We start from the raw sequence: 72,089 nt of genomic DNA on the forward strand, positions 1-72,089 counted from the left end.
GAAGAATTGTGTTTATATGGTCTCACACAATCGCAACATTATTATTATGGTTGTTCTCTCATGTGACCCTTGTCTATGTCACTAATATGGCTTTGCTTGGGTCTTATTTACACAATACTGAATCACGAGTGTCAATGGGTCTAGTCACATTTCCATTTTTTGACAAAATAGTTTTTCATGACTGTCACAAAAATGTAAATGCTCTATCTATGTCCATTATAACTGGCATAGACAAAGCCATGAAAAAAGACTCCTAGGGGTTCATGGGTTTAAAAACGGCCGTGTCGTGGCCATTCGAGAAACGTCCATCACACGGCCGTTATTCTCCGCCATATAAATAAACCCATTGAACGGGCTGACGCAGCTTATGTCAGGTCTATGAAACATGGTATCAAAGAGGAATCTGCTATTTCATTGCAATAGATGACTTTGTGTGCATGCTTGAGAAACGGGGTACGGCCCCGGCAAGTTTGCACCTGGTGTGTGGTCATGTTTAGCTTTAGCTTGACTTTTATGGACCCCATTGATGGATTTAGCTATTAACCCTTTGGCATATAACAACATTTTTATTGGTGCTTTCATGAATTAGTAACCTTAGTAGACCATGTTATAGGCAAGTCGTATGCACTCTCCAGTGGAACTTGCCTTAATAGTAACATAGTTAAGAGCCAGTCAAATTTATACAATTATTACCTATAAACCTATGAAATTGGGAAAAACACAAGGCTGACATAAGAGGTAAAAAAATCCTTCACAACTCCGGATATAGCAATTGGACTAAGTCTCCAGATCAACATCGTATGCCCAACATTTCTCCTTCCCATAACCTGTGATATTCTTACTTGCAAATAAGTCGTCCAGGCCAATCTTGACCTTGTATAAGTCATCAGACATGATCACATTGTATGACGGTGACCGCCATAGTCTCACCTATGAAGTTGGTGGAACCATTTGTCCTCTACACTTATAGGAAGCCCCTTGTTCCAGGCCTCGATCTAAAGAGATTATCGGAAAGAAGAAATAGTTTGCATGGGACGGCCTATATCTAGAATGGTATTACCCACTTTAGGCTTTGTATAAAGAGATCTGGATTTACACTCATGTATCTATTCACACCGACAGTCTATGCTGTGTGCAGCCGGCTCACAAGTGCACAAAGCCTTGTGCAATATTAACCTATATTTTTCCTAGATATCTCTAACATTGCAGCTGCTTTGCGTCTGAGTTGATTTATGAGTCTGTTCACACTTGACAGTTGCTTTGTGAATATTTATTCAATGCTGTTCCCAGCTGTAAGGTGCGCACACCCTTTTATAACATTCATTCTGTAATCTCCCATTAATGAGTAACTATCACCTTTGCTTCTTTGCTATGGTGTCGGGAGGGGGGGGGTCTTCGGTGAACATTCTTGTAATATACCTTATACACTCGAGTATAAGCCGACCCGAATATAAGCCGACCCCCCTAATTTTACCGCAAAAAACTGGGAAAAATTATTAACTCGAGTATAAGCCGAGGGGGGGAAATGCAGCAGCTACTGGAAAATTTCAAAAATTTAAATGGTTTTTGGGTGCAGTAGATGCTGGGGAAGGGGAGGGGGTGTTGGTTGTCTGTCTGCCCCTTCCCTGAGCTTGAGGAATGAGTTTTTCCCCCCACTTAGAATTCAGCCTGGCTGAATATAGGGTATCTGCAGTGCTCCTATTAACCCCTTCCCGACGGAACAGGAGCACTGCAGATCTCCTATATTCAGTAGACCGGGCACTGTCAGACACAGGGATACCTAATGTGTTTGTGTTTCACAGTCATCTTTGACTTTTATATGTATTCTAGGGAAGGGAGGGATTTAGAACTTTTATTTATTATATTTTTTTATTATATTTTTTAAAGGTTTTTTTTTTCACCATTTTGGAGATCCTATACATTACTATTGCAACTGGTCATAGACTCCCCCCCAAAAAAAAAAAAAAAAAAATTAAATAAATATGGGACATTGATTATCCCTAATAATTACCACAAATTTTATTAAAGAAAAAATTGAATTTTCTTATCAGTCACCAAGGAAAAATTGTCGGACTATCTACATTTTGTCAAAAGACAATTGCAAATATTTGTTAAGGGTTTTTCTCACATAAGGAAATGGAGGTACAGGGAAAAGAAAACTAAACAAAAAACAAGATGATCTAAATTGGTATCACTGTGATTACACTGACCTGCAGAATATAGGTAACTTGTCAATTGAAAACAGGGAAATACTGCAAAAACAAAACCTGTAACAAAATGTCACATGTCGCATTCTTTTTTCCAATTCCACCCCATCCTGATATTCTTCCATTACATGGTGCCGTGGTGAACTATGGTTTATCCTGAACAAAAAAAGTCTTCATATGGCTCAGCGAGAGTTAAAAACGAGAATGCAAAAATTAAAAATTGCCATGATGTGAAGGGTTCAAATATGGCGCAAACAAATCTAACTTTGTTCCGTCAACTCTCCAAAACAGCCAGACACTGTCCACATATTTTATCTGATCTGTATAGTCACTGATATACACATAAGCGCTTGGGAAAAAAAAAAAGATCAAAATAGATGCACAATAGAGTAGTATTCGATAGAATACTACAGTATTCGAAATATTCGTACTCGATCCAATACTACTAGCTATTCGCAGTAAATATTCGATTCAGAACCAGCGTTGATTGGCCGAATGCTATACAGTGTGTAGCATTCGGCAAGTCAACGCTGGTTCTGCAACAGGCTCGTCCTTGCTAGTGGGAGAGCTGGCAGCTTGCTGTTATGAGGGAGCTTACTTTTTCTCATAGGAATGCATTGACCAGCGTTGATTGGCTAAATGCTGTACACTGTAAAATCAACGCTGGTCAATTCATTTCTATGACAAAAAAGTCAGGTCCCTCGTAATAGAAAGTTGCCAGCTCTCACGACTAGCAAGGATGAGCCCGCTGCGGAACCAGCATTGATTTGCCGTAGGCTCATCTTTGCTAGTCGGGAGAGCTGGCAGATTGTGGTTACGAAGGAGCTTACTTTTTATCATCGCAACTGCAAGCACTGTTCAGTTAAAGCGCTCAGACCCCATAGACTATTACGGGGTCTGTGCGCCTTAACTGCACAGCGCTCCTCCTAAACACTCTTCTCCTGCTACTCGTGGACTTGGTGACTCTCCTTTAGTCGAATAGTGGTTTCCCCTGAAACGAGCATTTTTTCCCATAGACTATAATGGGATTAGATATTCGATCGAGTAGTTGAATATTGAGGCTCTACTGGAAACGAATATCGAATCTCAAATATTTCACTGTTCGCTCATCTCTAATGCACAAACCTATGAAATATTTCTAAAAATGGTGCCTAAAGATATGACTTGATATGGTTCGTAGAGATGGCTGAACCTCATAAGATTTGTTCGGAACAAACTGGAAGTTCTACTCCAGGGTCTTCTCGGACTGCAAAGTATAATAAGTGGAGGCCAAGGTGTTTTGCCAACTATTTTAAGGAGTCGGGTACGGCTTTAAAGAAGGCAACTCTGAATGCTTTACTAATTTTATTATATGAAGAATCAGTGATTACATAAAATAACAGAAGATAGTGTGATATTGCGTACACTGTTGTATAATACAAGTTACAAAGATTAATATACAAAGATTAAGATACAGAATCAACACCAAGAGCTTACATCATCATCTGCCTGGAAATGAAAATCATCAACCGTGGCAAAGAATTATCTCCATAGCTTACATTACACATCTATATACAGGTTAAAGCTTCACCAGGAATTATAAGCATCATCTATCCGGCATCAGCTGGGAGAAGCGGGCCAGCGAAGATAGAGAGTTCCTGGGATCCACACTGCGCCATGGGCGTCCCCTTAGCACGCAGGTCCAGACACTTCTAACTTCGCAGCAAACTTTCTCAGCTTATATCTTCTTGAAAACAAATGCCTGCGTAGCCCAATGCTATGCAAACTAACACATCAGTATTTTTCCAGTATAAGGCCTCCCCCCTCCGAATGGCCAGTTCTTCAGAGGTTAACCTGACACTGAGAAAATCCTTCATCGGATGTTGAATGCTCCTGGTGCTAAGCAAACCTGCATTCCCATCAACCAGCATTATATGGTACAGCGTTCTCATAACAATATTCTGTGAGAAGCATTGATAAGAGAGCTATGCGTAAATATGCAGCGTCTCTCATGAAACATTACCAAGTCTACGGAACTTACAGGCTGTTACCATCTAATATTCTTAAAGGGATACTGTCAATATGGATTCCGGATGGTCAATTAATACCTTAGCACTACACAAGGAGAAGTAAATACTAAAATAGAGGTCACCAATGACACTTGTGATTGGTTCAGACCATAATGACATCAGCGCACTCCACGTGATTACTGACGCCCAATCGCAGGCCTAAGCAGTTAAGCCGGGACACATGATTTCAGCGGGAAGAGTCCTCAAGAGGATGACAGGGGACTGTCGATGCCAAGGAGAGGTGAGGCAAGGTGAGTAGAACTCTTTATTATTTATACTCACCTCTCATTGACCTTCTGTTTGAGGAGACCCCAGAACTTAATAGTGCTATGTGTTTATCAGACTCTAAAGGTTTAGGGTTTGGATCAAATCTGAAACCTGAAAAATTAGAGCTGAATCTGAATCTATCTGAATTACTTTGCTCATCCCTAGTGTTAAGTATTGGAAGAAACTTAAGGTAACGATTAGTGATGAGCGAGTAGTGTTCGATCGAATACTACGGTATTCGAAATACTCATACTCGATCGAACACTACTAGCTGTTCGAAGTTTAAGGTTCGATGCAGAACCAGCGTTGATTGGCAGAATGCTATACATTCTGCCAATGAACGCTGGTTCTTCTCTTACCTTTAGAAGTCTTCTCCGTGCAGCTTCCCCGCGTCTTCTTCCAGGTGGAATTCACTCTGCTTAGGCATCCGGCCTAGGCAGAACCGACTGCGCATGCGCGGGCATGCACGCGCATACACGCACATGCGCAGACGGCTCTGCTCAGGTGTCGGGTGGGCAGAGCCGCACGCGCATGCGCAGTCGGATGCCTAGGCAGAGTGAATTCCACCCGGAAGAGGACGCAGGGGTGCTGCGCCGGGAGAAGACTTCAAGCAGAATCCAGCCCGACCGTCACTCGTGGACTTGGTAAGTATGATTTTATCAAATGTTGCGTACCCCTGAAACGAGCATTTCCCCCCATAGACTATAATGGGGTTCGAAATCTGTTCGAACAGCCGTACAGTGTGTGGCTGTTTGAATCGGATTTCGAACCTTGGACACTTTAGTGTTCGCTCATCTCTAGTAACGATCAAGAACAGTTCCGGACAAGGAAGTAGCAGGAGGAAGTTGTGGAGTCTTTATAGTCCCTTAGGTATGTTTATGCATGAAACAAGAAAGTCCTGTGATCAGACAGTTGGATATAAGGAAGAATTGTGTTTATATGGTCTCACACAATCGCAACATTATTATTATGGTTGTTCTCTCATGTGACCCTTGTCTATGTCACTAATATGGCTTTGCTTGGGTCTTATTTACACAATACTGAATCACGAGTGTCAATGGGTCTAGTCACATTTCCATTTTTTGACAAAATAGTTTTTCATGACTGTCACAAAAATGTAAATGCTCTATCTATGTCCATTATAACTGGCATAGACAAAGCCATGAAAAAAGACTCCTAGGGGTTCATGGGTTTAAAAACGGCCGTGTCGTGGCCATTCGAGAAACGTCCATCACACGGCCGTTATTCTCCGCCATATAAATAAACCCATTGAACGGGCTGACGCAGCTTATGTCAGGTCTATGAAACATGGTATCAAAGAGGAATCTGCTATTTCATTGCAATAGATGACTTTGTGTGCATGCTTGAGAAACGGGGTACGGCCCCGGCAAGTTTGCACCTGGTGTGTGGTCATGTTTAGCTTTAGCTTGACTTTTATGGACCCCATTGATGGATTTAGCTATTAACCCTTTGGCATATAACAACATTTTTATTGGTGCTTTCATGAATTAGTAACCTTAGTAGACCATGTTATAGGCAAGTCGTATGCACTCTCCAGTGGAACTTGCCTTAATAGTAACATAGTTAAGAGCCAGTCAAATTTATACAATTATTACCTATAAACCTATGAAATTGGGAAAAACACAAGGCTGACATAAGAGGTAAAAAAATCCTTCACAACTCCGGATATAGCAATTGGACTAAGTCTCCAGATCAACATCGTATGCCCAACATTTCTCCTTCCCATAACCTGTGATATTCTTACTTGCAAATAAGTCGTCCAGGCCAATCTTGACCTTGTATAAGTCATCAGACATGATCACATTGTATGACGGTGACCGCCATAGTCTCACCTATGAAGTTGGTGGAACCATTTGTCCTCTACACTTATAGGAAGCCCCTTGTTCCAGGCCTCGATCTAAAGAGATTATCGGAAAGAAGAAATAGTTTGCATGGGACGGCCTATATCTAGAATGGTATTACCCACTTTAGGCTTTGTATAAAGAGATCTGGATTTACACTCATGTATCTATTCACACCGACAGTCTATGCTGTGTGCAGCCGGCTCACAAGTGCACAAAGCCTTGTGCAATATTAACCTATATTTTTCCTAGATATCTCTAACATTGCAGCTGCTTTGCGTCTGAGTTGATTTATGAGTCTGTTCACACTTGACAGTTGCTTTGTGAATATTTATTCAATGCTGTTCCCAGCTGTAAGGTGCGCACACCCTTTTATAACATTCATTCTGTAATCTCCCATTAATGAGTAACTATCACCTTTGCTTCTTTGCTATGGTGTCGGGAGGGGGGGGGTCTTCGGTGAACATTCTTGTAATATACCTTATACACTCGAGTATAAGCCGACCCGAATATAAGCCGACCCCCCTAATTTTACCGCAAAAAACTGGGAAAAATTATTAACTCGAGTATAAGCCGAGGGGGGGAAATGCAGCAGCTACTGGAAAATTTCAAAAATTTAAATGGTTTTTGGGTGCAGTAGATGCTGGGGAAGGGGAGGGGGTGTTGGTTGTCTGTCTGCCCCTTCCCTGAGCTTGAGGAATGAGTTTTTCCCCCCACTTAGAATTCAGCCTGGCTGAATATAGGGTATCTGCAGTGCTCCTATTAACCCCTTCCCGACGGAACAGGAGCACTGCAGATCTCCTATATTCAGTAGACCGGGCACTGTCAGACACAGGGATACCTAATGTGTTTGTGTTTCACAGTCATCTTTGACTTTTATATGTATTCTAGGGAAGGGAGGGATTTAGAACTTTTATTTATTATATTTTTTTATTATATTTTTTAAAGGTTTTTTTTTTCACCATTTTGGAGATCCTATACATTACTATTGCAACTGGTCATAGACTCCCCCCCAAAAAAAAAAAAAAAAAAAATTAAATAAAAAAAAAAAATTAAATAAATATGGGACATTGATTATCCCTAATAATTACCACAAATTTTATTAAAGAAAAAATTGAATTTTCTTATCAGTCACCAAGGAAAAATTGTCGGACTATCTACATTTTGTCAAAAGACAATTGCAAATATTTGTTAAGGGTTTTTCTCACATAAGGAAATGGAGGTACAGGGAAAAGAAAACTAAACAAAAAACAAGATGATCTAAATTGGTATCACTGTGATTACACTGACCTGCAGAATATAGGTAACTTGTCAATTGAAAACAGGGAAATACTGCAAAAACAAAACCTGTAACAAAATGTCACATGTCGCATTCTTTTTTCCAATTCCACCCCATCCTGATATTCTTCCATTACATGGTGCCGTGGTGAACTATGGTTTATCCTGAACAAAAAAAGTCTTCATATGGCTCAGCGAGAGTTAAAAACGAGAATGCAAAAATTAAAAATTGCCATGATGTGAAGGGTTCAAATATGGCGCAAACAAATCTAACTTTGTTCCGTCAACTCTCCAAAACAGCCAGACACTGTCCACATATTTTATCTGATCTGTATAGTCACTGATATACACATAAGCGCTTGGGAAAAAAAAAAAGATCAAAATAGATGCACAATAGAGTAGTATTCGATAGAATACTACAGTATTCGAAATATTCGTACTCGATCCAATACTACTAGCTATTCGCAGTAAATATTCGATTCAGAACCAGCGTTGATTGGCCGAATGCTATACAGTGTGTAGCATTCGGCAAGTCAACGCTGGTTCTGCAACAGGCTCGTCCTTGCTAGTGGGAGAGCTGGCAGCTTGCTGTTATGAGGGAGCTTACTTTTTCTCATAGGAATGCATTGACCAGCGTTGATTGGCTAAATGCTGTACACTGTAAAATCAACGCTGGTCAATTCATTTCTATGACAAAAAAGTCAGGTCCCTCGTAATAGAAAGTTGCCAGCTCTCACGACTAGCAAGGATGAGCCCGCTGCGGAACCAGCATTGATTTGCCGTAGGCTCATCTTTGCTAGTCGGGAGAGCTGGCAGATTGTGGTTACGAAGGAGCTTACTTTTTATCATCGCAACTGCAAGCACTGTTCAGTTAAAGCGCTCAGACCCCATAGACTATTACGGGGTCTGTGCGCCTTAACTGCACAGCGCTCCTCCTAAACACTCTTCTCCTGCTACTCGTGGACTTGGTGACTCTCCTTTAGTCGAATAGTGGTTTCCCCTGAAACGAGCATTTTTTCCCATAGACTATAATGGGATTAGATATTCGATCGAGTAGTTGAATATTGAGGCTCTACTGGAAACGAATATCGAATCTCAAATATTTCACTGTTCGCTCATCTCTAATGCACAAACCTATGAAATATTTCTAAAAATGGTGCCTAAAGATATGACTTGATATGGTTCGTAGAGATGGCTGAACCTCATAAGATTTGTTCGGAACAAACTGGAAGTTCTACTCCAGGGTCTTCTCGGACTGCAAAGTATAATAAGTGGAGGCCAAGGTGTTTTGCCAACTATTTTAAGGAGTCGGGTACGGCTTTAAAGAAGGCAACTCTGAATGCTTTACTAATTTTATTATATGAAGAATCAGTGATTACATAAAATAACAGAAGATAGTGTGATATTGCGTACACTGTTGTATAATACAAGTTACAAAGATTAATATACAAAGATTAAGATACAGAATCAACACCAAGAGCTTACATCATCATCTGCCTGGAAATGAAAATCATCAACCGTGGCAAAGAATTATCTCCATAGCTTACATTACACATCTATATACAGGTTAAAGCTTCACCAGGAATTATAAGCATCATCTATCCGGCATCAGCTGGGAGAAGCGGGCCAGCGAAGATAGAGAGTTCCTGGGATCCACACTGCGCCATGGGCGTCCCCTTAGCACGCAGGTCCAGACACTTCTAACTTCGCAGCAAACTTTCTCAGCTTATATCTTCTTGAAAACAAATGCCTGCGTAGCCCAATGCTATGCAAACTAACACATCAGTATTTTTCCAGTATAAGGCCTCCCCCCTCCGAATGGCCAGTTCTTCAGAGGTTAACCTGACACTGAGAAAATCCTTCATCGGATGTTGAATGCTCCTGGTGCTAAGCAAACCTGCATTCCCATCAACCAGCATTATATGGTACAGCGTTCTCATAACAATATTCTGTGAGAAGCATTGATAAGAGAGCTATGCGTAAATATGCAGCGTCTCTCACGAAACATTACCAAGTCTACGGAACTTACAGGCTGTTACCATCTAATATTCTTAAAGGGATACTGTCAATATGGATTCCGGATGGTCAATTAATACCTTAGCACTACACAAGGAGAAGTAAATACTAAAATAGAGGTCACCAATGACACTTGTGATTGGTTCAGACCATAATGACATCAGCGCACTCCACGTGATTACTGACGCCCAATCGCAGGACTAAGCAGTTAAGCCGGGACACATGATTTCAGCGGGAAGAGTCCTCAAGAGGATGACAGGGGACTGTCGATGCCAAGGAGAGGTGAGGCAAGGTGAGTAGAACTCTTTATTATTTATACTCACCTCTCATTGACCTTCTGTTTGAGGAGACCCCAGAACTTAATAGTGCTATGTGTTTATCAGACTCTAAAGGTTTAGGGTTTGGATCAAATCTGAAACCTGAAAAATTAGAGCTGAATCTGAATCTATCTGAATTACTTTGTTCATCCCTAGTGTTAAGTATTGGAAGAAACTTAAGGTAACGATTAGAGATGAGCGAGTAGTGTTCGATCGAGTAGGTGTTCGATCGAATACTACGGTATTCAAAATACTCGTACTCAATCGAACACTACTAGCTGTTCGAAGTTTAAGGTTCGATGCAGAACCAGCGTTGATTGGCAGAATGCTATACATTCTGCCAATGAACGCTGGTTCTTCTCTTACCTTTAGAAGTCTTCTCCGTGCAGCTTCCCCGCGTCTTCTTCCAGGTGGAATTCACTCTGCTTAGGCATCCGGCCTAGGCAGAACCGACTGCGCATGCGCGGGCATGCACGCGCATACACGCACATGCGCAGACGGCTCTGCTCAGGTGTCGGGTGGGCAGAGCCGCACGCGCATGCGCAGTCGGATGCCTAGGCAGAGTGAATTCCACCCGGAAGAGGACGCGGGGGTGCTGCGCCGGGAGAAGACTTCAAGCAGAATCCAGCCTGACCGTCACTCGTGGACTTGGTAAGTATGATTTTATCAAATGTTGCGTACCCCTGAAACGAGCATTTCCCCCCATAGACTATAATGGGGTTCGAAATCTGTTCGAACAGCCGTACAGTGTGTGGCTGTTTGAATCGGATTTCGAACCTTGGACACTTTAGTGTTCGCTCATCTCTAGTAACGATCAAGAACAGTTCCGGACAAGGAAGTAGCAGGAGGAAGTTGTGGAGTCTTTATAGTCCCTTAGGTATGTTTATGCATGAAACAAGAAAGTCCTGTGATCAGACAGTTGGATATAAGGAAGAATTGTGTTTATATGGTCTCACACAATCGCAACATTATTATTATGGTTGTTCTCTCATGTGACCCTTGTCTATGTCACTAATATGGCTTTGCTTGGGTCTTATTTACACAATACTGAATCACGAGTGTCAATGGGTCTAGTCACATTTCCATTTTTTGACAAAATAGTTTTTCATGACTGTCACAAAAATGTAAATGCTCTATCTATGTCCATTATAACTGGCATAGACAAAGCCATGAAAAAAGACTCCTAGGGGTTCATGGGTTTAAAAACGGCCGTGTCGTGGCCATTCGAGAAACGTCCATCACACGGCCGTTATTCTCCGCCATATAAATAAACCCATTGAACGGGCTGACGCAGCTTATGTCAGGTCTATGAAACATGGTATCAAAGAGGAATCTGCTATTTCATTGCAATAGATGACTTTGTGTGCATGCTTGAGAAACGGGGTACGGCCCCGGCAAGTTTGCACCTGGTGTGTGGTCATGTTTAGCTTTAGCTTGACTTTTATGGACCCCATTGATGGATTTAGCTATTAACCCTTTGGCATATAACAACATTTTTATTGGTGCTTTCATGAATTAGTAACCTTAGTAGACCATGTTATAGGCAAGTCGTATGCACTCTCCAGTGGAACTTGCCTTAATAGTAACATAGTTAAGAGCCAGTCAAATTTATACAATTATTACCTATAAACCTATGAAATTGGGAAAAACACAAGGCTGACATAAGAGGTAAAAAAATCCTTCACAACTCCGGATATAGCAATTGGACTAAGTCTCCAGATCAACATCGTATGCCCAACATTTCTCCTTCCCATAACCTGTGATATTCTTACTTGCAAATAAGTCGTCCAGGCCAATCTTGACCTTGTATAAGTCATCAGACATGATCACATTGTATGACGGTGACCGCCATAGTCTCACCTATGAAGTTGGTGGAACCATTTGTCCTCTACACTTATAGGAAGCCCCTTGTTCCAGGCCTCGATCTAAAGAGATTATCGGAAAGAAGAAATAGTTTGCATGGGACGGCCTATATCTAGAATGGTATTACCCACTTTAGGCTTTGTATAAAGAGATCTGGATTTACACTCATGTATCTATTCACACCGACAGTCTATGCTGTGTGCAGCCGGCTCACAAGTGCACAAAGCCTTGTGCAATATTAACCTATATTTTTCCTAGATATCTCTAACATTGCAGCTGCTTTGCGTCTGAGTTGATTTATGAGTCTGTTCACACTTGACAGTTGCTTTGTGAATATTTATTCAATGCTGTTCCCAGCTGTAAGGTGCGCACACCCTTTTATAACATTCATTCTGTAATCTCCCATTAATGAGTAACTATCACCTTTGCTTCTTTGCTATGGTGTCGGGAGGGGGGGGGTCTTCGGTGAACATTCTTGTAATATACCTTATACACTCGAGTATAAGCCGACCCGAATATAAGCCGACCCCCCTAATTTTACCGCAAAAAACTGGGAAAAATTATTAACTCGAGTATAAGCCGAGGGGGGGAAATGCAGCAGCTACTGGAAAATTTCAAAAATTTAAATGGTTTTTGGGTGCAGTAGATGCTGGGGAAGGGGAGGGGGTGTTGGTTGTCTGTCTGCCCCTTCCCTGAGCTTGAGGAATGAGTTTTTCCCCCCACTTAGAATTCAGCCTGGCTGAATATAGGGTATCTGCAGTGCTCCTATTAACCCCTTCCCGACGGAACAGGAGCACTGCAGATCTCCTATATTCAGTAGACCGGGCACTGTCAGACACAGGGATACCTAATGTGTTTGTGTTTCACAGTCATCTTTGACTTTTATATGTATTCTAGGGAAGGGAGGGATTTAGAACTTTTATTTATTATATTTTTTTATTATATTTTTTAAAGGTTTTTTTTTTCACCATTTCGGAGATCCTATACATTACTATTGCAACTGGTCATAGACTCCCCCCCCAAAAAAAAAAAAAAAAAAATTAAATAAAAAAAAAAAATTAAATAAATATGTTTTTTTTTTTTTGTTTTTTTTTGCTTGACTCGAGTATAAGCCGAGGGGGGCTTTCTCAGCACAGAAACTGTGCTTAAAAATTCGGCTTATACTCGAGTATATGAAATTATGTTACTTAATGCTATTATTATTCTCTGGGTTCTCATCTCTTCAGACCCCTGAGTATAATAAGTGTAGGACAGGGGGAGATGTGGAAATAATACTGGTTCCTGGGAGTTGAACCCCAGAAGTTTTAGTTTTGGTTGAACCCTATTTTTTCAGTACAATCATATTGTTTTCCTCATGTTAAGGGTTGGTTGCTCTATCTTTACATATCCCAACCAGTTAGCTCAGTGACTACCAGATTTACGACAAACCATAAAACTTTATCTATACAATGTATACACTGTACAGCTTATCTATAGGGAAGTCTGAGTATGTGACATATTTAGAATTAACATTTGTTACAATGAAACAATCAGTATGTAGAACATTCCAGGAACTATTCTAGTATATGGTATAGCTTCTCTTTATAGGACTTCCGTCTCTTTTACTTTCATCTATAACTTAGAATATACAACTAAGACATACTGTACTAACGTTTTGGTTGTACATGAATATCTTTCCATGCTATACACTGTAAAGCTGTCACATATGTTTCTTGTATTGGATAAAATCCAGCTCAAAACCAGGAGAGATCTGAAATAATTCCAAAAAAATAATAACTGTTACTGTTGTCCAAAAATTAAAAGAGTTACATCGTAACTGTAAAGATAGTAAGTTCCATGACTGAGCTACGCGTTTCAGGACCTGGCATGTCCCTTCCTCATGGCATGAACATAGGGGTTTCTTCTTTCTATTGTACATTTACAAAACCTAATTGAATACTTGGGAGACATTAAGAGAAATGAAACATTTGTTTGTATTTATCATAAGATATTAAAATGTAAAATGTATCCGACAAAGCCTGTGACCTTATATATTCACTCCGGAGGACCCTGGGTGTCCATGTATTATTGTGACAACCACTGACACCAATATCTACCATGTGATGCTTCATTTACACTCTGGTTATGCCGCAGATAAACTGAATATTTTACATTCACTTTCTCAGTAATTTTCAGCTGTTCCTGTAACCACTTCAGTGCCGGGCCAATTTATGGTCCAGGACCAGACACATTTTCGGGTTTATTTTATATGTGCGGTTTTGAGGGCTTTCACATTTTTCTCGTATGTCTCATTCAACTAATTTTTGCGTCATTTTTTGGGGACACATGGGGATTTATTTTTATGCTTTTTTTATTTTCAAATGTGTTTTAATTTTTTTTTTATCCAGGAAAATATAAACAAAATAGGAGGGAAAGTGTGTCTGGTTTTCAATGTATTATTATTATTTTTATTTAATAACACAAAGTGTCACTGAAAAACTTTATAAAATAGTTTTTCCTCTCCATTACTGTAATTTTTATTTTGTATGGTGTCGTAGGGGGTGGAGTTATAACCCTTGATAACGTCATTTTATTGGCGTATTATTTTACTTATTTTTTTTTAATTATTTTATTTCATTTTATTTTAAACTGTTTAATTAATTTTTAATATTTTTTTTTTCAGATGGTGTCCCCATAAGGTGATAAGAGACCTTTGGGGACATCTGATCACTTTTTTTTGTACTGGAGGCTGATATCTCCTATAACTGGGGCTGCTACATTTAGCCCCAGTTGCAGGAGGAATCCAGCCTCCTGCACACTATATACGCAGTATACAGAGCTGATCTGGGTCCTGTAGGACCCAGTAGCTCTGGTAAGACTCTGCTCCTGGTGGATCACGTGACAGCCGGATCAGAGGGCGGCCGCATCATGGTGACGCCTATAGCCGTGTATACAGCGCTCATTGAGCGCTGTATACACAGAGATCGGGAAGGCAGGGAAGGGAATAAACCTTCCCTGCCATCTCTCTGGGAGCTCCGGCTGAAGTTACAGCCAGCTCCCAGTGAAAGCAGCTGCAAGATCTCTGTGCAGCCGCTGTGTTCTGATTGGACGTACCGGTACGTCATGTCAGAACTAGGCAACCACTTCCCGGACGTTTATAGTCTATGGATGGTCCGGAAGTGGTTAAGAACATCTTTTGCTAGAAATGGTTGCCCAAAGGGGTTAAAGGGGTTGTCTGAGTTTGTAAGAAATAGCTCACAGGCAGGGGATGGCTTAAAGTGTACCCCTAGATATAAACAACTTTTCATACATGAATAGCATAGGTGAATATAAAGAACCTTGTAATATAAAATCAACTACATGGACTCTCTATATAGTACGTAACACTAAAATAATCTACAAGTGCTGTCTATACAATATGTAACACTAAAGTAACACTGGACAATACATTTGGGTTGAAGTGCAGCGTTTTTGGGCATTGTGGAAATGCAGTGGGAAAATAAACGCTGTGTTTTACAGTACCAGCCTAGTGAATGCCATTTTGTCTAATCCTAGCCCCACACTGCAGATAAAAAATGCTGCGTTTTTGAAAAACGTAGCATGTCAATTATAGTTATTCTTTCCATAGATTTCTATGGAGAGTGTGCAAACCACAGCATGATAAATGTGTTGCGGAAACTCCATAGAAACGCCGCAGAAAAGCATCAAAATCCGCAGACAAAAACTCACTGCTTTGCTTGGTTAAGGCTAAGGTCCCACGGGCCGGAACTACCGCGCTAAAGTGCTGTGGGAACAACCGTGGCATGAACACATTGCGATTCTTCCCGCAGCGCTTTGAACAGAAAGTTCCCTGAATTTTCCTCTGCAGACTTTCTGTTACAATTATATCTATGGGAAAGCCGCCAGTGTTTCCGTAGATATAATTGACATGCTGCAAGTTTCAAAACCGCAACAGTTTTGGAAATCACAGCATGTCCGCGTTGCAATTTTTTTCCGCAAAGTGGGCATGGGATTTGCATGGAGCCCATCCACTTTGCACGTACTGTAAAACGCCATGATTTTTACCGCCGTGTTTCCGCCGTGGCCAAATCACGGCGTTTCCAGCCAGTGCGGCCCCGGTCTATGCCCCCAGCAATAGTCCACTGGCATTGTTGGATTCCAGTAGCCTTGATAACGCTTCTCCATCATGGCAACATCCTGGTGAAACCGTTCGCCATGATCGTCACTGACTGCACCAAGATTTTCAGGGAAAAAAATCCAAATGAGAAAGCAGAAAATAAATTTTCAATGATAGTTTGCACTCCATCACTTTGTAAGCTTCAAGAAGGTTGTCAACCAATCGATGTAGTTTGGTGCTCGATAGTTACCAAGGAAATTCTCTGAAACATCCTTGAAAGATTTCCAAGCTATTTTCTCAGTACAGGCTTGCTGTAGTTGATGTGCTTCATGTGTTCCATATTCGTGCATGTTTCGTTCATGTTTGCACCATAGCCATCAGGTAATGAAGGATGACCATTACCTTAATGTAACAAGACAGCCTTGAGACTATGATGAGTTTATAAAGAGTTTCCACTGATTCGGCTCGTGCACAGAACCCAAAGTGGCCAACAAACAACGCATCAACGTCTGTGCAGAACGTCTGGTCAACTTGCTCAAAACACTGTGTAAGTCATCTTGGCGGCTTCGAAAGAAAGAAACTTTGTAGCAGGTGACAATCCTTGAAGTCTTGAAGCCGATAACACTAAGCAATCTACAAGGCCAGACTATATAATATGTAACAATACAATAATCTCTAAACAGCCGCGTGCTCAGCGCTTATGATTTATGATGACAGAATATTAGTCACTACTTGTACAATTTTCTTGGATTACTTATTTGCAGTTGTGTAAGTGCCGCGCCCTGGCACGGCTTTTCCTATTGTTTTTTCTTTTCCTTTTTAAACTTTCTTGTTCCTCGAGTGAAGGAAATGTGTCGACATACAACAAATTACAAAGTGTAATGGAATTTGGGAATTAAGTAACCTGAAGGTGACAGGTACAGAGTTTCATCATCGCTCATTCATGTATAAGTAGAAGGAAATCATCTGGATATTAGTTGCATCACTTGTAGATATTTTCATTGATACTCCCATCTCACATATTCTAGTGATAGGACAAGGATATGTGGTTTGTTTGTGCCCATTGGGTGGGCTTAATCCCTGGGACCACCAGCCAAAAGCCCCACAACAGAAGTCAGAATTCATGAGCATTTGGCCATTTTCCTGTGACCAAATGGACGCCCATGTAAGAGGCCACATGAAGATGGCTGAATGGACATACGCAGTCGGCTCTGCTCTAAAGCATGCACGGGATTTGGATCTTGAACATAGATTGACCGGCTGATGACATGGCGGAGAGGCGTCGGCAGAAGAAGACAGAGAGGTCACTGTAGAGTCTTCAGTGAGTACAGGGATGCCCCTTGTGCTTTCTGACCAAAAGGAGGACGGCCCCTGTACTTTCTGAAGACTCATTTGCATAAAGAATAAAAAAAAAAATCACATAAACGGCGGCGCGGATGTGATGTCTCTACCTGTTTCGGTCTCTGCACCTCCCTCCACTCGAACATTGCGGCACAGGAGGCGAGTTCAGTTTGATTCTTTGCATACAGTTTATCGTTGCACTGTGTGACTACTGCTGTATTATCTATCCTCTGTAATTGAATCTCCTGCACCTTGTTTCCCTCTGTTCATCAAATAGTTAATTCTATCCTTGCCTGTGTGATTGACAGCCTGTCTACCAATCTAGCCTAGGGTTGCCCTGGACTTTCTATATACAGGCCATCTACCCACATTGGCTTGCTGGCTATTGTGACTCTGTCCTTAGACTTTGTCCCTGCTAAGCTCTTCTTTCTGCTACTATTGTATTACTGACCTCTGACCCTTGGCTTCCCTTGTGACCTCTTTTGGATTACGATTTTGCACTACTTTGTCTCTCTGCCTTTTTTTTTTTTTAATTTAGATTGTGAGCCCCACATAGAGCACACAATGTACATTTTTCCCTATCAGTATGTCTTTGGAATATGGGATGGAAATCCATGCAAACACGGGGACCATACAAACTCTTTGCAGATGGTTTTTTGCCCTTGGCGGGATTTGAACAACAGGAATCCAGCGCTGCAAGGCTGCAGTTCTAACCACTGAGCCACCGTGTGGCCCCTTTGTCTCTCCGCCTTGACCCTTAGCTTTCTGACTGCTATTCTGCATTGTCTTGTCTGCGTTCTGTTTTATCGCATATATCTAGGAAGGTCTTGTCGACCAGTTGTCCTCTGCCGCCTAGGGCAGTGAGGCAGGCAGGTAGGGACAACGGTGGGTTCAGCTTAGGGCTCACTGTCTTGTTGTGCCCCTACGCCCAGGGTTAACCAGCAGCTACTGGGGAATTGCAATTCCCTTACAGTGGATCAGAATAAGAATGGTAGGAGAAGAATAACTTTTCTAATTCCAATGTGCTCTTTGTAGGTAAAGGGATTCTAATGATAGCGGTCAGGGAGGTTTGGTGGCACTGCTGGGTCCCCCTGACTTTAGACTTTGAAATGCAAGCACTTTTTGGCAATGTTTTCCTTGGTAAATATATGGTAATTATCCTTGTACTATGTCATCTCTATGCCACATGCTAGGGATAATAAATAAATAATCTCATGAGGTTCGTCCATTCCTACCGCAGATGTTGCTCCACTTTAGATTCCTTTACTAGAGAACCAGTGGCGTAACTAGGAATGGCGGGGCCCCGTGGCGAACTTTTGACATGGCCCCCCCCCCCCCATCCCAACTGACGCCGAAGACCTCGACCGACCCCCTCCTCCGCACTCTATTATGTCCCTTACTTGCCCCTGCACACAGTATTAACCCCAATAGTGTCCCCTACACACACAGTATTAACCCCAATAGTGTCCCCTGCACACACAGTATTAACCCCAATAGTGTCCCCTGCACACACAGTATTAACCCCAATAGTGTCCCCTGCACACACAGTATTAACCCCAATAGTGTCCCCTGCACACACAGTATTAACCCCAATAGTGTCACTTGCACACACAGTATTAACCCCTATAGTGGCCCCTGCACACAGTATTAACCCCAATAGTGTCCCCTGTACACAGTATTACGTTCCTCTGTGGACACCCATAAACAATTATTATACTCTGGGGTCTTTTCAGACCCCAGAGTATAATAATCGGAGACCCGGGAAATAAAAACATAAAAAAAAAAACAAAAAAAACACTGTTGCTTCTTACCTGTTCCCCGGCTCCTGTGCTGTGCTGTCCTCCTCTCGCGTCCTTCGTTAATGACGTCGGACGTCACATGACCCGGGAAGCATGCCAGGTTCATGTGACGTCAGAGACGTCAGACAGCAGTAGGACGGAGGCCTGGCAGGATCGCGGAGAGGTAAGTAACAGTTTTTTATGTTCCCTTACCTCTCCGGTCCGCCGATCATTATACTCGGGGGTCTGCAAAGACCCCCGAGTATAATGATAGCCCTTGTGGGGCCCGCGGTGTCACTTGCCGATCCCGGCACAGCCAGGATCGGCAAGTGAATAGGGCCCGTAACTGCCTATTCAAAAAAAACCGCAGCGGTAGCGGCTGTCACCGGGCCCCCTAATGGCCCGGGCCCTGTGGCAGCTGCTACTGCTGCTACCACGGTAGTTACGCTACTGTAGAGAACCTTATATACAGTATATTATACAGTACACCACATTGGAGCATCCACATTAGAATGTTACATGTTTGGTTTCATGCACGGTGCTTGTTGACACAACACAACGTCAGAACAGGTCTTAAATTTTTACTGTTGCAACGAACAATGCCAGTATCTGATGATGATGACAGATTACGTCTGACCAGGAGATTCTTTAGACTCTTGTATGCAACAATAAACAAAGCCATCAAGGTTTTCTTTAGTTTTTTTTTTTTTTTCTTCACGTACAGTTCAGCAGCAGTTTTCCACAAGATGTTCATTTGGGGGTCATTTATGATCTTTTGTACTACAAAAAATTACTCCTTCTGTGATAAGTTATGAGTTCATATGATAATATGTCCGGCAGGGTTTGAGTGCGGCTCCTGTGAATGACTTAAAAACTCAATCTAACACCTATATACATGCGCCCTTACATGGACACCCTTCACTATCAGACTGGGTCCAGAATTCTTAAAGGGACAGTACAGCTTCCCAATCCTAAGAACGGTGAATGTAGCAGAGATGAAGGTAGTTGAATCCCTACCATTCACCTCAATAGGAGTGCTGGAGATAGTCCATTGCTATACTTTGGTTCTCTGGCACTTCTACTAAAGTGAATGGGAGTGGGGGCAACTGCTTTAGAGTAAAACACCCCCATTCACAGGATTGGTAGGTGTCTAAGTTGTCAAAGCCCAACTGGGAAGAATATGCAAATCTGACCTCCATGATCTAATTAGGAAGCCAGTGCCTCAGGCATGCACACCTATAGAGGGCGCTCCCTTTAACATCATGCCGACCCTCTCAGAGGCCTTTGTTTGCAATGATGTTGGGATTTTACCAGATACAGTCTTCTCAGCCAAGGACAGCTGTTTTGATGTCATTGCATCTCGTCAGCTTGGTGCAGAGAGGACTGATCTGGCAGAGGTGAGAGGCTTAGACAGGATTAAGGGGATATCGTCACTCCATAGGGAAAGACCACCATATAGGTGTGTGAGTCTTATTAAGCCATGAGCGCTCCACTGTGCAAAGGAACATGGGAAGAATATGCAAATCTGACTTCCATGATGTAATTTAGGAAGCCAGTGCCTCAGGCATGCACACCAATAGAGGGCGCTCCCTTTAACATCATGCCGACCTTCTCAGAGGCCTTTCTTTGCAATGATGTTGGGATTATACCAAAGCCCAACTGGTCAGTGATTTATCCTTTATCTTATGGATAGCAGATAAATATTATTTGAAGCATAACCCCCTTTAAATGGGTTGTCCGAGGAATTAAATTTATCTTCCTATTTCCACTTTTTTTTTTTTTTTAATACTGTTCCTGGGGTTTCTGGACTGGTCAGGACTCTCATGATCAGACCCAGTCCCTGTTCCCTGGGTCGCTCGGCCTCCTATCTTCTCTTCTTTTTGCACAGGTAGTACCTGTGCTATGGGAGCTGGTAGTCTACTGTAGTTACATCACCTCCCCATAGCATTGGAGAGGAGGAGGGGAGGCCGAAGAAACCAGGAGACACAGGACTGGTTCCAATCATTTGACCTAGGGTCGTAACTCCCAGGTCCAGCATGAAGTAAAGAAGGTAACTCCCTTGGCAACCCCTTTAACTTCTACATCATTACCCATATGATCTCAGTTTATAAATGTAACCTACAATCTACAAGTCATCTACAATCTACAATTATGTCGCTCAATTCCAGCCAGAAGAAGACGCGGGGGCGCTGCGCCGGGAGAAGACTTCAAGGAGAATCCAGCCCGACCGTCACTCATGGACTTGGTAAGTATAATTTTCTCGAATTTTGTGTACCCCTGAAACGAGCATTTCCCCCCCATAGACTATAATGGGGTTCGAAATCCGTTCGAACAGTTGAACAGTGAGCGGCTGTTCGAATCAGATTTTGAACCTCGGACATTTTAGTGTTCGCTCATCTCTAGTCAGGATACCTTTAGGATAATTTAGAAAAAGAAGGCTACTGCATACTGGGATTGGTTGTCATGGTCAATAAAGTCAGTATTTATGGCAATTTTCATATAGGAGGTTGCAAATTGTTCTCAATGTTCATATGTGTATTTTGGCAGGAATACTTTCTACAGCCATTCGGGGGTGCGCAACAAAATCCATGTGTGACCTCGGCAACCAGTCTCAAACAATTGAAGGCGTATCAACCGACGTTAAGTTTATCTGCACCAGCGGCGGCCTCAGCATCCATAAAGTCGTCCTGACTCCGGCCATTGTGTGTCTTCTGCTGCTGAAATTCTTCTTCTGAGGCTTGTTAAGAATCATTGGATGAATGAGGACAAATGTATCCAGGAGAGAATATTATTTTATTGTTCTATTCAGGGAAAACTTTTATTTCATTTTAATTAAACCCAGTTTGTAAAATATCCAAGTGTAAAAATTACTCTTGATTTTCAAACTTCTTTAAAAGGATCCTTTAAACACATTTTTTTCTCTTTAACATGTTGGAATAGCCTTAAGAAAGGCTATTCGTTTCCTACCTTTCCTTTTCTTCTCCACGCCACCATTCGCCTGCAATCCCAGCTTTTCTTGGTATGTAAATGAGCTCTCTCGCAGCATTGGGGGTGGGCCCCAGTGCTCAAACAGCACGGGGGTGTCCCCAATGCTGCCAGAGAACTGACCAGTGCTGCCTCCATCTTCTTCTGCAGCGTCCTCTTCACCGCGTCTTCTTCCGGTGGTGTCTTCTTAATTCTAGGCCTCGAGCCTAGGGCAAGCCGACTGTGTATGCCCACGGCCAAAAGAAAAATGGCCGCTTCCACAGTATTGAAAGCGGACATTTTCTCGTGGCTGGTGGGCATGCACAGTTGGCTTGCCCTAGGCCCGAAGCCTAGAAGTAAGAAAATGCCACTGGAAGAAGACAGGGTGAAGACCTAGTTGCAGAAGAAGATGGAGGCGGTGCTGGAGAGCTCTCTGGCAGCATTGGGTATAGGATAGGATCCCTTTAATTCATACCTCAACAATATCTTATAAACTGACCAGTCCAAAAAACTGCATATACGGTATATCTAATTTTATTTTTCACTAAACACAACTTAAATAACAAACAATTAAAAATTCATTAAGTTCTTTTACATAACTATCCCTCCATATACTGCACATGGCATTCTTTCTTTAACGCTTTCCCACCACAGAAACTTTTCAATTTTCGTTTTTTACTCCACACTTCCACACGCCATAACTTTTTTTTTTTTTTTTTTATTTTTATGTTCACAGAGCAATATGTTCGGAGGGCAAATTGTTCTTCATAATGGTACCAATTAAAATTTTGTACAACGTACTGGGAAGCTGGAAAAATTTTTTGAATGGGGTGGGATTGGAGAAAAAGTGCATTTGTGCAACTGTCTTTTTTATGGGCTTTGTTTCACTGTACAGCCAAAATTACATGTTTCATGTATTCTGCGTGTCTGTCCGATTCCAGTGATACCAAATTTATGTAGTTTTATTTACATTTTAAACCCTTAAAAATATCTAAAACTTTGCAAAAACTGTTCGCTATATTCTGACACCCATAACATTATTATTTTTAAATTACTTTTTATTAAAATTTTTATCACAGGTGAAACAGTAGTTCAGAACTTTAGATTTTTTTCTTTTATACTGTAATTATAGGGAGTCCAATCACTCTTGCAATTCATTTGTTGTGTTCCCATCTCATAGATTGTAGTGATAGGACAAGGATATGTGATTTGTTTTTGCTCATTGGGGGTTTAATCTCTGGAACCCCCAACCATCAGGATAATGAAGGTCTACAGTGGAGCTCCACAACGGAAGTCAGAATTCCTCCATTCTTATTAAAAAAAAAAAGTGCTTCTCTTCCATCCCTTTATGTAAGCCCTCCTTCCTAAACATCACTCCACCTCCCACAAAGAGCAGAAAAAAATGCAGCAGACTGACACTTTTATTGACAGACTCTACTATGGAGATTTCTCTATTACGTAGATATGATATAGAGATAGATAGATAGATAGATAGATAGATAGATAGATAGATAGATAGATAGATGCAAAAACATGGAGAAAGAAGACGACAGCACCAAACAGAACAAAAGGCTGCTTGAGAAAGGTCCATTAAGAACTCAAACATTGCACTAGTACTGTATAATAAAAGTCCATTTTTGTGTTTGTTTTTTTATATTGGAACGTAGTGCTGCCTACTTTTTTTAAAGATAGATAGATAGATAGATAGATAGATAGATAGATAGATAGATAGATAGGACAAAAAAGATAATTCAGACAGTGCCTCCTAATGTGGACAAGTATAAGCTGCTATGGCAGGTGTATAAATACAAGAATCGATTGCAGCAACATTCTGTAACCAGCACCTAGACCTTTAGTGGTCTCTGCTATGGAGTCATTAACGGAGACTCCAACGCAGATGTGAACTCAGCCTTAATATACATGTTTGATCAAACTGAAGAAGCCCATATGCCGGAACAAGGTGGCCTCATTGATGGGACTAAATAGCCATAAGACTTTTGGGCCCAGAATAGGCCTCCAGTGTACATTAAATATACTGGCAGGGAGGAAGAGAGCTCTGCTGATCAGCACTTCTAAGGAAGTGGTCAGGGAGGTCTGGCAATGCTGGGTTCACGGTTGTGTGTATGGGCCAAGGAAATAATGGGTCAGTGTGCTATCTGTGAAATACAAGGAATGGATAATACACTGATCCACACCATGGTCGTCTCCAAGGGGCCTAACCTACATGTTAAGGTGTCCTTCTATGGACATAATTCACCATCAGACTTGCTCCAGAACTCTTAAAGAGCTAGTACTCCCCACCAATCCTGAGAACGAGGGATGATTAACAACCATTGTGAAGGAAGCGGATATGAAGGAAGCTGAATCCCTACTTTTCATCCCAATAAGACTGCTGGAGATAGCCCATTGTTGTACTACTACTAAAGTGAATGGGAGTGGGGGCAACTGATTGACAAGATTGGTGGGTGTCTAAGCTGTCAAAACCCAACTGGTCAGCAATGTATCCTTTATCTATGGATAAAGCAGATAAATATAATTTGAAGCATAACCTTTTTAAATGGGTGGTCCGAGGAGTTAAGTTTATCTTCCTTTCTTCAGTATTTTTTAATGCTGTTTCTGGGGGTTCTGGACAGGTCACGACCCTGGGTCACAGGATCAGACCCAATCCCTGTTCCTTGGGTTGCGCAGCTTCCTCTTCTGCTTGCACAAGTAACATCTCTGCTATGGCGGCTGGTAGACTATTGCACAGGAGAGGAGGGGGGGACCGAAGAAACCTGGAGACAGGGGCTGGTAGATTATAGTTACACCACCTCCCCATAGAACAGGAGGGGGGGAATGGAAGAAACCTGGAGACAGGGGCTGGTAGATCATAGTTATGACATCTCCCCATAGAACAGGAAAGCTAGGGGGGGGACAGAAGAAACCTGGAGACGAGGACTGATAGACTATAATTATGCACTTCCCCATAGTAGAGGAGAGGGGGGGGGGGTTGGCGGCAGAAGAAACTTGGATAGGGGGGCTGGTTCCAACCATTTGACCCAGGGTCAGAACTCCCAGGTTCAGCATGAAGAAGTAAAGAAGCTAAAATTAACTCCCTGGGCAACCCCTTTAACTTCTACATCATCACCCATGTAATCTCAGTTTATAAACGTAATCTACAAGCTGATTAGTCATTAGTCATTAAGGATATCGCGCCTATGGTACTTTCCATTTTTTTTTCCGTCACAAACATTGCAAAACATTTCCGTAGGATAGAACTCAGATACAGATACATCAGCAAGTTCTGAAATTCTACGCCCTTCATTATCAGGAATAAATGGGTGAGGGGTAAACTTGAACTTACGTTTCTTGGCAAGCAGGTTTTTATTGCTTATTAATTATTAACACGTCCCTCCCCAAAAATCCTTCCTATATATAGTACTGAACCTCGAGCATTCACTATACAATACGACTCGACAAAACATTGAGCAATGACCCCCCTGCTTGGTATCCTGAGCCTCCTCTTGGCTCTTGCAGTCACAGGTAAGTGTATTCGCTTCTTCTAGAGGTTCATTGATCACATTGGGAATAATTAGAAGGAGAAAAAAATAATATGAATAGCAACAACTGTAATAAAATCAAGTGTAACATCTTTGATATTGGGCATATGAAATTTTATATTTTTATTTAAATATCTTTTAAACTTTTATTTAATTTTTTTTCCTTTTATTTTCAGACCCACTCGGGGACTTGAACCCCAGGGGGTCTGATCACCAGTATAATATAGACATTACTAAAGTAATGCAGTTTTTTGGAAATTTCGGGCACCTTAATTACAGGTTGCCTATAGCTTCCTGGTATTGATGTACAGTAATGACAAGCATGGATTGTGACCAGGGCCGCCGATAGGGCAGTGCTACTGGTACTGGCGTCAGGGGCCCGGCCAAATTGAAAAATGGGGGGGGCCCAGTTTTGGCCCGCCACCGTGTGCCGGCCCCCTGGCGCCCGTAGCAGTCATTGTATGTCCTATTTCAACTCAGATCTGCATCCAGAGGACGCAGATCTGAGTTGAAGACATACGCGGCTGAAGCAAGGAGCTGACACAGGTCAGCTTCTCGCTTCGCCGCTGCGTGCCTCTCTCCCTGACACATATGCAGCTGAAGCGAGGAGCTGACATGTGTCAGCTCCTCGCTTCGCCGCCGCCGCTGCTACTGGCTTGTAGACGAGATGTGATCACATCGCGTCTAAAAGCCAGTAGCTGGCGGCAGCGGTGAAGCGAGGAGCTGACCTGTGTCAGCTCCTCGCTTCAGGCATCGCGTCTACAAGCCAGTAGCCGGCGGCGAAGCGAGGAGCTGACACAGGTCAGCTCCTCGCTTCGCCGCTCCACGCCTCTCTCGCTGTCACATATGCGGCTGAAGCGAGGAGCTGACCTGTGTCAGCTCCTCGCTTCGCCGCCTCCGCTACTGCCTTGTAGACGCGATGTGATGACGTCACATCGCGTCTATAACTGTGCGCCAGTGAGAGAGAGGCGCGCAGAGAGCTGCGAGGGAACGAAGGAGAAGGTAAGTCAGTCAGTGTAATGTGGAACGTGAAACTGGGGGCAGAGATGGAGAGGACATGAATATGGGGGCAGAGATGGAGGGGACATGAATATGGGGGCAGAGATGGAGGGGACATGAATATGGGGACAGAGATGGAGGGGACATGAATATGGGGGCAGAGATGGAGGGGACATGAATATGGGGGCAGTGATGAAGGGGACATGAATATGGGGACAGAGATGGAGGGGACATGAATATGGGGGCAGAGATGGAGGGGACATGAATATGGGGACAGAGATGGAGGGGACATGAATATGGGGGCAGAGATGGAGGGCATGAATCTTGGGGTAGAGATGGAGGGGACATGAAACTGGGGGCAGAGATGGAGGGGGGGACATGAAACGGGGGGCAGAAATGGATGGGCAGACATGAATCTGGGGGCAGATGAAGGGTGTATATGAAGCTGGGGGAGAGATAGAGGGGGGACATATAATGTACGGGTGACTGTAGGAGGATCATACTGTGTGCGGGCACATGAAAAATTAATGAGAATGGGTGGAGTCAACATAACGGTGGGTGGGGCTAAATTTGCCGTGGCGCGCAAAGCGCGCCGCACATTTTGTCCCTCTTTTGGTTCTTCAAAAGTTGGGAGGTATGGGTACAGGGGGCAGTGGAAAGATGTTAGAAGGTGGACGGGGGGGGGGGGGAAGGGGGATTGTTGGGGCATTGGATGTGCGGCACTGCGGAGAGGGAACGTCTGGGGCAATAATATATAATATATAAGTTTTTAGCTGGAGAACTACAAAGCACACAAGACCTCCAAAGGTATGTGTGCTTTGTATTAATAATGATGTAGGCTGATATGCTACTAGCATAGCAGCCTGTTTGGGGGTGGGACTTTCACTTTAAAGGAGTGTTCACATTGAGTTTTTGGCCTCCCTTGCCGGGATACGTTGGTAACCAGTCACAATCAGCTCCCCACTTATCCCTGCACGGAGAACTGCAGGCCCCCCCTTTTTTTTAATGGCCAGTTCTTCGTGCAGGGATAAGTTGACAGCTGATTCTGACTGGTTACCAACGTATCCCGGCAAGGGAGGCCAAAAACGCAATGTGAATGAGCCCTGAGGATTTATTAGGAGGGCTCTTATAGATGGTGTTGGCTCTCTATAGGCGCTGTCACACGGAGAAGATTTTACCTGAAAATAGAATCTGATTAAGCCTTGTAATGCTGCTAAATAAAGGGAAATGTAATACAGAATTGGTATGTCGCAAAATAAAGTAGTTTTAAAATGGTGGCAGCCGGGGGGGGGGGGGGGGGCAGACACTTAGGCTGTATGGGGCCCCAAAATTCCTGATGGCGGCCCTGATTGTGACCCCGGGTCTCATTCTCAGGGGACGGCAATCTGATTCAACATGGTGTAATCCACTGGTCTTCAGATGTCTTGGTCAAATTTGACTGAGGTATCTGAAAGGTTAAGGTTAAGGTTGGAGAAACCTTTTCCACCTTCTGAATATTCTGCACGGCTAGCTACAACAGGGTGCAGATGCAGCATTGGCATTCAGTCGTGGCATCCCTGCTCCTGATTAGGCCAAATGAAAGGGCCTAAACCAGAGCGTGTCTCGAGCCGTGGACAGAATCCGCAGTAAGATAGGGCATGTTGCTTCTTTTTTCTACTACTAGCTAGCGAGAAAAAAGCGAGCAGCTCCCATTGAAGTCAATGGGAGACATTTTTGCAGGCGGATTTTGAGGCGGACTTCACGCCAATCCTCCTGAAAAAAGCTCCATGTGAACTAGCTCCTAGATGTTGCTGATCATTTTGTTGCAACAGCATTAAAGGGGTTGTGGTGTTAAAGACATCTATCCCCTATCCACAAGTTTAGGGGATTAGTGTCAGATTGCTTGGGGGGTCAACCACCGAATCCCCCAGCAACCAGGACTATACAGGACCAAATTTCTCCCTAAAGCCTCCTTGTGAGTAGATCATCGGCGCACTTGCATGAGCGGCCACCTGTAGCGCCATAGTAGTGAATGAATGGGCCTAAACAAACTTGGTTATGCAAGCGCAAGCACACTGGTGCTCCATTCAGATGAAGGCTTTAGGGGGACTTTCTGTTGCCTATTTGTCTATTCACTGGATTCCGAGAATCATTAACGGCATGACCTCATTAAATATTGAAAAAAAAAAAACAACAAATAATCTGCACTCTTTGAAACGTTTCCCCACATTCATTGTAATGTACGGTATAATAAGAGATGACTGTGTGATGTCTCTTTAGGTGACGCTCTCTCATGTAGACAGTGCTCGTCTTTTACCTCGACATGTACGGGCAGCAGTGTGGCTTGTCCTGCAGGCTCCTTGTGTGGCTCCACATATACAGAGACATCAGTAGGTGAGTTCTAGGATTCTGTATAATCTTCTGTAGAGACCTGAAGGAGTTTCAGTTTTCTGATCATCATTCTGTAATGAAAAATTCTGTGACTTTGTTAGAAACCTACTCACTAAGGTTGAGCGATCGTGTTCGGAAAAGATTGGATTCCGATCGGCGATCGAGAAAATTCAACGAGCGCGATTGGAATTCCGAACACGATCTTTTTAGGTGGGATCGAGATCAGTGATTATTTCCCACAATGCTTTGCTACTGGCCAAGCATTGTGGGAAAAGCTAACAATGTTAGCTGTCACACTGAGTATACGCTCCACTCATTCTGAGCGGAGTGTATACTCAGTGTGAAGGCTCCGCTACGGTTCCATAGGAATGAATGGAAGCAGCCGGCACACAGCCTTAACCCCCTGCGTTCCGGTTGCGTCCATTCATTCTAATGGAAGGTTAGCTAGTAGCTACTTACCTGCAGAGATGGCTGGTCCTGTGCCCGGTGTTCTCGTTCTTCTTCGCCTCACAGCCCCCATATCCCAGGTTAGTGTTAAAGAGCTAGGAAGAAGGCGGGGCTTGTGGCTTAGGACAGTGTGGGCAGGAACAGGGCGGAGAGACGTGACGTCTCCCCTCCAAGTACCCGCCCACACTCTCCTACCCCGCCCACACTCTGCTAACCTGGAAGGCATGGGTCAGCGAGGTGAAGAAGAACGAAAACACCGGGCATCAGACCAGCCATCTCTGCAGGTAAGTGGACACTAGGGGGGACTAAGTAGCCAGAGGATTTAAAAAAAAAAAATCACTACACAGCGTGGATTCTAACAATTAAAGCGTTCAACTGACTGCTGGGGTCTTAGCAGGTGGACACTTTCTGTTCAGCTTGTCAAAGCTCCATTGCAATAAGTAAGACTGTGCAAAGTGGAGAATTTGGGTAAAACTTTTTTTGTGATGTTTATAGGTGGAAGTACGAGTGCTCAATCCTTGATCATGACTTGCACACCTTCATCTCAGTGTCACTTCAATGGCAGCTTGTCCATGTTGCAAGGACGAGTCAGGATGGTCACTTCGTGTTGTAGCACTGACAACTGTGTTCCTACTATTCCTGCACGTAAGACTTTATTTTTGTCTTCCTTTGTATACATTATATACGGTATCTTGAGATGAGTGACACAAGATGATCAGCATTGGGGGGACAGGATCTTGAAATGCTATGTCAGGAATTATTTATGCTATCTGGTGGTCACATGAAGATATCAACAAAAGTTGCAGAAATTTAAGGCTGGACACATCTGTATCTTTTGGGGGTTAGTTTCTATTTTGTAGAGGAAATGGTTCACTGACTTTAGGGCTTCAAGTTTACAAGCCTAGAAGTTTCGTGTAGGCTTTGCTAACAAAAGTAGAGGTTGTCCCTTTAGTAAAACATCTCGGTGTTAGCAGCATATTACAGTAGGCGGATGTGTCTCTAGTAGAGATGAGCGAACAGTAAAATGTTCGAGGTTCGATATTCGTTTTGAGTAGCCCCTCAATATTCGACTACTCGAATCGAATATCGAACCCTATTATAGTCTATGGGGGGAAAATGCTCGTTTCAGGGGTAGGCAACGTTCGATCAAATTATACTTACCAAGTCCACGAGTGAGGGTCGGGCTGGATCCTCCGAGAAGTCTTCTCCGTGCAGCTTCCCCGCGGCTCTTCCTGCTCTGAATTCACTCTGCCAGGCATCGGGTCTGGGCAGAGCCGACTGCGCATGCCCGCACTACAAGCGGACATGCGCTGTCGGCACTGCCCAGGCCCGATGCCTGGCAGAGTGAATGAAGAGCCGGAAGACGCCACAGGGAAGCTGCACGGAGAAGACTTCTAAAGGTAGGAGAAGAACCAGCGTTGATTGGCCGACTGTATAGTATTCGGCCAATCAATGCTGGTTCTGCATCGAACTTTTACATTTGAATAGCGAGTGGTACTCGATCGAGTACGAGTATTTCGAATTCCGTAGTATTTGATCGAATACATACTCGATCGAATACTACTAGTGTCACTGATTTCAGTCTCTAGAGAAGGTGACCATGGACCAAAAAATTCCCCTGGGAAGGAAGTGCCCAACTATTTTATAGGGGTTTGCCCACAAAGCAAGATTTTCCTTATACATTGATTAGGATAGTGGGGGATTGCTGTGGATACAACGTTCCATTCCATCCAATGTAATTTTACGAAGCAAATACAGTAGAGACACATAGTTAGTTCCAGAAACCAGACACCCCTGCACACCATGGTAAACAATGCTGAGTGTCGTGCACCCCCTGAACTGAGCCGAAACCAGTCTCCAGAGATTTTCACCGAAGCCCATGATGGTGTAGACAGACCTAGCTGCTTCCTTCGGCCAGAGTAGCAGCAGCCCAGAGAGCACAGGACGCACAGCACCCCATAAGTCCCAGAAATCCAAAACCACTCAACTGAGCATGTGAAGAGGTTGCAGGAGGATCAGAAGCAGAAGAGGATGCAGTAGTAAGTAGGGTCCAGGTGATGGCAGAAGGTCAATAATCACATAGTTTTATGGTCCATTCAATAACAGGAGGTAGCGCAGTAGAGAGGGATGAGATGGAAGAATAGTCAGGAGGTTGGTATCAGGAGGTCAACACAGTACAAAATCAGAGATCAATGAGAAATGGTCTGGAAGGTAAGCGACGGTCACAACAGGAGGAAGCAAAGGTACAGAATCGGTAGGCAGGAAACGAAGTAAAGAAGAGGAAGCCAGAAGTCAAACCCCAATAATCACTACGCAGGTCAGAATCTAAGACCCAGAGAAAAACTGAATAGCTAGCCGATCACGAGCAGGGGAAGTACATAGAGTAGATTCAGGATTGAGGTCCTATCCACATCTGCATTCGGGTTTCCCTTTGGGGAGTCCGCTTCGGGGCCCCCAAATGGAAACCTATATGCCTTAAAAAGTGGTTACCTGGGAAATCCATGGCCCCATAGATTATAATGGGTTCATGTGGTTTCTGCTCAGATTCCGCATGAAATATGTAGAGAAGTCCTGCAAGCACCACTTTTCTGTTTGCATGATTCATGCAGAAACTACATGGACCCCATTATAATCTATGGTTTCCGTGTAGTCTCCTTAGGTAACCGATTTGTAATGCAAATAGGTTTCCATTTGGCGGGTCCCCGAGCAGACCCCGTGAATGGAAACCCGAATGCAAATATGAAGTGGGCCTAAGAGACGAGCATGAAATCGGCACATGCTAGGACAGGACCGGCACCTCACCGAGGTCCTAACACGAGCAGTGTACTATGGATAGGGAATAAGTTGCCTAGTGGGGAATGATGGGTGACAAAAGGTCTTCATAGTTTCATGTATGAAGTAACAAGTCATTTTTTATTTTCCTCTTTCTCCTGTTTGGTTCTAGTACCAGCAATAGGCTCCAACCCCAATGGACTTGTCTGCCGATCCTGCGTATCTGCTTCCTCTACCTGGTGCTACACGTCAGATACTGTACAATGCACCGGAGATGAGAATATGTGTCTTCTCCAGACAACAGAAATAAAAGGTAACAAAAATAGTTTCTTTTTTCACAAACCTAACAAAAGACTCACCAGATAAGATTTCTTATCAACACTGCGATTTGGTTCTCCGATATATACATTTACGGACTTGTACAATTATTTTCTATCCATGAGCCAATAAATTACAGGGAGCACTGACATATGAGGACCTTTCATACTACTGACTGGCATTGAGAGTAGAGATGAGTGAGTAGTACTCGATTGAGTAGGTATTCGATCGAATACTATGGTATTCGAAATACTCGTACTCGATCGAGTACCACTCACTATTCGAATGGAAAAATTTGATGCAGAACCAGCGTTGATTGGCTGAATGCTACACAGTCGGCCAATCAACGCTGGTTCTTCTCCTACCTTTAGAAGTCTTCTCCGCGCAGCTTCCCCGCGGCATCTTCCGGCTCTGAATTCACTCTGCCCGGCACCGGGCATGGGCAGAGCCGACTGCACATGCCCGCGCTACAAGAAAATGGCCACTTTGACTGTAAGCAGCTATTTTCTTGTAGTGTGGCATGCGCAGTCAGCTCTGCCCAGGCCCGATGCCTGGCAGAGTGAATTCAGAGCCGGAAGACGCCACGGGGACGCTGCAAGGAGAAGACTTCTCGCAGGATCCAGCCCGACCCTCACTCGTTGACTTGGTAAGTTCTATTTGATCGAATGTTGCCTACCCCTGAAACAAGCGTTTTCCCCCATAGACTATAATAGGGTTCGATATTCAATTTGAGTAGTCGAATATTGAGGGGCTACTCGAAACGAATATCGAATATCGAGTATTTAACTACTCGCTCATCTCTAATGAGGACCTTTCATACTACTGATTGGCATTGAGAGCTCATAGAACTAGGACCAACTGAATAAAAAAATCAGTTTATCAGGACCTTAAGTTTGGTAATAAATCTCCTTGATTATGTTTCCAAATCTGTTTTACAGAAAAACAATGCAATTTTTTTATTTCACGACAATTTAGAAAAAGAAGGCCACCGCTTACTGGGATTGGTGGTCATGGTCAATAAAGTCAGTATTTTTGGCACTTGCAAATTATTTTAATACTATTTCTCACGTGAATCTTTGCAGGAACACTTTCTACAGCCATTCGGGGGTGCACAACAAAATCCCTGTGTGACCTCGGCAGCCAGTCTCAGACAATTCAAGGAGTAACAACCAACGTGAAGTTTATCTGCACCAGCGGCGGCCTCAGCATCCATAAAGTCATCCTGACTCCGGCCATTGTGTGTCTTCTGCTGCTGAAATTTTTCTTCTGAGACTTGTTAAGAATCGTTGGATGGAGGAGGACAACATTTGCACAAATATTATTATATTTTTAATTTTTTATTACATTTTATTTAAATCCAGTTTGTAAAGTATCCAATTACAGAAGGAATAAAAAAAATTCTTCTGCATATGTTTTTTTATTCTATTTTTTTAACATTGACACCTCAACCATAAATTATGAAGTGACCAGTCCAAAAAACAAAAACAAACAAAACAAAACAAAAAAAAACCCTACCACCTACATACACGGTATATCTAATGTTATTTTTCCTAGAACACAACTGAAATAACACACAATAAAAATCTCTTTAAGTTCTGCATTATGTTACTATCCCTCCACGTACCCTGCATGGCATTCTTTCTTTAACTCCTTCGCGATCCAGGAATTTTTAGATTTTTTTTTTTTTTTTTTTATGTTCTCAGAGCCATATGATGGCGAAATGTTTGGAGAACAAATTGTTCTTCATAATGATACCATTTTAAAAAAATTTAGAATGTGCGGGGAACCTGAAAATTTTTTAGAATGGGGTGGAATTGGAAAAAAAAAATGCATTTACACGACTCTCTTTCTTTTTGGCTTTGATTTACAGCATTCACTGTGTAGCCAAAATGACTTGTTTCCTGTATTCTGTCTTTCTGTCCAATTCCAGGGATACCTAATTTATGTAGTTTTATTTACATTTTAACCCTTTAAAAGATCTAAAACTAGGGGCCACACGGTGGCTCAGTGGTTAGCACTGCAGCCCTGCAGCGCTGGAGCCCTGGTGCTCAAACCCCGCCAAGGGCATAAAACCATCTGCAAGGAGCTTGTATGTTCTCCCCGTGTTTGCATGGATTTCCATCCCATATTCTAAAAAAAAAAAAAAAGACATACTGATAGGGAAAAATGTACATTGTGAGTAGAGATGAGCGAACAGTGTTCTATCGAACTCATGTTCGATCGGATATTAGGCTGTTCGGCATGTTCGAATCAAATCGAACACCGCGTGGTAAAGTGCGCCATTACTCGATTCCCCTCCCACCTTCCCTGGCGCCTTTTTTGCTCCAATAACAGCGCAGGGTAGGTGGGACAGGAACTACGACACCGGTGACGTTGAAAAAAGTAGGAAAAACCCATTGGCTGCCGAAAACATGTGACCTCTAATTTAAAAGAACAGCGACGCCCAGCTTCGCGTCATTCTGAGCTTGCAATTCACCGGGGATGGAGGTTTCCGTCCAGTTAGCTAGGGCTTAGATTCTGGGTAGGCAGGGACAGGCTAGGATAGGAAGGAGAAGACAACCAACAGCTCTTATAAGAGCTAAATTCCAGGGAGAAGCTTGTCAGTGTAACGTGGCACTGACGGGCTCAATCGCCGCAACCCAGCTTTCCCAGGATCCTGAATGTAATACACTGACAGTGTATTCCCGTATACCCCATATATACACCCCAAATCCCCGTTCCAACGGTGTGCCCCCCCACCTTCACCCCAGAAATACCCTGCAAGTCCCCTAGCAATAGAATTGGGGCTATATACACGCACAATTTTTGCTACTGGTATATAGTGCCATTGTCTGACTGGGAATTCAAAGAATATATTGGGGTTACGTGCACCCACAATTTTTGCTACTGGTATACAGTGCCATTGTCTCACTGGGAATTCAAAGAATATATGGGGGTTATAAATACCCTCATTTCTTGCTACTGCCATATAGTGCCATTGTCTGACTGGGAATTCAAAGAATATATTGGGGTTATAAATACCCTCATTTCTTGCTACTGGTATATAGTGCCATTGTCTGACTGGGAATTCAAAGAATATATTGGGGTTACGTGCACCCACAATTTTTGCTACTGGTATATAGTGCCATTGTCTGACTGGGAATTCAAAGAATATATTGGGGTTACGTGCACCCACAATTTTTGCTACTGGTATATAGTGCCATTGTCTGACTGGGAATTCAAAGAATATATTGGGGTTACGTGCACCCACAATTTTTGCTACTGGTATATAGTGCCATTGTCTGACTGGGAATTCAAAGAATATATTGGGTTTACAAATACCCTCATTTCTTGCTACTGCCACATAGTGCCAGTTTCTGACTGGGAATTCAAAGAATATATTGGGGTTACGTGCACCCATAATTTTTGCTACTGGTATATAGTGCCATTGTCTGACTGGGAATTCAAAGAATATATTGGGGTTACAAATACCCTCATTTCTTGCTACTGGTATATAGTGCCATTGTCTGACTGGGAATTCAAAGAATATATTGGGGTTATAAATACCCTCATTTCTTGCTACTGGTATATAGTGCCATTGTCTGACTGGGAATTCAAAGAATATATTGGGGTTATAAATACCCTCATTTCTTGCTACTGGTATATAGTGCCATTGTCTGACTGGGAATTCAAAGAATATATTGGGGTTACGTGCACCCACAATTTTTGCTACTGGTATATAGTGCCAATTTCTAACTGGGAATTCAAAATGCGCAAGGCTCCCGGAAAGGGACGTGGACGAGGCCGTGGGCGAGGTCGGGGGAATGGTTCTGGGGAGCAAGGTAGCAGTGAAGCCACAGGGCGTCCCGTGCCTACTCCTGTGGGGCAGCAAGCATTGCGCCACTCCACAGTGCCAGGGTTGCTTGCCACATTAACTAAACTGCAGGGTACAAACCTTAGTAGGCCCGAGAACCAGGAACAGGTCTTGCAATGGCTGTCAGAGAACGCTTACAGCACATTGTCCAGCAGCCAGTCAGACTCTGCCTCCTCTCCTCCTATTACCCAACAGTCTTGTCCTCCTTCCTCCCAAAATTCCCAAGCTTCACAGAACAATAACCCCAACTGTCCCTGCTCCCCAGAGCTGTTCTCCGCTCCTTTCATTGTCCCTCAACCTGCCCCTCCACGTCACGATTCCACGAACCTAACAGAGGAGCATCTGTGTCCAGATGCTCAAACACTAGAGTCTCCTCCATCTCCGTTCGATTTGGTGGTGGATGACCAGCAACCCACCCTCATCGACGATGATGTGACGCAGTTGCCGTCAGGGCATCCAGTTGACCGGCGCATTGTGCGGGAGGAGGAGATGAGACAGGAGTTGGAAGAGGAAGTGGTGGATGATGAGGACACTGACCCGACCTGGACAGGGGGGATGTCAAGCGGGGAAAGTAGTGTGGATGTTGAGGCAGGTGCAGCACCAAAAAGGGTAGCTAGAGGCAGAGGCAGAGGTCAGCAGCTTAGGCGAAGCCAGGCCACACCCGGAATCTCCCAAGATGTTCCAGTTCATACCCAGCCCCGAAAAACTCCCACCTCGAGGGCACGTTTCTCGAAGGTGTGGAGTTTTTTCAAGGAATGCGCCGAGGACAGATATAGTGTTGTCTGCACAATTTGCCTCTCGAAATTGATTAGGGGCTCTGAGAAGAGCAACCTGTCCACCACTTCAATGCGCCGTCATTTGGAATCCAAGCACTGGAATCAGTGGCAGGCAGCAACGGCAGGACAAAGGCCGCCTGCCGTTCACGCCACTGCCACTGCCTCTGCCTCTGCCTCTGCCACCACCACTGCTGACTGTGCTGGCGATGCACTCCAGAGGACGAGCCAGGACACCACTTCATCTGCCTCCGCCACTTTGTTGACTTCTCCCTCATCCTCCCCTGTTCCTGTCTTATCTCCTTCTCCTGCACCATCAAAGGCACCATCAGGCGCTTCTTTACAACAACCCACCATCTCTCAGACATTGGAGCGGCGGCAGAAATACACTGCTAACCACCCACACGCGCAAGCCTTGAACGCCAACATCGCTAAACTGCTGGCCCAGGAGATGTTGGCGATCCGGCTTGTTGAAACTCCCGCCTTCCTGGACCTGATGGCAACTGCGGCACCTCGCTATGCCGTCCCTAGCCGTCACTACTTCTCCCGGTGTGCCGTCCCCGCCTTGCACCAGCACGTGTCACTCAACATCAGGCGGGCCCTTAGTTCCGCGCTTTGCACAAAGGTCCACTTGACCACCGACGCGTGGACAAGTGCATGCGGACAGGGACGCTACATTTCACTGACGGCACACTGGGTGAATGTAGTTGAGGCTGGGACTGCTTCCCAAACTGGCCCGGTGTACCTCGTCTCCCCGCCTAACATTCCTGGCAGGGACACGAGAAGAACACCCCCCTCCTCCTCCTCCTCCTCCACCGCCTCCTCCTCCGCCACCGCCTCCTCCTCTGCCACCGCCTCCTCCTCCGCTGTTAGATTGACCCCAGCTACGAGTTGGAAACGTTGCAGCACTGGCATTGGTAGACGTCAGCAGGCTGTGCTGAAGCTGATCAGCTTGGGGGACAGACAGCACACTGCCTCCGAGGTGAGGGATGCCCTCCTCGATGAGACGGCAATATGGTTTGAGCCGCTGCACCTGGGCCCAGGCATGGTCGTTTGTGATAACGGCCGGAACCTGGTAGCAGCTCTGGAGCTTGCCGGACTCCAACATGTTCCATGCCTGGCCCACGTCTTCAACCTAGTGGTGCAACGTTTCCTAAAGAGCTACCCCAATGTTCCAGAGCTACTGGTGAAAGTGCGGCGCATGTGCGCCCACTTTCGCAAGTCGACAGTAGCCGCTGCTAGCTTAAAATCTCTCCAGCAACGCCTGCATGTGCCACAACACCGGCTTTTGTGCGACGTCCCCACACGCTGGAACTCAACGTTTCAGATGTTGAATAGAGTGGTTGAGCAGCAGAGACCTTTGATGGAATACCAGCTACAAAACCCTAGGGTGCCACAAAGTCAGCTGCCTCAGTTTCACATCCATGAGTGGCCATGGATGAGAGACCTTTGTGACATCCTACGGGTCTTTGAGGAGTCCACAAGGAGGGTGAGCTCTGAGGATGCGATGGTGAGCCTTACAATCCCGCTCTTGTGTGTTCTGAGAGAATCCCTGATTGACATCAGGGATAACTCAGATCACACAGAGGAGTCAAGGATAGCATCCGATCCGTCACAGCTGGAGAGTAGGTCCACACATCTGTCCGCTTCATCGCGTTTAATGGAGGAGGAGGAGGAGGAGGAGGGGGAGGAGGAAGAAGAGTTGTCCGATGATGTGATGGTGATACAGGAGGCTTCCGGGCAACTTCGAATCATCCCATTGTTGCAGCGCGGATGGGTAGACATGGAGGATGAGGAGGAAATGGAGATTGAACTTTCCGGTGGGGCCAGAGGAGTCATGCCAACTAACACTGTGGCAGACATGGCTGAGTTCATGTTGGGGTGCTTTACAACCGACAAGCGTATTGTCAAAATCATGGAGGACAACCAGTACTGGATCTTTGCTATCCTTGACCCCCGGTATAAAAACAACATCTCGTCTTTTATTTCGGTAGAGGGGAGGGCCAATCGCATCAATGTTTGCCACAGGCAATTGGTGCAGAATATGATGGAGATGTTTCCAGCATGTGACGTTGGCGGCAGGGAGGGCAGTTCCTCCAGTAGGCGACCAAGTTCTCACCGGTCCACACAAACGAGGGGCACACTGTCTAAGGTCTGGGACACCTTGATGGCACCCCCTCACCAAAGTGCCGCCACGGAGGGTCCTAGTGTCACCAGGCATGAGAAGTATAGGCACATGTTGCGGGAATACCTTTCCGACCACAGCCCTGTCCTCTCCGACCCCTCTGCGCCCTACACGTATTGGGTGTCGAAGTTGGACCTGTGGCTTGAACTTGCCCTATATGCCTTGGAGGTGCTGTCCTGTCCTGCCGCCAGCGTCCTATCTGAGAGGGTGTTCAGTGCAGCCGGTGGCATCATCACTGACAAGCGCACCCGTCTGTCAGCTGAGAGTGCCGACCGGCTCACTTTGATAAAAATGAACCACCACTGGATAGAGCCTTCATTTTTGTGCCCACCTGTGTAAAGCACCCCAACATGAAACTCCATGTCTGTACTCAACCTCTCCAATTCCTCCGCATCCTCATACTCATCCACCATAAGCGTTGCACAATTCTGCTAATACTAGGCTCCCTCCACCCTGATTTCCCCCAACTCTGCTGGTTAGAGGCTCCCTCCACCCTGATTTCCACCAACTCTGCTGGTTAGAGGCTCCCTCCACCCTGATTTCCACCAACTCTGCTGGTTAGAGGCTCCCTCCACCCTGCTTTCCCACAACTCTGCTGGTTAGAGGCTCCCTCCACCATGAATTGGTCTAAACTGGGCTGTTTAGAGGCTCCCTCCACCATGAATTGGTCCAAACTGGGTTTTTTAGAGGCTCCCTCCACCATGAATTGGTCCAAACTGGGCTGGTTAGAGGCTCCCTCCACCATGAATTGGTCCAAACTGGGTTTTTTAGAGGCTCCCTCCACCATGAATTGGTCCAAACTGGGCTGGTTAGAGGCTCCCTCCACCATGAATTTGCCCAAACTGGGCTGTTTAGAGGCTCCCTCCACCATGAATTGGTCCAAACTGGGTTTTTTAGAGGCTCCCTCCACCATGAATTTGCCCAAACTGGGCTGTTTAGAGGCTCCCTCCACCATGAATTGGTCCAAACTGGGCTGGTTAGAGGCTCCCTCCACCATGAATTGGTCCAAACTGGGGTTTTTAGAGGCTCCCTCCACCATGAATTTGCCCAAACTCTGCTGGTTAGAGGCTCAATCCACCCTGATTTTCAAAACAAATGTTGGTGCCAACCTCAACTTACTACAAGGGCCAAATTCACTGCTGGTGACAAGCTCTCCTCACTGCAAGTGCCAAATACACATGTTTCAAGGTGTTTTCCTACTGTCAGAGAGGTGGTATTGAGTGTGTAAAGTGTGTAGTTGTTAGGCTGTGATGTTGGGGTAATAGAGGGTCTTTGGTGTGTTAGATGCCCCCAGACATGCTTCCCCTGCTGTCCCAGTGTCATTCCAGAGGTGTTGGCATCATTTCCTGGGGTGTCATAGTGGACTTGGTGACCCTCCAGACACGGATTTGGGTTTCCCCCTTAACGAGTATCTGTTCCCCATAGACTATAATGGGGTTCGAAACCCGTTCGAACACACGAACATTGAGCGGCTGTTCGAATCGAATTTCGAACCTCGAACATTTTAGTGTTCGCTCATCTCTAGTGGTAAACACTAATCAATATTTTTGCATTTATTTATTTAAAAAAAACAGGAAATTTGATGGAAATTTGGAAAAAAATGCAGTTTTCAAAATGTGAAATTCTCTGCTTTTCAGGCAGATAGTTATACCACCCAAATACATGAATAAATATTATCTCCCATATCTCTGCTTTATATTGGCATCATCTTTTGAGTGTCTTTTAATTTATTTAGGACGTTACAAGGCTTACAAGTGGAACAGCGATTTTCCAGATTTACAAGAAAATTCCCCAAACAAATTTTTTAGGAACCACTTCAGTTCTGAAAGGAATTATAAAGGCCTATCTAATAGAAACCCTCATAAATCACCCCATTTTCAAAACTGCACCCTTCAAGTTATTCAAAACAGCATTTGGGATGTTTGTTAACCCTTTAAGCATTTCATAAGAATAAAAATAATATGGTGGTGAAATTTAGACATTTCATTTTTTTTTCACTAATACATTCATTTAGACCTAAAATTATCACATTCATAAAGGGTTAAAGGAGAAAATGCATCTGACAGTTTATTGTGCAATTTCTCCCGTACACAGAAATACCCCACATGTGGGTGTAAACTGATTTTTGGGTACACGGCAGTGCATGGAAGGGAAGGAGCGACACTGGGTGTTTGAAAAGCACATTTTGCTGGAATAATTTTCAGGTGCCATGTCTCATTTGCAGTGCCCTTAGAGTACCAAAGCAATGGAAACCCCCCAAAAGTGACTCCATTTTAGAAACTAAACCCCTCACAGAATTCATGGAAAGAGCGCTATTTGGCTTTTGGATGGCAGATTTTGCTGGAATAATTTTTAGGTGCCATGTCTCATTTGCAGAGCCCCTAGAGTACCAATACAGTGGAAACCCCCTAAAAGTGACCCCATTTTGGAAACTACACCCCCCACAGAACATATGAAAGGGTAGAGTGAGCATTTTGACCCTACAGATGTTTCACAGATTTTATTAATATTGGGACATGAAAATGAAAATTTACTTTTTTTCCAATAAACTGTCAATTTAGCCCCAAATTTTTCATTTTCACAAGAGGATAAAGGGGAAAAAGCTCCATAAAGTTTGTTAAACAATTTCTCCTGAACACAGAAATGCCCCATATGTGGCCATAATCTGCTGTATCGGAACATGGCGGGGCTCAAAATGGAAAGAGCGCTATTTGGCTTTTGAAGGGCAGATTTTGCTGGAATATTTTTCAAGTCCCATGTCGCATTTGCAGAGCCTCTAAAGTACCAATACAGTGGAAACCCCCTAAAAGTGACCCCATTTTGGAAACTACACCCCTCATAGAATTTATCTAGGGGTTTGGTGAGCATTTTAGCCTCAAATCTGATTCACAGATTTTATTAACAATGGGACGTAAAAATGAAAAATTACTTTTTTTCCAATTAATCGTCCATTTAGCGCCATATTTTTAATTTTTCAAGTAGTTGAAGAATTGACCCCCCCCCATCAGTTTGTTACACATTTTTTTCTGAACACGGCAACACCCCATATGTGGCCATAATCTGCTGTATGGGTACATGGTGGGGCTCAGAATGGAAAGAGTGCTATTTGGCTTTTGGAAAGCAGATGTTGCTGGAATAGTTCTCAGGTGCCATGTCACATTTGCTGAGCCCCTAAAGTATCAACACAATGTAAACCCCTCAAAAGTGACCCCATTTTAGAAACTACACAGGTGACACTAAACTGGAATTCACCAAGAAGTGACCCCATTTTGTAGGGACAATTTTAGGGTCTCTGCAAATGTGACATGGTGTCCAAAAAAAAAGAATCTAAATCTGCACTCCAAAAGCACATATCGCTCCTTCACATCTGCGTCCTACTGTGTACCCAAATGGTGGTGTATGCCCACATGTATGACACTGGTGTACCCCGGATAACAGACGTAATGCCATATGTGGGTAGAAATGGCTGTTTGGGCACAGCCGCGCACAGAAGGGAAGGAGCGCTATTTTGGTTTTTGGCGCACAGTTTGATTCTTGGACATCATGAAACTTTTGCAAAGCCCCTGAATTGCCAATAAAGTGGAATCTGCAGACATGTCACCGCTGCCCACTGATGGGATTTATCAAGTGGCATAGCGAGCATTTTTAACCCCTGAGTGATGCATTTATTTCGTTTCCAGAAATGAAATTGCAACTGATAATGAGAAGTTAAAAATTAAAATTTTCCAGAGATTCGCCATTTGAGTGCCCGATATGTTGTTCCCAACTTATGTCAGCAGAGATACACACTTCAAAAACTGGTAGGGGGTATCCTGGGCACAACAGCTTTCAGAGCGTTCATCTCTGATACAAGATGGGCACAACATATTAGGCACTGAAATGACCGATTCCTGGAAAAATTGTAATTTTCACCTCTCACAATCAGCTTCGTATTCATTTATGGATAATAAGTTATAGCAACACTTGGGGGTCAAAAATGCTCTCTGTACCCCTGGATAAATCCTTCAGGGGTGTAGTTTCCAAAATAACGTCACATCTCAGGGGTTTCCACTTTACTGGCGTTTCAGCTGTGCAAAAGTGTCATGGCATCCAAAAACCAAACTGTCTGCGCTCCAAAAACCCAATAACTAGAGATGAGCGAACACTGTTCGGATCAGCCGATCCGAACAGCACGCTCCCATAGAAATGAATGAATGCACCTGGTACTTCCGCTTTGACGGCGTCCGGCTGCTTAACCCCCCGCATGCTGGCTACGTCCATTCATTTCTATGCGAGCATGCTGTTCGGATCGGTTGATCTGAACAGTGTTCGCTCATCTCTACCAATAACCCTTCTTCCCTTCTGTGTCCGGCTGTGCCCTAATATCAGTTTATACCCACATATGACATTACGTACGTTATCCTGGGGACACTAATGTCATACATGTGTCATAAACTGCAGTTTGGGCGCACAGCAGGGCGCAGAAGGGAAGGAGCGCAATGCGGCTTTTGGAGTATGGATTTGGATATTTGGTATCTGGACTCCATGTCATGTTTGTAGAGCCTGTAAGGTACTAGAAAAATGGATTCCCCAAAGGAGTGACCCCATTTTGAAAACTGCACCCCTCAAAGAATTTCTCAGGGGGTGTAGTGAGTATTAGTATCCCAGACGTGACTGCACAGCGGATGGTGAAGAGGGAATATATAAGCGGTGCGGAGAACATTGCAGACACCAAATTCCCTACTATGTCCCAGTAGCTCCTATGATTGGGGGAGTCACTCTGGGGGTCACTTTGGGGGTCACTTCTGGTGTCTCATCCCTCATAATCTGTAAATCTGGGGTGTCCCCTGATATTCGCTCACACAGCTTATATATTCCCTTCCTGCCGCAGCCAGTTGTGTTCTAATGATTTGGCGATTTTGTTTTTTTTTGTCTTCACATTGCTAGATGCTATATTTTCTTTATTTTTCTGGTGATGTGGCCATATAAGGGCTTGTTGTTTGCGGGATGAGATGCATTTTGTAATGACACCATCTTGGGTGCCTATAACTTACTGAATACATTTTATTAACTCTTTCTTGCTGGATTTAAAAAAAAAAAAAAAAAAATCAATACTGGCATTAAGTTTTACCTTTTTAATTTTTCGCCATGCAGCGTACAGTATAAGTAACGTGTCCTTTATTCTGCGGGTCGGTACGGTTACGGCAATACCTCATTTATACTATTTTTTTATGCGATACTAAGTCTGCAGAAAAAAAACACATTTGGGGACATAAATCAATGTTTTTTGCATCGCCATCTTCTGAGAAGCGTAACATTTTTATTTTTCGGTTGACAGTGTTGGTTGAGGGCTTATTTTTTTGTGGGACAATGTGCGCTTTTTATTTGCACTGTTGTGGGGTGCATATGACTTTTTGATCACTTTTTATAGCATACTTTGTAAGGTGAGATGGCGAAAAATCATTACTTCTGGCAAGTTTTTTCCATTTTTATTTCCAACGTTCACCGTGTACATTAAATATTATTTCAGTTTTATTGTACATATTGTTATGGACACGACAATACCAAATATGCATTGTTTTTATTAATTTTTAGTGGTTTTTTTTTATATAATTCATTTTCTAAAGAAAAGAAGAGATTTTTGGGCTTTATAACTTTATTAATTTTTTTTCATACACTTTTATTTCATTTTTTCGCATTTTTTTTTTTTTTTTACTTTTTCATGTGTCCATTTAGGACACTTGAATCAGTTGATGCTTTGATGAAAACTTGTAGCTTGCAAGACACAGCATTCAGTGTCCTGCAAGCTACAGAGGAAGTGAGCAACATTGCTCACTTCCTCCATCGCCCGGCAGGATCAACCAAGTGTGTGGGGGCTCCAGGATCCTGGGGTCACTGGCCAGACCCCAGGCTGCCTTTTACTGATATAGGCACACACACACACACCCATCTTGCTGCCAATCGTGTTAAATTTCGGCAATAGTCCGGTCTTTAGGTACCAGGACCGCAGGCCGTAATTTTACGTACTGCGGTCCTTATGTGGTTAAACTTACTAGCCTATAGTTTCCAGGTTCACTTTTACACTGCCGAAAGACTAAATTGGCAGTCTCCCCACCCAGTACCCGCCCACACTCTCCTAAGCCCTTCCTTCACTATAATACTAGTCGGAAGAGGGGGAGGGGCTTAGGAGAGTGTGGGCGGGTACTGGGCGGAGAGACGTCTCCTCACCCACACTCTCCTAAGCCACGCCTTATCTATATACAAGTCGGGGGAGAGGGGGGCAGGGCGCTCTGAAGACCGGACAGAGGACCAGACCAAGAAGAAAAGGGAGCTGCAGGTAAGCGGACACCAGTGGGGGGGAGGGGATTAATCACTACACAGCATGGGGTCCAAAAATTGTTTAAATTTTTGGACTACATGCTTTGTAGTGAATAGAATCGTCTTTAAAATCCCAGCTCTGTTTCAACGCCCATGTAGTAGTGTCCGATACTGCACACTCAGCTCAACTACTCCGGAGCTACTCAACTACTGCTACTACTACTACTACTACTCAACTACTACTCTGCACTACTCCCAACCATCCCTCCATCTACTCCTCCTGTCACACAAATCTCGTGTGTAGCAGAGCTCAGCACACACTCAGCTCTACTACATCTCTACAACAGAGTGTAGAGAGGTAGCAGAGCTGAGTGTGTGCTGAGCTCTGTTGTCCACTGTCTGGAGTAGCCGAGCTAACCGCACAGCTAGCTCTGCTTCATCTCGCCATAGGAATGCATTGACCAGCGTTGATTGGCCAGTGTACAGCATTCAGCCAATCAACGCTGGTTCTGCCAGAGGAGGCGGAGTTTAAAATCGGACCAGAATGGAAACTGCCGTGGATCAATTTTAGACTCCGCCTCCTCAGGCAGAACCAGCATTGATTGGCCGAATGCTGTACACTGGCCAATCAACGCTGGTCAATGCATTCCTATGGGAAAAAGTCAGCTCCAGCATATTGCAAGCTGACAGGGATCCCGACATAATAAAGGTACTTGATGCCCCCAGGCATGCTTCCCCTGCTGTCCCAGTTGCTTTACAGGGTGTTGGCATCATTTCCTGGGGTGTCTTAGTGGACTTGGTGACTCTCCTGAGTCGAATGGTGGGATCCCCTGTAGCATTTTCTCCCATAGACTATAATGGGGTTCGATATTCGATCGAATAGTCTAATATTGAGCGGTTCTTCGAAACAAATATCGAATATTCAACATTTTACTGTTCGCTCAGATATAATACTGATCAATCCACTACATACTCTATCCCACCTCCTGATAGACCCAACAAAACACCTGGTCTTTGTTGTACTTGTGCTGTCGGTTGTATGACCAGTATTCATCCCTACTGGGCGAGTACAGGAATCTCATAAGAATGTGAGGTGTGGTGGTTATACCAGTTCTATCCAGGTGGGGGGATGATATATACACCTTAATATGAGCTTTATAGTCACTGTTTTACTGCTCAACTGCCGACCATACTGGGGAGCCGTTACAGCCTCAATGCTAGTGGAGTGTTAGCATCGTGAGAGTGCAGAGGAGACGGTGTGCACTGAGGTCTAGTGGCTCCCTACAGCCCTATTGGAGGAAGAATACAGCCCAAGGCTCATCTTAAGATAGCCCTGAGTCAGGGAATGGCATCTGTCATCACTTTGAACATTGTGCCATGAGGAGCAGCAGAGTCCACTGTCAGTAGGTGTTGTCACGGCACCTTCTACAAGGTAACCAGACCCCTGCAAGTATGACATTGGTGGACACCGGGTGGATACCTGTCAGACATCATTATATTCTATGGAGTCTGTGGGTTTCTGTGTGTAACGCTTTTTAAGTGGGTAGGGTTACAGTCTTTTGGGTCCCCATGCAAACATGAATGGACAGAAACCTGAATACTAGAATGAACCTAGCATAAGTCCATCAACCAATCCAAGATATAAGAGCAGATGTGGCACTTAACATAACAAGTCAAATCTGTTTGCACTTCATCTGTTACAGTCCATCATAAATTTCATACCTGGATATCAAACAGCAGCAATGTCCAGTTCACGTCTGTCCCGCGCTTCTTCCAGGTCACACACAGCGTAGAGTCACACCAGCAATATAACATATGTAGTGTGTCTCTATCCCTCCATTAATACCCAACATCCTACAGGTAGGTTGAGCTGCATAGAACCAACTCTAATCATATATAGAATTTTCAAAGGTTTTCAAAGAAAGGAACTTAAAGTTTAGTCTCATTGATTAGATCATGTGATTCTGGACAAGAATGTAATTAACTGTATTTAAATATGATGCTGTTTTCTGCCTGAAAAACTTCTCTAAAGTTGCAGCCGCTAAGTATCTCCCTTCTAACAATTTTTTGCTGCTCGCTCCCTGTCACTAGGGAAGTTCCCTCCTTAGTTATCTTCAGATAAAACAGGTTCAGATTATGACCCCATTGGAGATTAGAAGTGATGGGAGGGATAGCAAACTGTACTACAGAATATGGTGTAATGGGTGCCATATACATAAGAAGCAAAATAAGACTATAGAAAATATAATGATTCTGGATATTTAATGTATTTTGTACTACTCATAATGATCAGCTAACAGTAGTGAAATAGTAATAATAGTGCAATAATATACAGGTAACACACAGGTATGACATGGGGAAACAAAGGAGGGAGGCAGCAAAACAGCATTGTGTGTACAATATCAAAATACTATTCAGTGGTGTTCAGAAAGCCGACATAGATATAGGAAAAAATTTACATGGTGTCAACAAAAATAAAATAAAATAGGCTTACAATAAAAGCAGCATATTTTTATTTGAAAAATTTAAAGGGATTCTACCACTAAACTAAAGGTAGGAGACGAATAGCCTTTCTTAAGGCTATTCCGATGTGGTCATTAGAAAAAAATGTTAGTTTAGTGGTAGAATCCCTTTAACCTCCCTGGAGTAGTCACCTGACTGGTACAATACATACTACCATACGGTGATAGGCCTATTGTAGCCCAAGGTGAGTACAATTACAGTTCTCAGAAGTTTTTTTTTTATTTTTTTATTTATTTTTTTTTTTATATTTCAGAAAATGTATTTTCATAGTAGATCTTGAGATATTTCAGAGCAGTGGCCTGCCAGGTGTAGACGATTTGACATAGGAAATAAAGCCACATTAAATTTTTGGGATATTTTCCTGCCAAGACTTATCTTTAAAACAAATATCTGACAATGAAATACTAGAGATGAATGAATCGAAATGGAATTTGATCCGGATTTCGGGAAATATTCGATTTGCATCGAATCCGGATTTCCTCACTCTACAGGGTAACAAATATCACAGCTCTGATTGGGAGTTTTAACCCCTTGGATGCCACAGTCAAACACAGTTCCGCCAGGCTGCAAGTCCCCCTCGGCACCCCCTCAAGATTAAAAATTTAAAATAAATACTGATACTCACCTGCCCTGGGCTCTGCATCCACATCGGAGCTCTTCCGGCCGGTGACTGAGGTCCTGCTCTCCAGGCCTCATTGCTGGGGCCTGTGATTGGAGCATGGCACACTGGCATAATGAAGTCATCGCACCCCACATGACCGCTGAGGCCCAATCACAGGGCTCAGCAGTGACCTATGGAGCGCAGGACCTCAGTTGCAAGGAAGAAGAGGAGTGAGGAGGACGCTGCAGACTTCCGGATACCCAGAAGAGGTGAGGTAAGGGGAGTATAAGTGTTTGTTATTTTTAATCACTTCCCCTGGGCCTCTGGTCTAAGGAGACCCCAGAGTATAATAATAGCACCAGATCTAGGGAAGGAGGGGGTGGGTTTTATTTTTTTTACTTTTTTTTTTTTGTCCCCATTGGAGATTGAAGCATAGGCTGACAGTCTCCATTCAAGGCAATTTCAACCAGGTATACGAAGGGACAGCAATGGGGCAGACCCTGGGTCACTGGTCAGACCCCAGGCTGCTGAATAGTAGCAGCAGCACCCCCCACAAAAACATCACAGGGGGGCCAACTGGGACTCCAATATATAAAAAGCCCCCTGAAATGCCGCAGTGTCCTTCCCGGCAGCAACATACTATTTGGGCAGATTTCAGGAAGGGGTTAATGCGATTCACTGCAAATTAATTTGAATCGAATAGTATTGGAAAATTAGGCAAATTTTGAAAAATTCACTCATCTCTAATAAATACTATTCTGTCCTGTAAACATCTGTCACTTGTTTTTGGCTCCATTCCTTCAAGGATTCAGTGTCAGGCGTATCCTATAGGCAGACTACGGAGCTGCTTCGGGGCGCAGAAGGGGAGGGGCTGATTTTCTACAGCTTATTATTATTAATCCACTGCATTTTCCTGCAGTGGCCACTAGGGGGAGCACTGGAGAAGGAGATTTTACAGTTGCCACTGAGTGTACAGGCCGTTGTATTCACTCCTATGCAAAGTGGTCACCCTTAGGCTCCGTTCCCACGGAGTAACGCGCTGCGCATTCAGACACACATACACGTGTCAGAGGGTGAGCGCTCAAAACAGATCCCATTCACTTCAATGTGTCGGCTTATGGGTGCTACACATTGAAATCAATGGGTTAAAAAGCCTCCCATTGATTTCAATGTGTAGCGCCCGTAAGCCGGCACCCATTGAAGTGAATGCGGTCTGTTTTGAGCGCTCACCCTCTGATACATGTATAGGTGTCTGAATCCGCGGCACGTTACTCTGTGGGAACGGAGCCTAAAGGTGTCTGCAGGTTGCAAATGTTATCACAGGGGAGAGATATGAATGCATTTCTACCTGTCGACCTGTGTTCAGAATGAGCAGCAAATTACTAAAACAGCAGGGTGAGACGGAGTGTGACGTAAAAACATCCCTCAAAATAATAAAAAACATCACTGCAGAGGGAACATTGCACTATGGGGCCCCATGATATCTGTATACACCCCCGAAAGCATGCTTAACCACTGTTAGTACAACAAAGTCGGCAGAAGAAGACACACGATGACTGGAGTCAGGACGACTTTATGGATATTTGGGGTCCCTCGTGAGGAAGGCGTCGCAGTTGGTGTTTTTGGTTTTATGCCATAAAGTGAGTAGTTTATACCATATAAATAGAATGCTGCATTGATTCCATCATCTACGAACCCGTTGCCATGCTCGCAGTACGATAGTGTTGCGCATCCTCGAATGACTGATGTAAATGAGACTATCCCTGCAGAGATACACAGAAGAATTTTCATTAAAGGGATTTCCTGGCCCGAAACCAATTTTTTTTATACGGATGGGATAGTCACAGGATAAGTCATCAGTATATGGAATGTGGGACACCGAGACCCCACAACGGGGGGAGCGTAAGACAACATGTGCTCCCCGACCACTACAACAGCTTACAGTGTCCAGAGGCTGCTGAAACAGCTGGTCTGTGTGGGGTTTGTGCGGTGACTGGATAAAAACAATCCTATACAGTGATGTACAAACCTATACATTATTCTGCTGGTATGTGTATATCACATGAACTTATATCTTCAGCCTCAATCCTGTGTCCTGTTTAACTGTATTCCCTGCCTGCTATTATCATTCATTTATTCTGCTGGTATGTGTATATGACTCTGTAGCCATTATATCAGTTGTGATACCCGTCTGTAATCCCTGCTGTGTACTCATTTCCAACTCTTTGATTCTGGCCTGATTGCGTCTGCTTATATGCACACTCCGTTCACACCTGATAGACATCTTACAAACTCTGGCTTGTATAAATGTAATAGCTTAGGTCATCTGGCAATCCAGCGTGCAATGCAAGTGTGCATCTAAGTGTAGTCTTCAGAATTATGTATACAAGCATGAAGAACAGGGTATATCAAAGTAACTCATTTAAACAACATCTAATACCCACTGTAGATCATCAAATAATTGCATTTTCAAAAACCCAGAATGAGGGGTAAATGGAAAAAAGGGGTAGAAAATGCTAAATTGAAACAGACAATTTTTATTAAATATACAAAACACAAGAACAAGTTAAAAAGTGTGACAATGCCTGGTGTGTGGGCTAAACCAGCAAATATTTTTACGATTCATCTATGGGTATGTTATACTTGTGACCTCAGTTACCTATTGTTTTTTGTCTACATCTTTACCTAGCATGTTATAACTACTACCTCCACCTCATTGACATGTGCACTACCTACTTTTAACATGAAGTGTATTCACCTGGATAGGCTTTCTCTGTAACATTACGTCTCCATTTGTATTAACTGACATGCACTTACTAGTTCACTGTGTGAATTGTGTCAGAGATGCATGAAGGCCATTGATGTTGAAATTTCTAATATACCTTGATAGGTTCCTGGGTTTATATCACCCTTACATTTGGGCAATTATTATAAGCTTATAACCTGATTTTGTACATATCTATTTACTCCAAACACTGGGAACAATAACTACCCTATTTTTACTCTCATTTTGCTGGATTTATCCCCCACACCTACTGCTTTTGCCTGGTGTGTGGGCTAAACCAGCAACAATCTTCACAATTTATCCATGGGTATGTTATATCTCTGACCTCAGTTACCTATTGCTTGTTGTTTATATTTTTTTCTTAGCATGTTATAACTAGAGATGAGCGAACAGTGTTCTATCGAACACATGTTCGATCGGATATCAGGGTGTTCGCCATGTTCGAATCGAATCGAACACCACGTGGTAAAGTGCGCCAAAATTCGATTCCCCTCCCACCTTCCCTGGCGCCTTTTTTGCACCAATAACAGCGCAGGGGAGGTGGGACAGGAACTACGACACTGGGGGCATTGAAAAAAATTGGAAAAAGTCATTGGCTGCCGAAATCAGGTGACCTCCATTTTAGACGAATAGTGGATTTCAAATCCGGGTCATATGAGAATGTGAACTTTGTGACTATGAGACAGGGATAGCTGTACAGGCAGGGATAGCTAGGGATAACCTTTATTTAGGGGGGAATGTTATTAAAAATAACTTTTTGGGGCTCTATCGGGTGTGTAATTGTGATTTTTGTGAGATAAACTTTTTCCCATAGGGATGCATTGGCCAGCGCTGATTGGCCGAATTCCGTACTCTGGCCAATCAGTGCTGGCCAATGCATTCTATTAGCTTGATGAAGCAGAGTGTGCACAAGGGTTCAAGCGCACCCTCGGCTCTGATGTAGCAGAGCCGAGGCTGCACAAGGGTTCAAGCGCACCCTCGGCTCTGATGTAGGAGAGCCGAGGGTGCACTTGAACCCTTGTGCACCCTCAGCTCTGCTACATCAGAGCCGAGGGTGCGCTTGAACCCTTGTGCACACTCTGCTTCATCAAGCTAATAGAATGCATTGGCCAGCGCTGATTGGCCAATGTATTCTATTAGCCTGATGAAGTAGAGCTGAATGTGTGTGCTAAGCACACACATTCAGCTCTACTTCATCGGGCTAATAGAATGCATTGGCCAGCGCTGATTGGCCAGAGTACGGAACTCGACCAATCAGCGCTGGCTCTGCTGGAGGAGGCGGAGTCTAAGATCGCTCCACACCAGTCTCCATTCAGGTCCGACCTTAGACTCCGCCTCCTCCAGCAGAGCCAGCGCTGATTGGCCGAATTCCGTACTCTGGCCAATCAGCACTGGCTAATGCATTGTATTGGCTTGATGAAGCAGTGCTGAATGTGTGTGCTTAGCACACACATTCAGCTCTACTTCATCGGGCTAATAGAATGCATTGGCCAATCAGCGCTGGCCAATGCATTCTATTAGCGTGAACTGAGTTTGCACAGGGGTTCTAGTGCACCCTCGGCTCTGCTACATCAGATTGCTACATCTGATGTAGCAGTGCCGAGTGTGCATCAGATGTGTAGTTGAGCAAAACTGACTCAGCACTGCTAAGTCTGCATTCGCATAGGAATGCATTGGCCAGCCTTCGGCCAATCAGCGCTGGCTCTGCCGGAGGAGGCGGAGTCTAAGGTCGGACCTGAATGGAGACTGGTGTGGAGCGATCTTAGACTCCGCCTCCTCCAGCAGAGCCAGCGCTGATTGGCCGAATTCCGTACTCTGGCCAATCAGCACTGGCTAATGCATTGTATTGGCTTGATGAAGCAGTGCTGAATGTGTGTGCTTAGCACACACATTCAGCTCTACTTCATCGGGCTAATAGAATGCATTGGCCAATCAGCGCTGGCCAATGCATTCTATTAGCGTGAACTGAGTTTGCACAGGGGTTCTAGTGCACCCTCGGCTCTGCTACATCAGATTGCTACATCTGATGTAGCAGTGCCGAGTGTGCATCAGATGTGTAGTTGAGCAAAACTGACTCAGCACTGCTAAGTCTGCATTCGCATAGGAATGCATTGGCCAGCCTTCGGCCAATCAGCGCTGGCTCTGCCGGAGGAGGCGGAGTCTAAGGTCGGACCTGAATGGAGACTGGTGTGGAGCTATCTTAGACTCCGCCTCCTCCAGCAGAGCCAGCGCTGATTGGTCGAGTTCCGTACTCTGGCCAATCAGCACTGGCCAATGCATTTCTATGGGGAAAAGTTAGCTTGCGAAAATCGCAAACTGACAGGGATTTCCATGAAATAAAGTGACTTTTATGCCCCCAGACATGCTTCCCCTGCTGTCCCAGTGTCATTCCAGGGTGTTGGTATCATTTCCTGGGGTGTCATAGTGGACTTGGTGACCCTCCAGACACGAATTTGGGTTTCCCCCTTAACGAGTTTATGTTCCCCATAGACTATAATGGGGTTCGAAACCCATTCGAACACTCGAACAGTGAGCGGCTGTTCGAATCGAATTTCGAACCTCGAACATTTTAGTGTTCGCTCATCTCTAGTTATAACTACTACCTCCACCTCATTGACATGTGCACTACCTATTTATAACATGAAGTGTATTCACCTGGATAGGCTTTCTCTGTAACATTACGTCTCCATTTGTATTAACTGACATGCACTTACTAGTTCACTGTGTGAATTGTGTCAGAGATGTATGAAGGTCATTGATGTTGAAATTTCATATATACCTTGATAGGTTCCTGGGTCTCTATCACCCTTACATTTGGGCGATTACTATAAGCTTACAACTTGATTTTGTACAAATCCATTTATTTCAAATACTGGGAACAATAATTACCCTATTTATACTCATTTTGATGGATTTATCCCCCACACCTACTGCTGGTAGATGTGGTATTGTCACCCTTTTTAACTTGTTATTGTGTTTTGTATATTTAATAAAAATTGTCTGTTTCAATTTAGCATTTTCTACCCCTTTTTTCCATTTACCCCTCTTCAGAATTATGCCAGAATTGAACCAGAAGGGAACAGAAGGTAACACAATCCAACTGCTGTAAACTGCTCACTTGTCTAACAGAAATGTTTCTCACTTTAATCGCTGCTGTTCTCCCAATCCTTGTAAAAACCACCTTTCCACCCCAAACCAGCCTTGTCAGTAAAGAAATCCTCATCTCTCCCTCTCTCCTACCCCACCATATAACTTTCTCTGCACAGCTCCTCACAAACCTACAGGCTTTCCGCCCCAGACACATACAACCCCCCCACAGCCTCTCCTACCTACACCTGCTGTCACTCTCCCTACTCCTCCTTACTTCTGGTGACATATCTCCTAACTCTGGACCTCCCCAGCAAATCCCCACACCTGGTGCTAGCACACGGAACCTCCAAAATCTCAAACCAATCACACTCACCCCTACCCCTCCCCCTGCCCTCCCTGGTGCACTATGGAATGCCCGCTCCGTATGTAATAAACTTGCCTACATCCACGACCTTTTTATTCTTAATAAACTTACATTTCTCGGTCTCACAGAAACATGGCTGACACCCTCAGACACAGCCTCCCCCGCTGCACTCGCCTATGGAGGTCTGCACTTCTCACATACTCCCCGCCCCAACAACAAACCTGGTGGAGGTGTAGGCATCCTCCTGTCAGACAAGTGCTCATTTGCCCCTATCCAGGCGCTACCTGCCCTCACCCTCCCTCCTTTGAAGTGCATGCTGTTCGTATCTACTCACCCTCCAACCTCCAACTGGCCGTCATATATCGACCGCCGGGACCTACCGCTGCCTTTATCGACGACTTCACCACCTGGCTTACACACTTCCTATCCACAGACACCCCCACCATCATCATGGATGACTTCAACATCCCCATTAACACAGACCACCCCCCCCCCACCTCCAGTCTCTTGTCCCTCACCACCTCCTTTGGTCTCTCCCAATGGTCCTCCTCTGCCACCCACATAAAGGGGGGCACACTAGACCTAATATTCACCCGCCTCTGCTCCATATGCAACCTCTCTAACTCTCCATCCAAGCTCTCTGACCACAACCTGCTGACATTCTCTGCCCTCTCCTCTCCAATAGGCACCCCAACCTCTAAACCAACACGCCCCCGCAGGAACCTCAACCGCCTTGACACCTACACCCTCTCAGACTCCCTCCTACCACTCACTGACATATCCTCACTCCAGGACACAGATGCCGCTGCTGCCTTCTATAATACCACCATTAGCTCAGCCCTTGATTCTGTGGCCCCCTACACATACACCAGAGCCCGACTGATCAATAGACAACCCTGGCACACCGACCAGACTAAAAAACTGAGACGTGCCTCGCAGGTTGCAGAACGCCTCTGGAAGAAAAGCCACTCCAAGGAGGATTTCCTCAGGTACAAAGAAGCAGTTCTATCATTTAAGAATGCACTCACCTCACAAAGCAGGTCTACTTCACCACACTCATATCTTCACTCTCTCGCAACCCCAAACAGCTATTCTCCACCTTCAACTCCCTCCTCCGTCCTCCCGCCCCCCCTCGACATCACTTATCTCAGCTGACGACTTTGCCGCTTACTTTAAAACTAAAATTGACACCATCAGAGACAGTCTCGCCCTACACCCCCAACAACCCCTCTACCCAACTACTTACCGTTCCTCATCCCTGACCTGTTTCTCCTCCATAACTGACGAAAAACTCTCCTCCCTAATCTCCAAATCCCACCTCACCTCCTGCGTGCTCGACCCGATCCAGTCACATCTCATCCCCAAACTCACTTAAGTCATTACTCCAGCCCTAACCCATCTCTTCAATCTATCCCTAACCAATGGATCCTTCCCCTCAGCCTTCAAACACGCCACTGTCACTCCTATACTTAAGAAACCGTCCCTCGACCCGTCCTCTCCTGCCAACTATCGTCCCATCTCTCTGCTCCCGTACGCCTCAAAACTTCTTGAGCAGCATGTCCACTCCGAACTCTCCTCCTATTTCTCATCCAACCTGCTCTTTGACAGACTTCAGTCAGGCTTCAGACCCCGGCACTCCACTGAAACTGCCCTAACAAAAGTCACTAACGACCTGCTAACCGCCAAAGCCAAGCACCATTACTCTGTCCTCCTCCTCCTCCTCGACCTCTCCTCTGCCTTTGACACAGTTGACCACTCCCTCCTGTTAGAAACTCTCTCATCCCTTGGTATCTCAGACTTGGCCCTTTCTTGGATCTCCTCATACCTCACCGACCGCACATTCAGCGTCTCCCACTCGCACACCACCTCCTCACCTCGCCCTCTCTCTGTAGGTGTCCCCCAGGGCTCCATCCTAGGACCCCTCCTGTTCTCCATCTACACCCTTGGCCTGGGCCAACTCATAGAATCTCATGGCTTTCAGTACCATTGCTATGCCGACGACTATAAATCTATAAATCTATAAATAGAAATCTCTGGACCAGACATTACCTCCCTGCTGGCCAGAATTCCAGATTGTTTAGCGGCCGTAGCCTCCTTCCTCTCCTCCAGCTTTCTCAAACTCAACATGGAGAAAACAGAGTTTATCATCTTCAGCCCATCCTGTACAGCCCCTCCACCTGACCCATCTATCAAAGTTAATGGAACCACAATTACCCCTGTCCCACAGGCCCAATGCCTTGGGGTAACCTTGGACTATCCTTCAAGCCACATATTCAAGCCCTCAACACCTCCTGCCGCCTCCAGCTCAAGAACATCCACCGAATTTGCCCCTTCCTCACCCAGGAAACTACCAAGATGCTCGTCCAAGCCCTCATAATCTCCCGCCTAGACTACTGCAACACCCTTCTCCATGGACTCCCAGCTGACACCCTCGCCCCCTCCAGTCCACCTTAAAATGCGCTGCTCGCTTAATCCGCCTCACCCCCCGATCTTCATCGGCTGCTCCCCTCTGCCAGTCCCTCCACTGGCTACCTATAGCCCAGCAAATTGAGTTCAAGCTACTAACGCTAACATACAAAGCCATCCACAACCTGTCCCCTCCATATATCTCTGACCTCATCTCCCGCTACCTGCCCACACGTAACCTCAGATCCTCCAATGACCTCCTACTCCGCTCTGCTCTCATCCGCTCCTCACACAACCGTCTCCAAGATTTCTCTCGTGCATCCCCCATACTCTGGAACTCCTTACCACGACACATAAGACTGACCCCCACAATCACAGGATTCAAGAAGGCCCTGAAGACTCCCCTATTCAGGAAGGCCTACAACCTCCAATAACACTATCACCTCACTGCCATCTGTACAGTCTCCCCCTCTCCTTCTGTCTCTACCCCCTTCCCTCATAGACTGTAAGCCCTCGCGGGCAGGGCCCTCTACCCCACTGTGCCAGTCGGTCACTGTTAGTATTATATCTACCTGTATATTCTGTGTATTGTATGTAACCCCCCAAATGTAAAGCACCATGGAATTAATATAATAATGTACCGAGCACCATGGAATTAATATAATAATGTACAGCACCATGGAATTAATATAATAATGTACCGAGCACCATGGAATTAATATAATAATGTATAGCACCATGGAATTAATTGTGCTATATAAATAAATAAATAATAATAATAATAATAATAATAATAATAATTAATAATAATAATACATTGTCCCTGGGGCAAATACTGCTGTGACCTCCAACTCAGACCCCAATAACTTCACCCCTTGCTTCTACTGCTTGGTACCCCTACGCTGCGAAATGTGCACTGGGGTCTGAGGAGGAGGTCTCAGTGGTATTTATGTGATATTATAATAATAAGTTTATAACTTAACCACTTCAGTACCGTGCCAATTTGTGGTCCAGGACCAGACACATTTTAGGTTTATTTTGTACTATCCTCTGTCCGCTACTTTGTCTGCATGTTGTTGGCGTCGATGCCTATCTTCAGCAAATTTCTGTTGATGGTTTGCCTGCGTCGGAGTTTCGGCAGCTCTCAAGTTGTCCTGCTGCTGACCTTGTTCCTCACACCGTGCCTGTGATTGTTCCGGCATCTCAGCAACTTGCTGGGACGCCATATAATGAGCGTGTTGTTGGTGTTCATGATCCCCCTCAGCTCTGTTCGAGGAGAACTCTGTGACTTCTGGCTACCTTCATAGCTCTCCTTGTTTGCGACAAATTAGATTTTCTTTTTCCAGGCATGTTGAAAAATGGGAAACTGCCAATTTGGATTGAAGGTGTTTGCGCTTGTCAGTGTGTCTGCAATGCCTGGACCAGATCGGATAATATGCAAATGTGTAAACATTGAGGGATAGTGTGTGTTTACCCAGAGAGATAACAGCCCTGGCTTTCCCAGAAGCTGAGATAAGAGCAGTGTAATATAGTATGTGAACAAAAATTCATAACACTTGTGAAGCCATGTCATTTACCGGGATAAAAAGTAGCCTGTGTGTTAATCGAGGTTACAAACTATCTGTGTGCCAAATTTCATCCAAATCGATGTTGTGCAGCTGCTGTGTTCTGACAGGGCGTACCAGCACGTCCTGTCAGAACAAGGCAACCACTTCCTGGACGTATAAAATCTATAGGCGGTCCAGAAGTGGTGAATTAAAGGGATTGTCCAGGATTAGGACACCTCCAGCTGGGGAGATGTAAAATAAAAAAAAAAAGCATATTCACCTTTCATGTCCCTTGTCCTCCATTTTCTACTACTGCTGCCCCTTTCCGTCTTATGCCTGGGCCGCACTGCATGAATCTGAATCAGTGGCCTCGGTGGTGGCCGGTAAAGAACCAGTGATGTCACCGGGCCCTCTCCAGCTAAGGCCAGTGAGCCTTCTGGTAAGATAGCCCCTGCACAAGATGGAAAAAGGCAATGACAGAGGACGTGAGCTATGCAAAGTAAGGCTAAGGCCACACGTTGCGAAAACACTGCCTGTTGTGCAACGTGCATTTTCCCGCAACAGCAAATTGAATGAGATTTCATTACTCTCCCCCACACATTGCAGAATAAAAGGGCGTTTTTCATTGCAATTTTGAGAAACATTGCTCATCGCAAGCATTTTACCTATATCTTTAACAGGGGAAGCAAAAAACATAGAAAAATGCAGCAAAAACACACTTGTGATTGTTATCCTGCTATGGGGGGCCTTAGCCTAAGGGTCCATTCACACGGAGGAAAATGGTGAGAAATTTGGTGTGACTTCAATGGGTTCCTTTTTTTACTAGCCGAACCCATCATAGTCTGTGGAGCCTCGTGTAACCCCTTTTTAACTGGACAGGGTTTCCGTCTTTTGCGTTTCCATGCAGATGTGGAGGACAGAAACCGGAACACTAGTGACAGACCATCAATATTAAATCAGTAATGTCCAACACCCAGGACCCCCGCCAATTGACTGTTTGGGTGAGAACTAGTTCCTCTGCTCAGGTCAGTGTCATCATATCCATTGGTCACATGGTGAAGCTGTAGCTCAATGGCCTTCAAATGTTAAGGAGTTGAGCTGCAATACCAAGCACAGCCACTATGTAATGCAAGGTGCTGTGTTTAGTAAGAAGAGGGCATAGCACTTGTACAAATGTTGCAGCCCCTTCAATCATCTTATTTATTGGGGTTTGGGTTATTGGACTCAACAATCTGATATGGAAGATCTATGATAAGGGCAAAGTGATTAATATCATAGTCCCGGAAATCTCCTTAAGGCTAAGGACCCACGGTCTGTAAACGCAGCACTAAAGCACTGCATGAAGAACCGCAGCGTGAAAGCATTGCGGTTAGAGATGAGCGAGTGTTCGATCGAATACTACGGTATTCGAAATACTCGTACTCGATTGAACACTACTAGCTGTTCGAAGTTTATGGTTCGATGCAGAACCAACGTTGATTGGCTGAATGCTATAATTCTGCCAATCAACGCTGGTTCTTCTCTTACCTTTCCGAAGTCTTCTCAGTGCGGCGTCCCCGCATCCGGCCTAGGTAGAACCCACTGCGCATGCGCAGTCAGCTCTGCTCAGGCGCGGGGAGAAGACTTCTCGGAGGATCCAGCCCGACCCTCACTCGTGGACTTGGTAAGTATAATTTTATCGAATTTTGCCTACCCCCGAAACAAGCATTTCTCCCCATAGACTATAATGGGGTTCGAAATCCGTTCGAACAGTCGAACAGTGAGCGGCTGTTCGAATCGGATTTCGAACCTCTGACATTTTAGTGTTCACTCATCTCTAATTGCGGTTCTTTCCGCAGCGCTTTGAAGAGAAAGTTCACAGAGTTTTCCTCTGCAGACTTTTTCTTACCATTATATCTACGGGAAAGTCGCCGGCGTTTCAAAACCGTAACGGTAGATACTGTATAAAGCCGCAATTTTTCCTGCTGCGGGCAAATCGCAGAGTTTCTGGCCCGTGGGGCCCCGGCCTTAAGCAACAGGCAATAGAAGTCTACAGAGAGGAGGGGGAGGAAGAAAGATTTCATAGAGCAAAGAAACCCCTCTGCTCTATACAATGACAGTTTTATCTCACAACAGAGCTGGATGCTCTAACTCTGATGTGAGATAAATAACCCAGTAGATGCTGTAGACAGTCTCATGTCTCTCTATTTGTTCTCTCTCACCTGTCCTCTTCCTTATCTCAGTCTCTCCATAGACTTCTATGTACAGATAGAGTCAGAGGGTGATAAGAGCAGAGACAATAAAAGTAATTAAATCACTCATTATTAAAGTATAATATAAAGTTTACCTTCAAAGTTATAAAAGGTAACGAACACTTCAAAGGGTGTCTGTCAATAAAACCCAACATATCACTGCAACCCCACACATAGACAGGTTAGGGTCACTAGAACCAGCATATCACCCCAGCCCTGCAGATAGATAGGTTAGGGTCACTAGAACCAGCATATCACCCCAGCCCTGCAGATAGATAGGTTACTATCACCAGACCCAGCATATCACCCCAGCCCTGCAGATAGATAGGTTACTGTCACCAGAACCAGCATATCACCGCAGCCCCGCAGATAGATAGGTTACTGTCACCAGAACCAGTATATCACCCCAGCCCTGCAGATAGATAGGTTACTATCACCAGACCCAGCATATCACCCCAGCCCTGCAGATAGATAGGTTACTGTCACCAGAACCAGCATATCACCCCAGCACTGCAGATAGATAGATTATTGTCACCAGAACCAGCATATCACCCCAGCCCTGCAGATAGATAGGTTACTGTCACCAGAACCAGTATATCACCCCAGCCCTGCAGATAGATAGGTTACTATCACCAGACCCAGCATATCACCCCAGCCCTGCAGATAGATAGGTTATTGTCACCAGAACTAGCATATCACCCCAGCCCTGCAGATAGATAGGTTAGTGTCACCAGAACGCAGCATATCACTCCAGCCCTGGAGATAGATAGGTTACTGTCACCAGAACCAGCATATCACCCCAGCCCTGCAGATAGATAGGTTACTGTCACCAGAACCAGCATATCACCCCAGCACTGCAGATAGATAGGTTAGTGTCACCAGACCCAGCATATCACCGCAGCCCTGCAGATAGATAAATTATTGTCACCAGAACCAGCATATCACCCCAGCCCTGCAGATAGATAGGTTACTGTCACCAGAACCAGCATATCACCCCAGCCCTGGAGATAGATAGGTTACTGTCACCAGAACCAGCATATCACCCCAGCCCTGCAGATAGATAGGTTAGTGTCACCAGAACGCAGCATATCACTCCAGCCCTGGAGATAGATAGGTTACTGTCACCAGAACCAGCATATCACCCCAGCCCTGCAGATAGATAGGTTAGGGCCACCAGAAGCCAACATATGACCCCAGCCCTGGAGATATCTGCTGGCTGGGTTGATATGCTGGGTTCTAGTGACCCTAACCTATCTATTTAAGATGCTGGTTTCTACTGACAGACTCCCTTTAAGATTATGCTGTCTAATTCATAGTAAATGTAAGACACTATTTTTGGTACCTGATACTTCTATTGACTGACTAAAACAATATTCCTCATCTCCTGTGCACTGTAAGGCATATGATGTTTCACAGATGATAGAAGAATTGGACACGCAGGATGGGCAGAGCAGTCCATTGGGGATAGCGCTTGTTGTAGGCACTAGAAGGGAACAGAAGAAAAAGAAATAAGAAGACGACTTGTTTCATAACTGGACCAAACACCATAATGTTTATCATGTATGAACCTATGAAGGAGTTTCATCATCCAGCCTTCTTCCTTGTTCCTTTGCCATAAGCTTCAAAATCTGTTGGTTTTCGCAGGGAGCTTCTTGGACAATGCAACACACGGGCACTGATGGTCCACAAGATCTACTTATTGCTTACAGGCCTCTGATAAAGAAAGCCCTTTATCACCCCCGCCAACTCCGATTCTCCACCAATTTTGGCGTGGTTGGAATTTTTAGAATTATGGTTGGGGTCCTGAAGAGTATAATAATTTAGTACATGTTGTGGCAGTCATTTTAATTTGTCCAAGACAAATTCCAAATTGTTGGGTAATGTTAAATTATGAACAATTTGGAATATTTGGGTTGAATTCAGTTTGTGACATGTTCGCAAAACGACTGAAGACTCTAAATAACTGCTTGGTTGCAGCATAGAGATACATGAAACAATATTGTTTTTAAAAGTATATGATCTCATGGCACACATATCTGGAGACGTCCAGCCAAGAGGAAATGTGAAGACATATGGAAAGATTGATATGACTATAGGTGGAAATACATCACTTACATGTAGGAATTGTGGGAGTACAGTAGTCATCGCTACAACACATGGAGGCTATCCTGATCTGTCCTCGCAGTGTGCTCGCAGTACCATTGATGTTACAGTCAGATGGATGTGTGCAAGTCCTTCTCAAACTTACAGTTTTGTTCCCACCTAAAAATATACAAAGTTTTTTGAATCTTTTTTTCATGTTAAAATTCTCTGCTCTGGATACCCCCCCCCCCCCCCCCCCCAAAAAAAAAAAAAAAAAGTTTCTTTACAATAAGACCCGGTTCACATCTGCTTTCGGGAGTCGGCTTGGGAACCCCCGAATGGAAACCTATACACCTAGAAAAGTGGTTACCTGAGAAAACACATGGACCCCATAGACTATAATGAGGTCCGTGTGGTTTCCGCTCGTTTTCCGCGTGAAACAGGTGGAGAGAAAAGTCCTGCTATCCCTATCCGATTATTCCAATATTGTATCACAGAAAGCAGAGGTTAACTAAAGCCTTCGGTGTCCCAAATAAAGGTTGTTACAATGTAACTTTTATTGGTTATCATAAAACAATCGCTTGTAGATAAAATATAGATAAAACCTTCCAAACTGTGGAGAGATTGTGGTGGGCCTCCAGAAATACGTGTCAGGACAGAGAATGTTCAGTCATTGGTACTCGATTTCAATGACTGACTAATCGAGCGCTGTTGCCAACAGGTGCTAATCTAGATTTTAGTATATATAATCACTCAGGTCTAGGCATGGGGTGAAACTTCATACCTAAAACTAGAGATGAGCGAACACTAAAATGTCCGAGGTTCGAAATCCGATTCGAACAGCCGCTCACTGTACGACTGTTCGAACGGATTTCGAACCCCATTATAGTCTATGGGGGGAAATGCTCGTTTCAGGGGTACTCAACATTCGATCAAATTATACTTACCAAGTCCACGAGTGATGGTCGGACAGGATCCTCCAAGAAGTCTTCTCCCCGCGCAGCGTCCCCGTGTCTTCTTCCGGCTGGAATTCACTCTGCCTACGCAGAGCCGTCTGCGCATGCGCGGTCATGTGCAGTCGGCTCTGCACAGGTCCGACGCCTAAGCAGAGCCGACTGCGCATTAGCGTGCATGCCCGCGCATGTACAGTCGGCTCTGCCTAGGCCCGATGCCTAGGCAGAGTGAATTCCAGCCGGAAAACGCCGCACGGAGAAGACTTCTAAAGGTAAGAGAAGAACCAGCGTTGATTGGCAATGTATAGCATGTATAATGTATAGCATTCTGCCAATCAACGCTGGTTCTGCATCAAATCTTAAACTTCGAACAGCTAGTAGTGTTCGATCGAGTACGAGTATTTCGAATACCGTAGTATTGGAACGAACATCTACTCGATCGAACACTACTCGCTCATCTCTACCTAAAAGGTCTTATACATGCATATTCATGCTAGACATGATGGATGGGTGACCAATGCAGCCACTAGGAGATAGAACCAACAACCAGGAGATATGCAAAAGCACCATAAACTTCTATGTTAGAAATAGTTCTAAAATAAGAAAATTAATTGAGAAAGAAGCATTTTATGAAAAGTCGATAACTAATTGAAGTTGTGTTTTGGGCCTCTACACAGGGTCCAGTATGGTCTGGAAAATACGGCCCTTATATTTGCTGCATATTCCATTGTGGTCTCCAGAGAGGGTTCAGCCCAGAAAATGTGCCTAATACATGGACTGGATTTTCTCGACTGGTTTTGGCTTCGTACAGGAGACCTTAAAGGGGCTGTGCCATTAAAGGGGTTGTCCAGGATATTCAATTTTCTGCAAGGAGGCCAAAGAAGGTGAAAAAAACATAATCACCTGGTGCTCCGGTGTTTCCCACCATGGTCCAGTTCTGCTGCTCCAAGGATCTATTTCCAGCATAAGTCCTTGCCGAACGTGACCACTGAGACCAATCAGTGACCTCAGTAGCCTAAGGAAAGGACACAGGCCATGACAGGTAAATTTAGTCACTGTTGCTTTCCTTAGGCAACGGTCACTTGAGGAGAGGACTTCCACTGGAAGAAGCGCCATGGAACCAGACAGCAACTGGGGACACTGTCGCCTTGGGGGCAGGTGTGTATTTTTTTTTTCACCCTTCCTGGCTTTTTACTAAAAATTCTATATCCTGTAAGCCTAATCCAATCTCTCTTGGATCAACCTAAAACTTCCTTGTGAATAAAGCGCCAGTGTGCTTGTGTTGCCGCCGCTCCATTGATTTCTATAGAGATGCGTGCACTACCGGAGATTGCAGTCTCAGCAGCCCCATAAAAGTGAACAAAATGCCAACTACAGAAACACACTGGTGTCTCATTCACAAGAAATCTTTAAGTGGACTTGATAAGAATTCATAAGAAAGAATTCCAGCGTCTTCAAATGATGGAGCAATATTCTGGTGCCCACAGGTAAATATTCAGGGCTCCAATGAATTGCTCCTTTATTTAAAGATCCTGGTAAAGAGCTTTTGCACTTTCTCTGTATGAACCAGGTTGGGTAACAGGGTTCCTGCTTTTCATCTATGGGGAGACCTCCCTTTGATTAGTCCTGTTTAGATTTTTGGAATTTACCATAGAACAACCAGATAACTCACCTATAATGGTTTCTTTATATAGGAAGCCACACAAAGAGTTGTTAAAGGAACAAGTCACATTGCTGTCCAAACATGTTGAGGATGTATCATCAAGGGAACACTCCATACACGAGATCGCAACACCTAAAAAAATACAAAGATGGATGAACACTAGGATTGAGCACATATTGAGATTTCAGGATCGTTTTTAAAATCCGATTTCTGATCATTTTCCATCTGAACCCGATCCCAATTCCGATCCTAATGTAAGTCAATAGGATTTTTTACTGATTGGATTTTATTTGAAAATTGGATTTTAAAAACATTCCTATTCACTACACAGCATGGAATTCAAAAATTGAACGCTTCAATTTTTGGACTCCACACTGTGTAATGATTAAAAAAATCCCCCGGCTACTTAAGTCCCCCCCTGCTGTCCACTTACCTGCACAGAAGTGCTGCCCGTGCCGCTCCACGCTGCTCTCGCTCCTCTTCTTTCTACTTTGCTTGTCTGCAGAGCACCATATGCGCAGCAGAAAGCAGAGGAGCAAGAGCAGCGTGGAGCGGCAGGGGCAGCACTTCTACACAGGTAAGTTGAGCGATCGGATTCGGAATTCCATTCCCGATCTTTTTTAGGTGGGATCGGAACCCGATCGCGATATTTCCTCAATCGCCGATCCAGATCCAATCTTTTCCGATCCCGTTCGCTCAACCCTAATGAACACCAAGTTGCTAGATTTCGTCTCGCCTCCTGGAAGTTGTGCAAACGCAGACACATCTCTGATAATGAGCCTCGGTTAACCCTCTTGGGTCATCTCAGTCTGGTTCCTGTGTGAAGATGGCTGCTCCTTTATGTCCACGGTTAATCATAGGAAGATATACCAAAATATATATCAAAATAAATGGAAAAAAAATCCTTAAAATACACAGGAAGGACATATACGACAGGGCGGGCTCAGAAAATCAATATCTTAACCCTTTCCTTTAAAAGACATTACAAATATAACCAAAACAAATCTGAAAAAAAAAATTATCAACTAATCTTTTTATGTGTTTTTTTTTTCATATTTCCTATTTTCAAAGTTATAAAATAATGACTTGAACTTACAGATTTGCAAAAGTGAAAAGTTTCTTTGCGCTAATTCATTTAGCTTTATCCTGGAGGTGTCTGCTGTTATTTTTCTTGGACATCTAGAATCCAGAGAAGTCTTACAGACTTACACCATGTTCCAAATTATCATGAAAATCAGATTTAAGTGTTATTAAATTGTTGTAACGTCTCTGCCTATTCGGGTTGCTGCGCCACCCTCTGCTCGCATGCGTCGGTGCAGGAGGCATGTGCAGTTTGGTTCCTTGCTTAAAGTTTTTGATTGCACTGTGTGAACACGGCTCTAGTTCTGTGATTGAATTTGCACCACACCCGTCTTCTGCCCTTGTTTGCTGCTGTTCATGAAGTGGTTAATTCTGGTCTTGCCCTGTGATTGACAGCCTGTCCACCTATTAACTCCAGGGTGGGTTCTTCATCCCTATTTATGCTTGGCTCACATTCACACTGTGCTTGCTATTGCCTCGTGCTTGCTGGCTATCTCTTGCTGTATAGTTACTTGTATTCTTAATCCTGACCTCTGGCTTTTCCTACTGACTATTCTTTTTGACTTCGATTCGGCTCTGCATTGCTTGATTGTTGCCGAACCCTGGCTAACTGACCTCCCTTTGTTGTTGTTTGTCTTGTCTACATTTTTTGTTTCATGTATATAGGAAGGGATCGTCTTCTAGTTGTCGCCTATTACCTAGGATAGGACTAGGCAAGCAGGAAGGAAAAGTGAGGGATTCCAGATAAGGGCTCACTGTCTCTTGTGCCCCGTCCTCCAGGGTTTCCCGCAGCTACTGGGGAATTGCTATCCTAGCAATTCCCTAACAATTGTAATTTTTTTTTTCCAATGAAACTCATAGATGATATTGTGTTAGGGCTCTTTGGACAACTGAAATCATGTACCTGAGATAAGTAGTTTGCCCGGTGTGCCCTATTATAGGAAACCTACTTAAGACATTTCACAGGTCTCAAGCAATATGGGAAAGAAAAATAATTTCTAGTTATTACACAAAAATGTAACCATGATCATTGTACTGTGAAGAGATTTGTGGCTGATTCAGAGCACAGATGGGTTCGTGCAGATAAAGGCATAATGAGGAAGGTTTCTGTCGGACTATTTCATTAACCCCTTCCCGACATGCGCCGTAATAGTACGGCGCATGTCGGGTCTGTAACTATGGCGACCGCCCGGGAGTCGGGCGGCCGCCATAGCCACTGGGTGTCTACTGCTTTAAGCAGTAGACAACCGGCTCTCATGCCTCCGATCGGTCCCCGGACCGATCGGAGGCATTAACCCCTCCGGCGCCGCGGTCAAAGGCCCGGGATTGCCGGCTCCTGGAGCATGCTCCAGGGCTGACGTCCTGTTGCCATGACAGCCGGGAGCCTTGTACAGGCTCCCAGGCTTGTCTGCAAATCCTCTCTTTTGCAGGCTGGTCTATGCAGCCTGCAAAAGAAAGGATGATTTTTTGCAATGCATTGCAATGCATTAGCATTGTAATGCATTGCATTAGTGATCAGACCCCCTGGGGTTCAACACCCCTAGGGGGTCTAATAAATGCAAAAAAATTTTTTTTAAAAAAGTAAAAAAAAATATAAAAAGTATTAAAAGCTCAAATCACCCCCCTTTCCCTAGAACACATATAAAAGTAGTTAAAAACTGTGAAACATATGCATGTTAGGTATCCCCACGTCCGAAATCGCCCGCTCTACAAATCTATAAAAATATTTTTCCTGTTCGGTAAACGCCATAGCAGGAACAATAGTCGAAAGTGCCAAACCGCCGTTTTTTCACTGTTTTGATTCTGATAAAAATTTGAATAAAAAGTGATCAAAGCAATAACATTTCCCGAAAATTGCAGAAATAAAAAGTAAATCCGGCCCCGCAAAAAAAGACGCCCTATGCATCCCTGTACACTTACGTATAAAAAAGTTACGGCCGTCGGAATATGGCGACTTTTAGAAAAAAAAATTTTTAACACAGTTTTGGAATTTTTTTTAGGGGTCAAAATGTAAATAAAACCATATAAATTTGGTATCCCTGGAACCGTACCGAAACACAGAATATAGGGGACATGTCATTTTGGCTGCACAGTGAACGCCGTAAAACCAAATCCCGTAAGAAAGTCGCAGAAATGCATTTTTTCTTCAAATCCACCCCATTCTGAATTTTTTTCTTGCTTCCCAGTACATTATATAGAATAATTAATGGTGGCATCATGAAGAAAAATTTGTCCCGCAAAAATTAAGACCTCATGTGGCTCTGGGAGCGGAGAATTAAAAAAGTTATGGGGTTTAGAAGGAGGGGAGTCAAAAACGAAAAACGAAAATCAAAAAATGCCATTGGCGGGAAGGGGTTAAGAGAGCAGCTGCAAAAATCCCATTACAAAGCAGCAAACAGGCATTTGAAGATACTGGTGCCCGGTTCCAAGAACCTCAAGGTGTCCGATTCTCCAGAGGGTACTATTTGGCCACCTCTAAATTGTTCCCACAAGCAGAAAGGAGGCAGTGGGTCCAGACAGATGGGTTGAGATATCCAAATGGACTAAGTAAGGATTAGGTCACATCTGCATTTGGTAATCCATTCCGGGAGTCCCAATGGGGACGAATAGAATACTGAACGCATTGGCAAGCGGTGTGCAGTGAAAGCACATGGACCCCATAGACTAAAATGGGGTCCGGGCACTCTTCGCACGGTGTCCGCATGGGATGCGAACAGAAAAATAGATCGTGATCTACTTTCATGTCCACATGATTTGTGCAGGCAGCGTGCCGAAAGCACATGGACCCCAATATAGTCTATGGGGTCCGTGTGCCTCCAATGCATACCGTTTAACAGTGCGTTCAGTAGTCCGTTAGTGGGGGGGTCCCATGCTAACTCCCCAAACAGATTACCAAATGCAGATGTGAACCAGGCATAATGGTTGTGACATCAGCAAGGAGGTATCAAGTCTTGGGTTTCAGGGTCCCTGAAGGTGTGAAGATGACCTCTGCAAAGTATACAGAGTTTCTGACTGACCACTTTCTTCCATGGTACAAAAAGAATAACAAAGTCTTCCATAGAAAAAAATCATCTTTATGTAGATGAATGCACCATAGAAAACCTCTGAGCTACGGGTTCAGCAGGAGAGAAGCTCATGGTGAGGCCACCATCCTCCCCTGACCTCAACCCTGTTGAGAACCTTTGTAGCATCATCAAATAAAAGATCTATGAGGATGAGAGGCGATTCACATCAAAACAGCCGCTCAGGGAGGGGATTCTGACATCCTGCAAAGACATTCAAGAAGAAAGTATCCAAAAACTTACCAATTCAATGGATGCAAGAATTGTGATCTCAAAGAAGGGCTCCTACGTTAATTTTGATTTTCTGGAAGTATTTGTGCCATTAATACATTTTGTAATATACTTTATTAACACATTTTGGGTCCTTTCTGTGAAATCCTGAATTTTCAGTTCTTCCCATTGCTTCTATATTGAGAGACCATTCTGCCTCTCATTGGACGTTACTGTGTATGGAGTACAGGACTGTGTAATATGTAGAGAAAATGATGGTAGAGGAGGGTGACCTCAAACAATTACATCTCGGACGTTATAAAACATACAAACTTGCTTTTGGTGTCATATTATTATTATTATTATTATTTCCAGAGATATCACTGGTTGATAACACAGTCTGGATTAGGATATTTATACGCAGCTGTATAATATAATGACATAAATATCCTAATTCTGACAGCGTTTCCAATCTGCTATATCTCTGGAAATAACATAGACAGCACTGACTTAGTGTCCTATGAAAGAAGACAATCTCCTCTGTCATATGACACCAAAAGTAAGTTTGTACGTTTTATAATGAGCCATTGAAATACATATGAAACTTTAACCCCACTTGACGGTACCTTTTTGTTAGGTCGGACAAACCTATTATGGACTTTACCTAATTTGCAGTCAGGAGTTCAAGGGGCCCGATGTGAAAGTTCAGCCTTGGCCCCCAACTCCACTTACAACTCCTTTCTGTATATTGCTTTCAGTTGGATTTTTGGGTCTCTTAAGTCACCCACTAAGGCATCACTAATGGCCAGGGGCCCCTTTAAGACTCTTGCTAGTTAACTGTGATGCACACATGTCAATAGATGCCCCTTGTGACCCCCACAAGGTAGCAGTAGCTTCTTCTGTTCCTCGCAAAGATATAGTGCCGTCCTTAAGCCCCCTACAAGGTAATAGTGCCACCTTTGTGCCTCAGTATGGTGAGAGTGCTCCTTCTGCATTGTAACTATGTCTCCTCTGTGTCTCTTGAAAGGTAACAGTGCTCCCCTTGTAGTTCCACAGGGGATAGTACCACTCGGTGTCCCATAAAGAGAATAGCGCCCCTTTGAGTTCTACACATAGGGATTTGTTCCACTTTGTACCCTCCACGTAGCCAATAAATACCACGTAGCCGTATATACTCGAGTATAAGCCGAATTTTTCAGCACAGTTTTTGTGCTGAAAAAGCCCCCTCGGCTTATACTCGGGTCAGCAAAAAAAGGAGGGGGGGGGGGGGTCTATGACCAGCTGAAATATCAATGTATAGAATCTCCCATAAAATAGTGGGGAAAAAAAGAAGCTTTAAAAAATAAAAAAATAAAAAAGTTCTAAATACCTCCTTTCCCTAGAATACATACAAGAGGATCAATAGGAGCACTGCAGATCCCCTATATTCAGCCAGACTCAATTCCAAGTAGGGGAAAAAAATCCCAGTCCTCAAGCTCAGGCAAGGGGCAGACAGACAACCAAAACACCCCCTCCCCTTCCCCAGCACCCAAAAACGCTGACCATTTTAATTTTTCATATTTTCCAGTAGCTGCTGCATTCCCCCCCTAGGCTTATACTCGAGTCAATAAGTTTTCCAAGTTTTTTGTTGTAAAATTAGGGGCCTGGGCTTATATTCGGGTCGGCTTATACTCGAGTATATATGGTGATAGTTCCTTCCTCACATAGGTAATTTCTCCCTCCACATAGGTAATATAGTGCCCCCGCAGGTAAAAATCTCCCCCTCCCCATAGACCCCAGAGTTTAATAAGTAGGTGCACCTTTCCTCATCTCTCCAGGGGACGACATCAATGTCTTAATGCATTGAAGGAAGCGTCATAACCTCAATGCGCCCATGTGACAGCTGAGGCCTAATCACACTGA

General features: G+C 44.3%; 2 protein-coding genes across 2 annotated transcripts in view; one reads left to right on the top strand and one right to left on the bottom strand.

Annotated features, from left to right (window-relative positions):
* The first annotated feature begins 25,489 nt into the window (after window positions 1-25,489).
* LOC142209848 (phospholipase A2 inhibitor and Ly6/PLAUR domain-containing protein-like) lies at window positions 25,490-33,837 on the top strand. Its single transcript, XM_075278891.1, has 5 exons — window positions 25,490-25,559; window positions 28,835-28,948; window positions 29,888-30,037; window positions 32,337-32,477; window positions 33,565-33,837. The coding sequence occupies exons 1-5, from the start codon at window positions 25,508-25,510 to the stop codon at window positions 33,750-33,752; spliced, it is 645 nt and encodes a 214-aa protein (XP_075134992.1). The 5' UTR covers window positions 25,490-25,507; the 3' UTR covers window positions 33,753-33,837.
* A 27,076-nt stretch (window positions 33,838-60,913) lies between these two features.
* Window positions 60,914-72,089, bottom strand: part of LOC142209168 (phospholipase A2 inhibitor and Ly6/PLAUR domain-containing protein-like) — an 11,862-nt gene continuing 686 nt past the window's right edge. Inside the window, exons 2-6 of the mRNA XM_075278100.1 lie at window positions 65,845-65,967; window positions 63,253-63,399; window positions 62,480-62,620; window positions 61,017-61,143; window positions 60,914-60,935 (exon numbers count right to left, since the gene is read on the bottom strand). Coding sequence (XP_075134201.1) covers window positions 60,914-60,935; window positions 61,017-61,143; window positions 62,480-62,620; window positions 63,253-63,399; window positions 65,845-65,950 — 543 coding nt within the window. The 5' untranslated portion in view covers window positions 65,951-65,967. The remainder of the gene's footprint in view (window positions 60,936-61,016; window positions 61,144-62,479; window positions 62,621-63,252; window positions 63,400-65,844; window positions 65,968-72,089) is intronic.

Source organism: Leptodactylus fuscus, chromosome 6 (assembly GCF_031893055.1).
Source record: "Leptodactylus fuscus isolate aLepFus1 chromosome 6, aLepFus1.hap2, whole genome shotgun sequence".
NCBI classification, from domain to species: domain Eukaryota; kingdom Metazoa; phylum Chordata; class Amphibia; order Anura; family Leptodactylidae; genus Leptodactylus; species Leptodactylus fuscus.

What these genes read in the sequence shown, in the direction of transcription:
- LOC142209848 (XM_075278891.1), top strand. Translation starts at nt 25,508, where the DNA reads ATGACCCCCCTGCTTGGTATCCTGAGCCTCCTCTTGGCTCTTGCAGTC. An exon ending in CTTGGCTCTTGCAGTCACAG is followed by an intron (nt 25,560 to 28,834) that starts GTAAGTGTATTC and finishes ATGTCTCTTTAG; the next exon opens with GTGACGCTCTCTCATGTAGA. An exon ending in ATATACAGAGACATCAGTAG is followed by an intron (nt 28,949 to 29,887) that starts GTGAGTTCTAGG and finishes TGATGTTTATAG; the next exon opens with GTGGAAGTACGAGTGCTCAA.